Here is a 72089-nt window from a genome sequence, read left to right on the forward strand (position 1 = left end):
AAAGTGTTGTTTTTGATTAATAGATTTTTGCACTTTATTTTTTTGTATTTCAATCCAATTATATTTTAAAAATATTTCAGTTGAGTGGATGATAGAAAATTGCTATTATTGTTTTTTCTTTGAAGTAAATTTAGCCCACTTTTGCTAAAATAGAAAATATAGTCTACTGATGGTGCCTTGAATACCGGTTTCTTTCATTTAATGTTCATGTTATGGGGATATTTATATAAAGGAAATTTGTCTTTTGTGTCTGTTGAAAATTAAAGATTACTGACAGAGCCATAAGAAAATATTGCTTTATTTATCTGATCATATTGTAATATATTTGTTAGGTTTTCAGTAGGTTCAATTAGGTTCACTAGACTATATGCGTCATTTAAAAAATTTTCAATGAACATTCGAACAGTCCGGCCCTCGTCTTGTAGCTGATTTTTTTATTTGGCCCTCCGTCCATTTGACTTTGACACCCCTGCTTTAGAGCAACTTTTAGAATTGGATCAGTGTGTATTTTATTTATTTTGACAGGGAGTCATGTGAGACCAAGGTCTCTTTTTCAGAATATATGCACATAAATACACATTATACACAACAGTATCCACCAAGGATGGGCATCTTTGATTGGGGTGGGGTCCACAAAAAAATCTGAATACATCATAAGGGGCCACAGTGGCTCCCAGGTCTGCATACCCACATTCATACCCAGACATGCAGTCAGAGCTGGCTCTAGCCTTTTTGGGGAACCCACCTTACCAGCAAAATATTTTAGCAGCCTCCCTCTTGACTGTGGAGAGAAATTCCTGCAATTCTACAAAATGTTCCATGTGGTGTAGAGAACATTTAGCAGTTTTAAAGCAATAGTACACATTTTGCCATGGGGCGGAGAAAAGATTTGTGAAACTTTATAACACATTTCATGCAATTCTACTCATTTTGCCATGGGGCAGAGAGAAAGATTGGCAGTTTTACAGCTAATTTCCTGCAATGTTACACATTTTGTCATAGGATGCAGACAAATGTTTGCAATTTTTAAGCTAATTTCCTGTAATTCTACACATTTTGCCCTGACTTATGCCATGTTAATGTAATATCTGACTTACAAAATCAATGGGGGACCCCCGGTCTGTAATTCGACCATGATTAGCTGGCTCGACTAATTTACCAATCTAGAAATGTTTAGCTGACATGGACTAATTGAAACTGCTGATACACATCCACATTTTCAAATTGCACCTTGTGTATTCTACTATTCTAACTCTCACATTAACATTGTTTTGTTTTGTTTTTAAAAAATTAAGAGAGAGAATGGGCGAGAGAGTAAACTTAGCAGTAGAAACCTAAACAGTCTATTTGTATATCAGTATATCAGCTTCACTATCAAATCAAAAAAAAATCAAGCAGACAACCAAAGAAAATGAATCACAATATAAAAAATTGTTTGAAGAAGAATGCAAAAAACCTAAGATAGAAATTGAGAAACCTATCCAACCAAAAACATAGAGACCCAGAAAACCTCAGCCTACGCCTTCACTATGGTGAATCACCAAAACAATTCAGAAATAAACTACGGAAAAAGAAGGAACAGCACATCAGAAATCAGCTCAATGTAATTGAAGAATCCATAGAATCTAACCACTTCTGGGAAAATTGGAACACACTAAGCAAACAATAACACAAAGAGTTATTCATCCAAAATGGAGATGTATGGAGAAACCACTTCTCCAATATTTTTGGCTCTATAACAAAGAACAAACAGCAAAAACATATACATGATCAAATACAAATCTTAGAATCAACTATTAAAGACTACCAGAACTGGATTCTCCAATTACTTTGAATGAACTACAGGACAAAATACAAACCCTCCAACCTAAAAAGGCCTGTGGTGTTGATGGTATCTTAAATGAAATGATCAAATACACAGACCACAAATACAAATTGGCTATACTTAAACTCCTTAACATCATCCTCAGCTTTGGCATCTTCAATATTTGGCAACAGGGAATGTCAACCCCAATCCACAAAAGTAGAGACAAATTTGACCCCATTAACAACCGTGGGATATGCATCAACAGCAACCTTGGGAAAATCCTCTGCATTATCATTAATAGCAGACTCGTACATTTCCTCAATGAAAACAATGTACTGAGGAAATGTCAAATAAAAATGTGATTCACATTAAAAGGAAAACATTTCTTCACATTTACAAACAGTACATTTATATTTTCCAACGGGGCTATACATTTGGGTGAGGTTTTTTTCTCACCTGAGTAGCCTCTTTTCACTGCCAAAAATGAAATTAAACCATTTAGTGTTTGGAAATACAATGAAATACAATGTCAAATACAGGTAGCCTAGTCAAATAATACAGGTAGCCTAGTCAAATAATACAGGTAGCCTAGTCAAATAATACAGGTAGCCTAGTCAAATAATACAGGTAGCCTAGTCAAATAATACAGGTAGCCTAGTCAAACAATACAGGTAGCCTAGTCAAATAATACAGGTAGCCTAGTCAAATAATACAGGTAGCCTAGTCAAATAATACAGGTAGCCTAGTCAAATAATACAGGTAGCCTAGTCAAATAATACAGGTAGCCTAGTCAAATAATACAGGTAGCCTAGTCAAACAATACAGGTAGCCTAGTCAAATAATACAGGTAGCCTAGTCAAATAATACAGGTAGCCTAGTCAAATAATACAGGTAGCCTAGTCAAACAATACATGTAGCCTAGTCAAATAATACAGGTAACCTATTCAAACAATACAGGTAGCCTAGTCAAACAATGACCATCCAATCACATTAACCGTTACTTTCTCGCGGGAAACCTTCACTCCTGCCAGACATTTAGAAACGAAACATGACAATTTGAAAAATAAGCCATAGGAGTTTTCTGAGCGAGAATAAAGATGACTTTCGAGTAGTAAGACATGTATAAAAGCAACAGATACCATTAATAAGAAGGGCTAGAAGTGTCTTATATGGTGAGCTACCGAGTGGCTAGGACAGTCAAGCCTCATACTATTGTGGTGAACTTAATTCTTCCTACGGCCACGGATATATCTGGGACAGTGCTGGGGGAAAAGGCCCCCAAAACTATACAGACAATGTCTTCATCAAACAACACTGTTTCACAGCGCATCAGTGACATGGCAGGAGATTGTTTTGAAACAATTACTGCTTCACATACAAGCCAGTGAATTCTATGCGTTACAGCTTGATGAGTCAACAGACCTGACACAGCTCCTGGTATACGTATGTCCGTTGCGTTTATGGAGGTCAATTAAGGAAGACATCCTCTTCTGCAAACCACTGGAAACCAGGACAACAGGAGAGGATATTTACTCGACAGCTTTGTGACATCAAATTGACTTTGGTGGTCAAGATGTGTTGGTATCTGTACTGATGGCGCAAAAGCCATGACAGGTATACATAGTGGAGTGGTAATGCGCGTGCATGCAGTTGCTCCCGACGCCACTTGGGTACACTGCAGCATCCACTGAGAGACTCTTCCTGCCGAGGGAATGCCTGACAGGTTGAAAGATGTTTTGGACACTTACAGTGAAAATGGTTAACTTTGTTAAAGCAAGGCCCCTGAACTCTTGTGCATTTTCTGCATTATGCAATGATATAGGCAGCGACCATGTGACATTTTAACAACATACTTCTGTGTGCTGGTTATCAAGGGGAAAAGTATTGACAAGTTTTTTGAATTGAGAGATGAGCTTAAAGTTTTCTTCACTGACCATCATTTTCACTTGTCTGACCGCTTGCATGATGACGAGTTTCTCACACAAATGGCCTATCTTGGTGATGTTTTTTCTCACCTGAATGATCTTAATCTAGGATTACAGGGACTCTCCGCAACTTTATTCAATGTGAGGGACAAAATTGAGGCTATGATTAAGCCACGCTCAAGGTCCTAAACAATATCATAACCGCCATCGATAAAAGACAATACTGTGCAGCCGTATTCCTCGACCTGGCCAAGGCTTTTGACTCTGTCAATCACCGCTTTCTTATCGGCAGACTCAACAGACTTGGTTTCTCAAGTGACTGGTTCACCAAATACTTTTCAGATAGAGTTCAGTGTGTCAAATCAGAGGGCCTGTTGTCTGAACCTCTGGCAGTCTCTATGGGGGTGCCACAGGGTTCAATTCTCGGGCCGACTCTTTTCTGTGTATACATCAATGATGTCGCTCTTGCTGCTGGTGATCCTCTGATCCACCTCTACGCAGACGACACCATTCTGTATACATCTGGCCCTTCTTTGGATACTGTGTTAACAAACCTACAGATGAGCTTCAATACCATACAACTCTCCTTCCATGGCCTCCAACTGCTCTTAAATGCAAGTAAAACTAAATGCATGCTCTTCAACCGATCGCTGCCTGCACCTGCCCGCCCATCTAGCATCACTACTCTGGACGGTTCTGACTTAGAATATGTGGACAACTACAAATACCTAGGTGTCTGGTTAGACTGTAAACTCTCCTTCCAGACTCACATTAAGCATCTCCAATCCAAAATTACATTTAGAATCGGCTTCCTTTTTCGCAACAAAGAATCCTTCACTCATGCTGCCAAACATACCCTCGTAACACTGACTATCCTACCGATCCTTGACTTGGGCAATGTCATTTACAAAATAGCCTCCAACACTCTACTCAGCAAATTGAATGCAGTCTATCACAGTGCCATCTGTTTTATCACCAAAGCCCCATATACTACCCACCACTGCGACCTGAATGCTCTCGTCGGCTGGCACTCACTGTATATTTGTCGCCAAACCCACTGGTTCCACGTCATCTATAAGTCTTTCCTAGGTAAAGCCCCGCCTTATCTCAGCTCACTGGTCACCATAGCAGCACCCACCCGAAGCACGCACTCCAGTAGGTATATTTCCCTGGTCACCCCCAAAGCCAACTCCTCATTGGGCCACCTCTCCTTTCAGTTCTCTGCTGCCAATGACTGGAACGAATTTCAAAAATCACTGAAGCTGGAGACTCATATCTCCTTCACTAACTTTAAGCATCAGCTGTCAGAGCAGCGTACCGTTCATTGCACCTGTACATAGCCCATCTGTACATAGCACACCCAACTACCTCATCCCCATATTGTTATTTATTGTTTTGCTCCTTTGCACCCCAGTATCTCTACTTGCACATTCATCTTCTGCACATCTATCACTCCAGTGTTTAATTGCTAAATTGTAATTATTTCGCCGCTATGGCTGATTTATTGCCTTACCTCCCTAATCTTACTTAATTTGCACACAGTGTATATAGACGTTTCTATTGTATTATTGACTGTACGTTTGTTTATTCCATGTGTAACTCTGTGTTGTTTGTGTCACACTGCTTTGCTTTATCTTGGCCAGGGCGCAGTTGTAAATGAGAACTTGTTCTCAACTGGCCTACCTGGTTAAATAAAGGTAAATTTTTTTTAATGAAATAAGTTGTAGCTCGTCTCTGTCTGCATTAACAAGGACAACACACAGGTCTTTCCATCATTGTTAGATTTTGTTGTGAGCAAGTGAACTCAAGCTTACGGACAATGTCAAATGTGATATAGCGAAGCACCTGAGTGAGTTGGGTGTGCAATTCCCAAAACAGATGACACAAACAACTGGATTCATTATCCTTTTCATGCCCTGCCTCCAGTCCACTTACCGATATCTGAACAAGAGAGCCTCATCGAAATTGCAACAAGCTGTTCTGTGAAAATTAAATTTAATCAGAAGCCACTGCCAGATTTCTGGATTGTGCTGCGCTCAGAGTATCCTGCCTTGGCAAATCGCGCTGTTAAGACACTGATTCCTTTTGATACCTATGTGAGAGTGGATTCTCGGCCCTCACTAGCATGAAAACTAAATACAGGCACAGACTGTGTGTGGAAAATGATTTAAGATTCTCTCCAGTACGACCCAACATTGCAGAGTTATGTTCATCCTTTCAAGCATACCCTTCTCATTAACCTGTGGTGAGTTATTCTCAATTTTTGATGAACAAATGAGGTTTTACAGTGCCTTGCGAAAGTATTCGGCCCCCTTGAACTTTGCGACCTTTTGCCACATTTCAGGCCTCAAACATAAAGATATAAAACTGTATTTTTTTGTGAAGAATCAACAACAAGTGGGACACAATCATGAAGTGGAACGACATTTATTGGATATTTCAAACTTTTTTAACAAATCAAAAACTGAAAAATTGGGCGTGCAAAATTATTCAGCCCCTTTACTTTCAGTGCAGCAAACTCTCTCCAGAAGTTCAGTGAGGATCTCTGAATGATCCAATGTTGACCTAAATGACTAATGATGATAAATACAATCCACCTGTCGTGAATCCAGTCTCCGTATAAATGCACCTGCACTGTGATAGTCTCAGAGGTCCGTTAAAAGCGCAGAGAGCATCATGAAGAACAAGGAACACACCAGGCAGGTCCGAGATACTGTTGTGAAGAAGTTTAAAGCCGGATTTGGATACAAAAAGATTTCCCAAGCTTTAAACATCCCAAGGAGCACTGTGCAAGCGATAATATTGAAATGGAAGGAGTATCAGACCACTGCAAATCTACCAAGACCTGGCCGTCCCTCTAAACTTTCAGCTCATACAAGGAGAAGACTGATCAGAGATGCAGCCAAGAGGCCCATGATCACTCTGGATGAACTGCAGAGATCTACAGCTGAGGTGGGAGACTCTGTCCATAGGACAACAATCAGTCGTATATTGCACAAATCTGGCCTTTATGGAAGAGTGGCAAGAAGAAAGCCATTTCTTAAAGATATCCATAAAAAGTGTTGTTTAAAGTTTGCCACAAGCCACCGGGGAGACACACCAAACATGTGGAAGAAGGTGCTCTGGTCAGATGAAACCAAAATTGAACTTTTTGGCAACAATGCAAAACGTTATGTTTGGCGTAAAAGCAACACCCTGAACACACCATCCCCACTGTCAAACATGGTGGTGGCAGCATCATGGTTTGGGCCTGCTTTTCTTCAGCAGGGACAGGGAAGATGGTTAAAATTGATGGGAAGATGGATGGAGCCAAATACAGGACCATTCTGGAAGAAAACCTGATGGAGTCTGCAAAAGACCTGAGACTGGGACGGAGATTTGTCTTCCAACAAGACAATGATCCAAAACATAAAGCAAAATCTACAATGGAATGGTTCAAAAATAAACATATCCAGGTGTTAGAATGGCCAAGTCAAAGTCCAGACCTGAATCCAATCGAGAATCTGTGGAAAGAACTGAAAACTGCTGTTCACAAATGCTCTCCATCCAACCTCACTGAGCTCGAGCTGTTTTGCAAGGAGGAATGTGGAAAAAATGTCAGTCTCTCGATGTGCAAAACTGATAGAGACATACCCCAAGCGACTTACAGCTGTAATCGCAGCAAAAGGTGGCGCTACAAAGTATTAACTTAAGGGGGCTGAATAATTTTGCACGCCCAATTTTTCAGTTTTTGATTTGTTAAAAAAGTTTGAAATATCCAATAAATGTCATTCCACTTCATGATTGTGTCCCACTTGTTGTTGATTCTTCACAAAAAAATACAGTTTTATATCTTTATGTTTGAAGCCTGAAATGTGGCAAAAAGTCGCAAAGTTCAAGGGGGCCGAATACTTTCGCAAGGCACTGTATATGTAAGATGGCTAAATTAAAAGCAAAATTATTGATATAGTATTATTTGTGCCCTGGTCCTATACGAGCTCTTTGTCACTTCCAACGAGCCGGGTTGTGACAAAAACTCACACTCATTCTTATGTCTAATAAATGTATCATATAGTGTGCGTGTGGCAGGCTTACAATGATGGCAAAAAACAACATTTGAGAGTGTGCTGACCCTGGTGCTAGAGGGGGTACGCAGCTGGAGGTTGAATGTTTGAAGGGGTACGGGACTATAAAAAGTTTGGAACCACTTCCCTAGAGCATACAAAGAACTATACATTCCTCGGCCTGAACATCAGTGCCACAGGTACTGTAACTTCCTCAAAGCTGTGAACGATCTGAGAGACAAGGCAAAAAGGGCCTTCTACGCCATCAAAAGGAACATAAATGTAGGATCTGGCTAAAAATACTTGAGTAAGTTATGGAACCCCTTGTTCTTTATGATTGTGAGTTCTAGGGTCTGCTCACTGACCAAGAATTCAGAAAATGGGACAAACACCAAATTGAGATTTTGCAAAAATATAATCATTGTACCGCAGAAAATACCAAATAATGCATGCAGAGCAGAATTAGGCTGATACCCGCTAATGATCAAAATCCAGAAAAGAGCCGTTACATTTTACAACCACGTAAAAGGAATCGCTTCCTTGCCCACAAAATGAGGTGGAATCTGAGCTCCCCTATCTATTGGGTAAAAACCACAGTGTGAAATCACAGCAGCAAGATGTGTGACCTGTTGCCACAAGAAAAGGGCAACCAGTGAAGAACAGACATTATGAGTGTTTTTTTATTGTTTATTTCACTTTTCTTTATTATCTATTTAATTTGCTTTGACAATGTAAACATATGTTTCCCCTGCCAATAAAGCTATTTGAATTGAGAGAGAGAGAGAGAGAGAGGGGGGGGGGGGGGGGGGATAGAATGAGAGAGCGAGAGGGAGAGAGAGAGGGAGAGAGAGGGAGGTGGGGGGGAGAGAGAGAGAGAGAGAGAGATAGAGAGAGAGATAGAGAGAGAGGGATAGCGGGAGAGAGAGAGTGGAATAGTATGAGAGAGAGAGAGAGAGAGAGAGAGAGAGAGAGAGAGAGAGAGAGAGAGAAAGAGAGAGGAGAGAGAGAGAGAGAGAGAGAGAGAGAGAGACACAGAGAGAGACTTACCACCTCTCCTGTTCCAGGCCCTATGAATAATGAGCGAGCCAATAAAAATGTTATTAATAATAGATGACTGTCCAGAGCAGAGCACAACCCTTGTCTATCTATCACCCTGTAGTGTTAGGAAGAGTAGACACACTCGAAATATGATCTACAGCTGAGGGGAATCAGCTCATTGTCCCAGAATACCCCTAACAGGTCAAAGCACATGATAAAGCACTCAATAAACCCCCTAGAAATAGCATTTGACCTCGTGGGGACTAACAAAATATCCCCAGTTGGTAAAATGTTTGTTTACTATTCTTGTGGGGACTTCTGGTCCCCACAAGAATAGTTAAACACATCCACATGCGCACACACACACACACACACACACACACACACACACACACACACACACACACACACACACACACACACACACACACAGACACACACACACACACACCGACAGACCACACAGCTCTTCCCATAACACATTCTTCACATTCCAGATCCAAAACCTCCTCTAAATCATCAAGGTTGCTCTGGCATGGCTGTTTATTTGGGGTGTCTAAAATGATATGTCAGGGAAAACTAGTGGTACAGGGTCATTTCAGTCTGTGTTTTGTGAAGGAGTGCAGAGAACTAAACAAGCTCAAGGGCCCACTTGGGTTGCTGGAAAAGTGGTACAATGTACGCTGAAATACTCACTGTATCATGTGAACACAACTAAATGAGAGAGTATATATCAGTGGAGGCTGCTGAGGGGAGGACGGCTCATAATAGTGGCTGGGATGGAATATAATGGCTGGATTGGAATTGAATGGCTGAAATGGAGTTTAATGGCTGAAATGGAGTGTAATGGCTGAAATGGAGTGTAATGGCTGAAATTGAGTGTAATGGCTGAAATGGAGTGTAATGGCTGAAATGGAGTGTAATGGCTGAAATGGAGTGTAATGGCTAAAATGGAGTTTAATGGATGAAATGGAGTTTAATGGATGAAATGGAGTGTAATGGATGAAATGGAGTTTAATGGCTGAAATGGAGTGTAATGGATGAAATGGAGTTTAATGGATGAAATGGAGTTTAATGGATGAAATGGAGTTTAATGGCTGAAATGGAGTGTAATGGATGAAATGGAGTTTAATGGATGAAATGGAGTTTAATGGCTGAAATGGAGTGTAATGGAACAGAAAGGAATCAATCATCATTACAGTCATCTATGCTAATAGGACGCATGGTTAATTACTTCACCATTCATCATGTGACTCCTTGATCTACAATGACATAATACATGAAAAAAGCCCATGAAACTAGTAAGCATTATGGAAAATGAAGGCTTGCCGTAAACAGAAACAGCTGTTACAATTCTCCCCCTAACCTCTGACCTTCTAATGGCCTAACTGGAAGACGGCTGTTTGTTTTTTCTTCTGAAGTGGATCAACAAAGGAGGAAGTGGAGTGCTATTGGCCAACGGAGTAGGGCGGTGAAGGGTTTGTTGTTGCGGACTGACTCCCTTCTTGTTGCAGAGTCAGCCCTCTCAAAAATGTGACTGTGGGATTCTGACGCCCTGGGCGGCTGTCTGGGTCTGCATAGAACAGGTCAACAACTCTAACTTCTCAAGACCTCAATACTTTGAGCAAAAAACTGATACAGGCCTTGTAGAGGAGACAGGGTATGGTTGTCACGCTTGTGCAAACAGCCACAACTATGGGTTGGTTGTCATAAATACTGTGCTGGTGAGTTTTTTAGAAAACACTGTTAGCCACGCTGGCCAATCAGCACTGTGAAACGTAAATGTGTGGCTGATATGGTGCCTCTATGGGGGAGGGCAGGATGACCCAGATAGTGAACTGTATACACAGTGCAATGTAACGATAAGGGGAGGACAAGTAATGTCATGATATGTCAAACATCTCACTTACAACGTTGAGTCTGATGGTAAATCAGACTGGGCATTTCTTCACATACATGCTATGACGTGGCCAATCTGACTTCCTCTTCCCCTGTCTCACTTCCTCTGTAAACCATCAGACTGCAGACCATTCAGAACCACCTGACTGTGTCATATCTACCCGCTATTTTTGGTATTCACGTTGCTTTTATCACAAGAAAGGGGCTTTGACTCATCTTCCTGAGGTTATTCTTGGGATTCTAATAGCAGATGTAGAACCATGAAATTGTCCCATTTGACACCCCTGAGAAGATTTTGGTCTGATTCAGCAAATCCTTTCAGGAAACAGTAATAGCTCAGAGCTCTGAAATAACGCACCAATGTGTTCTAACCTTAGAAAAATACTGTACGGGTGGTTGAACACAGAATCCACCTCTACGCAGACGACACCATTCTGTATACTTCAGGCCCTTCTTTGGACACTGTGTTAACAACCCTCCAGGCAAGCTTCAATGCCATACAACTCTCCTTCCGTGGCCTCCAATTGCTCTTAAATACAAGTAAAACTAAATGCATGCTCTTCAACCGATCGCTACCTGCACCTACCCGCCTGTCCAACATCACTACTTTGGACGGCTCTGACTTAGAATACGTGGACAACTACAAATACTTAGGTGTCTGGTTAGACTGTAAACTCTCCTTCCAGACCCATATCAAACATCTCCAATCCAAAGTTAAATCTAGAATTGGCTTCCTATTTCGCAACAAAGCATCCTTCACTCATGCTGCCAAACATACCCTTGTAAAACTGACCATCCTACCAATCCTCGACTTTGGCGATGTCATTTACAAAATAGCCTCCAATACCCTACTCAACAAATTGGATGCAGTCTATCACAGTGCAATCCGTTTTGTCACCAAAGCCCCATATACTACCCACCATTGCGACCTGTACGCTCTCGTTGGCTGGCCCTCGCTTCATACTCGTCGCCAAACCCACTGGCTCCATGTCATCTACAAGACCCTGCTAGGTAAAGTCCCCCCTTATCTCAGCTCGCTGGTCACCATTGCATCTCCCACCTGTAGCACACGCTCCAGCAGGTATATCTCTCTAGTCACCCCCAAAACCAATTCTTTCTTTGGCCGCCTCTCCTTCCAGTTCTCTGCTGCCAATGACTGGAACGAACTACAAAAATCTCTGAACCTGGAAACACTTATCTCCCTCACTAGCTTTAAGCACCAACTGTCAGAGCAGCTCACAGATTACTGCACCTGTACATAGCCCACCTATAATTTAGCCCAAACAACTACCTCTTTCCCTACTGTATTTTGTTTATTTATTTATTTTGCTCCTTTGCACCCCATTATTTTTATTTCTACTTTGCACATTCTCCCACTGCAAATCTACCATTCCAGTGTTTTACTTGCTATATTGTATTTACTTTGCCACCATGTCCTTTTTTTTGCCTTTACCTCCCTTATCTTACCTCATTTGCTCACATCGTATATAGACTTGTTTATACTGTATTATTGACTGTATGTTTGTTTTACTCCATGTGTAACTCTGTGTCGTTGTATGTGTCGAACTGCTTTGCTTTATCTTGGCCAGGTCGCAATTGTAAATGAGAACTTGTTCTCAACTACCCAACCTGGTTAAATAAAGGTGTTCTCAACTAGCCAACCTGGTTAAATAAAGGTGAAATAAAAATAAATAAAAATCAATCTTGCCAGCATTAGCTAATTCTTTGGAGAATGGACTCGCAGCGCTAGTAAAATATGAGTTATAGTGTACCATTCTGCCACGCAATATAGAGCTATAGCCTTGGTATGGCCGAATACATTCTGAAAGATGAGTTTGTGATGACGTCTTTTGTACATTGTGGTTCTGAGAAGCTTCCTCACATGACTCACACCAGCACTTGACCTGAACTGAGCAACACACAACCTTTAGACCACCATACCTATTTGTACTATTGTATTTATAGCCGGTACACATTCATAGCCACTTGATGTTTTGGTATTGTTTAAAGCCAGAGATATGGATAAAGCGTCTTAAATTGATTATCCTGTTGTTGCAGGAAATGTCGTGCATAGCAGGAGATGCAAACTTGTAGTGTATTCAAGGTTTAAAAAGGCTTCTAAAGTTTGTAATTTCCACTATAAAATGTCAGACTTGATTTGCCATCGAAAAATGTATCCACCCCTACTAAAATGTCCATTAATTATAATCCAATAATTCCAACTTCCTGTTGCTGCAGGATTATTTTCCTGCTGTGAGAAACTGATTCAGATCCATTCTTTAGGGTCTGTCATTTTGTATAATATAGTAAAGAAAATGACTTGCAGTTTAATCCATTAATCATAAAAATCCTAATCGAAATAAATCAGCAGCTCAAACACAAATGGCATTCCTCAACCAAATAGACCCCAAAGCTGGTTTTAACCAACATGTGAGAGCCTGAGCCATGACCCATTTCAGACCTTTCCTTTGGCCTTCCATTGGGTAATGAAATTATCAGTTGCGTGGCGCCTGCGGATCAACTTCCTCTCAACATCTGTCTGAGGCCTCGCCTTAAGATTAGAGTGAATGAGAAGACTTCAACCAGATTTGACATCTCAGAATCGCTGGGCATCTATCTACGCATCACTGTTTGTAGGATTTATTTCATCCTCATTTTGGAAGGACAGGGGGTGGGGGCTTTATGAAGATCCTGGTACTTAATTTACCCTGCTGATGACCTGTAAAATCAAATCTATTGGCAGAGAGTGAATGGAGGGCCAGGGGTTTTTACCAGCCTAATCCCATTGGGAATATCCTGATCTGGACTCCCAAAACCCATACCAAGGAACGAAACCTTCCCCCCAGTCACACCAGTCCCCATGTTGAGTCCCCAGTCACACCAGTCCTATGTTGAGTCCCCAGTCACACCAGCCCCCATGTTGAGTCCCCAGTCACACCAGTCCTATGTTGAGTCCCCAGTCACACCAGTCCTATGTTGAGTCCCCAGTCACACCAGCCCCCATGTTGAGTCCCCATTCACACCACTCCCCATGTTGAGTCCCCAGTCACACCAGTCCTATGTTGAGTACTCAGTCACACCAGCCCCCATGTTGAGTCCCCAGTCACACCAGCCCCCATGTTGAGTCCCCAGTCACACCAGTCCTATGTTGAGTACTCAGTCACACCAGCCCCCATGTTGAGTCCCCAGTCACACCAGCCCCCATGTTGAGTCCCCAGTCACACCAGCCCCCATGTTGAGTCCCCAGTCACACCAGCCCCCATGTTGAGTCCCCAGTCACACCAGCCCCCATCCCATTACCCTGGCCGCCCGTCTGTCATGTCCCAGCCCCACTGCCCTACATTGCTGGTTTATAAACCCAGGCCATCTGCGCCCCTGTCTAGCGCCCACAAAAACTGCTCCTACCATGCTTGGGCCCTAATCTCTCCCCTTCTCACCTAATCCAGTCCACAGGATCCAGTAGTGGAGCAGCTCAATCCCACTAAGACACATACCAAGTTGGTTAACTTAGTCAGCCTGGCCTCATAGACGAGGCATAACACAGTACATGTAAATCCAAGACACTCAAATTAGTATGTGTTATGTTTGGTATGGTAACATAAGACAGATGACTAGTTAAGGCAAAAACCTTAACGCGAGGTCGAATCTCATCATGAACAACATTTCAACTACATACAACTTTTAACCACTTTGCAACTACTTAGCATGTTAGCTAACACTTCCCCTAACCCCAACCCTAACCTTAACCTTTTTAGTTAACCCTTCCTCTAACCCTAACCTCAACCCTTTTAGCTAACCCTTCCCCTAACTCTAACCTTTACCCTTTAACCTTACTCCTAAGCGAAATGCCTTTAGACCAGGTTGACCTAGCCTATGGTCCAATTTATAACACTTGTTGGAGCAATCAGTAAATGAGCAAAGTTCCATGCTTCCATGAGTCTATTCAATTCAGTACTTTCTGAGAAGAATATCACCAATCAGCTTTTGAATCAGCATCATACTGAGCACCATATGGCACTACTGCCCAAAATGTTTACAAATTGAATCCATTGTAACCTTGAAGCGCAGAGTGCAGACTGACGACATTTGAAATGAGTTTGAGGTAACAGGTTTAAAACATTTTGGAGATACTACAACATAGTTAAGTATTTTGTTGGGCTCTCCAGTCTTGTAGCTAAGACATTTTATTTGTGATAGCAGGAAGCATCCCATCCGTTTTGACTTGATCTCCTCCAAGTACCAGACAACCTTTCAATCTGCTTATCGCAAAGGATTTCATTTCAAGCCCATGAGGATGTAGACAAAAAGGTTCAGGTTATTTTGGTTTCATGTTAAAAGGCTAAGCATAGTGAAAGCCTGTGTTCCTCTAAAGGCTTTGGATAAAAAATGTAATTTGGTTGATAATGCTTCACTTTTAAGAGACATCTGTGTTTGTTGCTAATATATATATTTACTATGCCATCACACAAGCTTTATGTTCACATCTGCTCTTCCAGGAGTGTTACCTGTTTGTGGTAGTTAAAGATGCAGTTCGGGATCTTAAGCATTTACAAATTCGTAACACATCATACGAAATGGATGCCATTTTCTGGGAACCGTTTTGGCTCGTGAGCACTACTTTTCAAAACTACTGGCTAAAATGATCCAGAACCTTTGGAGCATCACTTTAAGGCTTTATTGTGTTTGAGGAAATCCAGTCAGTGAGATGACCTTTAACATCACACTAGCTAACCAGTGCTCTCCATTCTCTGTGCTGTGTAAAGAAGGGCCACAGTTTTAAGTTTCCTGCAGTCATGGACCTTCAAGACAATAGCCTTGATTAACCTTCAAAGATACACAAAAATAGGGCCTCCCGGGTGGCGCAGTGGTTAAGGGCGCTGTACTGCAGCGCCAGCTGTGCCATCAGAGTCCCTGGGTTTGCGCCCAGGCTCTGTCGTAACCGGCTGCGACCGGGAGGTCCGTGGGGCGACGCACAATTGGCCTAGCGTCGTCCGGGTTAGGGAGGGCTTGGTCGGTGGGGATGTCCTTGTCTCATCGGTGTTTCCTCCGACACATTGGTGCGGCTGGCTTCCGGGTTGTATGCGCGCTGTGTTAAGAAGCAGTGCAGCTGGTTGGGTTGTGTATCAGAGGACGCATGACTTTCAACCTTCGTCTCTCCCGAGCCCGTACGGGAGTTGTAGCGATGAGACAAGATAGTATCTACTACAACAATTGGATACTACGAAATTGGGGAGAAAAAGGGGTAAAATTCAAAAAAAAAATCAAAATGCAAAAAAAGATACACAAAAATAAACATGTGCACACACACACACACACACACACACACACACACACACACACACACACTCACACACTTGATAAGGTGAAGAGTGATCTCTATTTATAGGGATGACCTTTGGAGAAACAACAATAAGCGTCTGAAGGTGAACACTTGATGTGTGGCTCTGATCTTATCAGTGGGGGAGGATGGCAGAGGCATTGGGGGTGAAGAGGGTTGTGATTAGTCCTTGAGGAGAGAGGGAGAGAGAGGGGGAGAGAGAAAGGGAGAGAGAGAGAGAGGGAGAGAGAGGGGGAGAGAGAAAGGGAGAGAGAGAGAGAGAGAGAGAGAGAGAGAGAGAGAGAGAGAGAGAGAGAGAGAGAGAGAGAGAGAGAGAGAGACGATAACCGTTAATTATCAAAATCCAGAAAAGAGACGTTAAATTTTACAAAGAAATTCCCAAACCTTCCATAACAAAGCCATCACCAACAGAGACATGAACCTAGAGAAGATAAGCAAGCTGGTCCTGAGGCTCTGTTCACAAACACAAACAGACCCCACAGAGGACCCAGGACAGCAACACAATAAGACCCAACCAAATTATGAGAAATAAAAAATTATTACTTGACACATTGGAAAGAATTAACCAACACAGCAAACTGGAATGCTATTTTGCCCTAAAAAGAGAGTACACAGTGGCAGAATACCTGACCACTGTGACTGACCCAAAATTAAGGAAAGCTTTGACTATGTACAGGCTCAATGAGCATAGCCTTGCTACTGAGACAGGCTATGGGCACACTGCCCACGAAATGAGGTGGAAACTGAGCTGCACTTCATAACCTCCTGCCAAAAGTAGGACCTTATTAGAGACACATATTTCCCTCAGATTACACAGACCCACAAAGAATTTGAAAATTATATTAGGTGAGTTGCAACAGTGTGAAATCACAGCAGCAAGATTTGTGACCTGTTGCAAATGGAAACCAGTGAAGAACAAACATCATTGTAAATATAACCCATATTTCTGTTTATTTATTTCCCCTTTTGTACTTAACTATTTGTATATCATTACAACACTATAAATAGCCATAATTTGACATTTAAAATGTTTCTATTCCTTTGAAACGTTTGTGTGTGTAATGTTTACTGTTCATTTCTGATTGTTCATTTCACTTTTGTTAATCTATTTCACTTGCTTGGCAATGTAAACATATGATTCCCATACCAATAAAGCCCTTTGAATTGATAAGAGAGAGCGAGATCAGAGAGAGAGAGAGAAAGCAGAGAGAGAGAGCAGAGAGAGAGAAAGCATAGAGAGAGGAGAGAGAGAGAGAGAGATCAGAGAGGGAGGGAGAGAGAGAGAGAAAGCAGAGAGAGAGCAGAGAGAGAGAAAGCAGAGAGAGAGGGGGGAGAGAGAGAGAGTGAGGTCTGGGGATTAAGAGAGAGAGATTGAGACATGGAGACGAAGACAAACAGACGTCAATAGACAGTGTTGGTTTTACTCCCTAACATGACAAAGACACTTGCATGGTTTGCGTTGTGTGTTTGTGTGCATGTTGTTTGTGTCATTGCTATGCTATAACACTAAAAGGCCCACTCCCAAAGACACACTTTCCCCAGCGTGCTATAGCCTGGCATGAGAACCCAGAGCTGACCCCCAGAGTACTATAGCCTGGCATGAGAAGCCAGAGCTGACCCCCAGCGTGCTATAGCCTGGCATGAGAACCCAGAGCTGACCCCCAGAGTGCTATAGCCTGGCATGAGAAGCCAGAGCTGACCCCCAGTGTGCTATAGCCTGGCATGAGAACCCAGAGCTGACCCCCAGAGTGCTATAGCCTGGCATGAGAAGCCAGAGCTGACCCCCAGTGTGCTATAGCCTGGCATGAGAACCCAGAGCTGACCCCCAGAGTGCTATAGCCTGGCATGAGAAGCCAGAGCTGACCCCCAGTGTGCTATAGCCTGGCATGAGAAGACAGAGCTGACCCCCAGCGTGCTATAGCCTGGCATGAGAAGCCAGAGCTGACCCCCTACGTGCTATAGCCTGGCATGAGAAGCCAGAGCTGACCCCCAGTGTGCTATAGCCTGGCATGAGAAGCCAGAGCTGACCCCCAGTGTGCTATTGCCTGGCATGAGAAGCCAGAGCTGACCTCCTACGTGCTATAGCCTGGCATGAGAAGCCAGAGCTGACCCCCAGTGTGCTATAGCCTGGCATGAGAAGCCAGAGCTGACCCCCTACGTGCTATAGCCTGGCATGAGAAGCCAGAGCTGACCCCCAGTGTGCTATAGCCTGGCATGAGAAGACAGAGCTGACCCCCAGCATGCTATAGCCTGGCATGAGAACCCAGAGCTGACCCCCTGCGTGCTGTAGCCTGGCATGAGAAGCCAGAGCTGACCCCCTGTGTGCTATAGCCTGGCATGAGAAGCCAGAGCTGACCCCCTGTGTGCTATAGCCTGGCATGAGAAGCCAGAGTTGACCCCCAGTGTGCTATAGCCTGGCATGAGAAGCCAGAGCTGACCCCCAGCGTGCTATAGCCTGGCATGAGAAGCCAGAGTTGACCCCCAGTGTGCTATAGCCTGGCATGAGAAGCCAGAGTTGACCCCCAGTGTGCTATAGCCTGGCATGAGAAGCCAGAGTTGACCCCCTGTGTGCTATAGCCTGGCATGAGAAGCCAGAGTTGACCCCCTGTGTGCTATAGCCTGGCATGAGAAGACATAGCTGACCCCCAGCGTGCTATAGCCTGGCATGAGAAGCCAGAGTTGACCCCCAGTGTGCTATAGCCTGGCATGAGAAGCCAGAGTTGACCCCCAGTGTGCTATAGCCTGGCATGAGAAGCCAGAGTTGACCCCGTGTGTGCTATAGCCTGGCATGAGAAGCCAGAGTTGACCCCCTGTGTGCTATAGCCTGGCATGAGAAGACATAGCTGACCCCCTGTGTGCTATAGCCTGGCATGAGAAGCCAGAGCTGACCCCCAGCGTGCTATAGCCTGGCATGAGAAGCCAGAGTTGACCCCCAGTGTGCTATAGCCTGGCATGAGAAGACATAGCTGACCCCCTGTGTGCTATAGCCTGGCATGAGAAGACATAGTTGACCCCCAGTGTGCTATAGCCTGGCATGAGAAGACATAGCTGACCCCCAGTGTGCTATAGCCTGGCATGAGAAGACATAGCTGACCCCCTGTGTGCTATAGCCTGGCATGAGAAGACATAGCTGACCCCCTGTGTGCTATAGCCTGGCATGAGAAGCCAGAGTTGACCCCCAGTGTGCTATAGCCTGGCATGAGAAGCCAGAGCTGACCCCCTGTGTGCTATAGCCTGGCATGAGAAGCCAGAGCTGACCCCCAGTGTGCTATAGCCTGGCATGAGAAGCCAGAGCTGACCCCCTGCGTGCTATAGCCTGGCATGAGAAGACAGAGCTGACCCCCAGCGTGCTATAGCCTGGCATGAGAAGACAGAGCTGACCCCCAGTGTGCTATAGCCTGGCATGAGAAGACAGAGCTGACCCCCAGTGTGCTATAGCCTGGCATGAGAAGCCAGAGCTGACCCCCAGTGTGCTATAGCCTGGCATGAGAAGCCAGAGCTGACCCCCTGTGTGCTATAGCCTGGCATGAGAAGACAGAGCTGACCCCCTGTGTGCTATAGCCTGGCATGAGAAGACAGAGCTGACCCCCAGTGTGCTATAGCCTGGCATGAGAAGACATAGCTGACCCCCTGTGTGCTATAGCCTGGCATGAGAAGACATAGTTGACCCCCAGTGTGCTATAGCCTGGCATGAGAAGACATAGCTGACCCCCAGTGTGCTATAGCCTGGCATGAGAAGACATAGCTGACCCCCTGTGTGCTATAGCCTGGCATGAGAAGACATAGCTGACCCCCTGTGTGCTATAGCCTGGCATGAGAAGCCAGAGCTGACCCCCAGTGTGCTATAGCCTGGCATGAGAAGCCAGAGCTGACCCCATGTGTGCTATAGCCTGGCATGAGAAGCCAGAGCTGACCCCCAGTGTGCTATAGCCTGGCATGAGAAGCCAGAGCTGACCCCCTGCGTGCTATAGCCTGGCATGAGAAGACAGAGCTGACCCCCAGTGTGCTATAGCCTGGCATGAGAAGACAGAGCTGACCCCCAGTGTGCTATAGCCTGGCATGAGAAGCCAGAGCTGACCCCCAGTGTGCTATAGCCTGGCATGAGAACCAGAGCTGACCCTCTGTGTGCTATAGCCTGGCATGAGAAGACAGAGCTGACCCCCTGTGTGCTATAGCCTGGCATGAGAAGACAGAGCTGACCCCCAGTGTGCTATAGCCTGGCATGAGAAGACAGAGCTGACCCCCAGTGTGTTATAGCTTGGCATAAGAAGACAGAGCTGACCCCCAGTGTGCTATAGCCTGGCATGAGAAGTGAGCTGACCCCCAGTGTGTTATAGCCTGGCATAAGAAGACAGAGCTGACCCCCAGTGTGCTATAGCCTGGCATGAGAAGTGAGCCATACACAAAGAAGTGCATTTCAAAAAGAAGTGTGCTTTGTTCTGTCTCTGTTATTTTTTCTATCCTGTCTCCCTTTCTTCTCCACTTTCTCCTGCTTTCTCTCTCTTCCAACTCCCCCCCTTCGTCCCTCCCAGACACACAGAGAGAGAGAGAGAGAGAGAGAGAGAGAGAGAGAGAGAGAGAGAGAGAGAGAGAGAATGGAACAGTCACGTGGATTGAGGGGATTGACATGCTTTCACATTAGCCTGAGGGCTGTGTTTGTGTCGGAGTGGGTTGGGTAGTTTATTGATCAGTATTATGGACCTAATCATGGATTGATAATCTACAGGCATGTGAGAAAAATAGGGAAGAGCAAGAGAAACAGGGAGAGTGAGACAAAGAGGAGAAAGTGAAGTCAGAGTGAACTGTTGAAGTGGGTTTGGTCTAACAAAGGGTTACAGCCTGTTGTAAACTAGACCATTAGACCATTCACTCACTGGTCTACACACACACACACACGCCTCCTTTGGCCCCCGTGAAGTGAGGTCATGCTATAGTCTATAAGCTGATTTCCAGTGTACTTGCGCAATAGCCTTGTGTTATACCAGGCCAGGAGTGCATTTTAACACTACTGCTGGGTGGGATTAGCAGGAGTCATGCTGCTGGGACTATTCTGGGATTACTCCATCCTATTATTACTCCATCCGGATTTCCTTTTTTCATCAACCATGATAGGAGATTGTGAGAGGAGACAGCGGGAGAAAGAGATCGGGGGAATCTTGAGACAGTAGACTCACTACCCTCTGTCTCTTTATTCTCAGACAGACAGAGAGAACCGTCTGTGCATTGAAGAGTCTAAGAGTCTGTCCTGAGAAAGAGCAAGGAGAGAAGAAGGAACATCTACACCTGTAACGGTCGTTGTATGAAGAAGATGAGGACCAAAGCGCAGCGTGGTACGTGTTCATGTTAGTTTATTGACAGTGAACACGAAATACAAATATAACACAATGAATAACCGAAACAGTCCTGAAAGGAAAAAAAAACACTAAACATAAATCAACTACCCACAAAACCCATGTGGGGAAAAAGCTACCTAAGTATGGTTCTCAATCAGAGACAACGATAGACAGCTGCCTCTGATTGAGAACCACACGGCCAAACAACAAAGAAATAGAAAACATAGAAACTGAACATAGAATGGCCACCCTAGTCACACCCTGGCCTAACCAAAATAGAGAATAAAAGCCTCTCTATGGCCACAACACTTGACAGGTTCATCACACGCCCAGCTGTAAACAAATCTACACAAAAAAACATATAAAGTGTTGGTCCCATGTTTCATGAGCTGAAATCAAAGATCCCAGAAATGTTCCATACGCACACATTTGTTTACATCCCTGTTAGTTAGCGTTTCTCCTTTGCCAAGATGATCCATCCACCTGACAGGTGTGGCATATCAAGAAGCTGATTAAACAGCGCGATCATTACATAGGTGAACCTTGTGCTGGGGGACAATAAAAAGCCAGTCTAAAATGTGCAGTTGTGTAACACAACACAATGCCACAGATGTCTCAGGTTTTGAGGGAGCGTGCAATTGGCATGCTGACTGCAGGAATGTCCACCAGAGCTGTTGTCAAATAATTGTATGTTCATTTATCTTCCATAAGCAATCTCCAACATTGTTTTAGAGAATTTGGCAATAATTCCAACCTGCCTCACAACCGCAGACCATGTTTAACCACGCTAGCCCAGGACCTCCACATCCACTTCTTCACCTGCTGGATTGTATGAGACCAGCCACCCGGACAGCTGATGAAACTGTAGGTTTGCACAACCAAAGAATTTCTGCACAAACTGTCAGAAACTGCCTCAGGAAAGCTCATCTGCGTGCTCGTCATCCTCACGAGGGTCTTGACCTGACTGCAGTTTGGCGACATAACCGACTTCTGTGGGAAAACGCTCACCTTTGATAGCCACTGGCACACTGGAGAAGTGTTCTCTACACAGATGAATGCCGGTTTTAACTGTACCGGGCACATGGCAGAGAGCGTGAATGGCGTCATGTGGGCGAGCGGTTTGCTGATATCAACGTGGTGAACAGACTGCCCCATGGTGGTATGGGCAGGCATAAATGACGTACAACGAACACAATTGCATTTTATCAATGGCAATTTGAATGGACAAGATATACTGGGACGAGATCATGAGGCCCATGATCATGTCATGCTATTCACCACTATCAAATCAAATCAAATCAAAGTTTATTTATCACGTGCGCCGAATACAACAGGTGAAGTAGACGATACAGTGAAATGCTTACTTACAGGCTCTAACCAATAGTGCAAAAAAGGTATTAGGTGAACAATATGTAAGTAAAGAAATAAAACAACAGTAAAAAATACAGGCTATATACAGTAGCGAGGCTATAAAAGTAGCGAGGCTACATACAGACACCGTTAGTCAGGCTGATTGAGGTGGTATGTACATGTAGATATGGTTAAAGTGACTATGCATACAGTGGGGCAAAAAAGTATTTAGTCAGCCACCAATTGTGCAAGTTCTCCCACTTAAAAAGATTAGAGAGGCCTGTAATGTTCATCATAGGTACACTTCAACTATGAAAGACAAAATGAGAAAAAAAAATCCAGAAAATCACATTGTAGGATTTTTAATGAATTTATTTGCAAATTATGGTGGAAAATAAGTATTTGGTCACCTACAAACAAGCAAGATTTCTGGCTCTCACAGACCTGTAACTTTTTCTTTAAGAGGCTCCTCTGTCCTCCACTCGTTACCTGTATGTGAACTTATAAGTTCCGCTCCTTGAAAGTGGCAGCTCTACCCTTTAGCTCAGTGCGGATGTTGCCTGTAATCCATGGCTTCTGGTTGGGGTATGTATGTACAGGCACTGTGGGGATGACATCATCGTGTTGATGAAGCCAATTACTGATGTGGTGTACTTTTCAATGCCATCGGAGTAATCCCGGAACATATTCCAGTCTGTGCTAGCAAAACAGTCCAGTAGTTTAGCATCTGCTTCATCTGACATTTATTTTATTGATCTAGTCACTGATGCTTCCTGCTTTAATTTTTGCTTGTAACATGCTGACAACATGATGACAAATATTTGGAGATGTGCTTTACCTTGTTAAGTGTCATTTCAAATTAAATTATTAATTAAAATAATGGCATTGAGAAGACACTGGAGAAAAACATATTTCAGGCACAACAATCTGGTTTATTCATATTGGTGTAGTCCTATCCTTTCTGTTTTACAACATCGAGAGTGTGTGAAAGTGGAAAGGGGGCTTAAGGGGTAAGCTTCCTCAGATATTCTTGGAAACCTAAGAGGGTCAGCAAAGGTTGTAAACAGCAAGTGGCCGTTTTGTTGTTAATAAGACTGACTATTACATCACAGGTATAACATTTTCCACCCTATAGCCCACACCTATATTCTATCTTCCTATCATTTTCTAGTCTTATTGATATTTTTCTGTGAGATCTTGAGGGTCATTTGAACATCACAACATAATTAAAGATGCCCTCCAGGATCTTAAACACATTAACTTTGTAAGATAGTATATTAGGAATTGAATTTGTAACATATACCAATTGAACAGGATGTAACATATATGAAATGGATGACTTTGTACACAAAAAAAGGGGACCACTTTTGGCTCTTGAGCATCACTTCCGGCTGAAATCATACAAAAGTTAGAGAGTGCAATTTAACATTTTCTAGACATCACTGTACTTGTAGACTAACACCCCCTCCCACACACCCCCACTTTCTACAGTCAATAATTTCCATATTTGCGTCTTTCACACGAACCTCGTGCCTTCATTCCTTATTTTCCGTGATGATATCATGACTCCGTAGCCCTGCAGCTTGGGGGTTTAGAGAGATTGAGCCATCGAGTTACAGAGCGGGGGAGAAGGCTATCCAGTCTCCCAGCTGCATGCTCTCTAATAACCAAAGCCTCGGTGAAGAGAGGAGAGGGAGAGGGAGGGGGACTCAATAGGGAGGCAATGAAACGGACTCATCCGCGTAACTAGACACTACCAGTCCAGTTCAGTGTTCAGAGCATGCGAGAGCGTAGCTAGACCAACCGCATTCAGTTATATCTACAAAGGAATAGAGAGGGAGAAAATTGAAGTGTTCCAGCCTAGGGAGGCGGCGAGGAAAGGAGCAAGACATAGGCTACTGGCGGCTTTCGAGCGTCACGGGCATATACACCCCGTGTCCAGAATTTACGGCCATTCTTGGCATCAGCCTGTTGTACAAAATTGCGGATTTATAACTGAGTGAATTCGGGGATAGTCATCGACAGTCCTATCCTTCACAATGAAGAAAAACAATTCAGCTAAACGGGTAAGGTTTCGAAACGATGCAAGTGATGATCACTTCAGCTACAATGTAATAACGGGTTTCTGGTTAGCTGCTATTCCAGAGAATGTAACAAAAAGCTACAATGTAATAACGTGTTTCTGGTTAGCTGATATTCCAGAGAATGTAACAAAAAGCTACAATGTAACGAGTGTTGTATTTAATAAACACGTCAATGCTACTTGATACGTTACTGACTCAGTTACTTTATAGCCAAGTCTCAGTCCAAACTCCAAAGTGATGCATTTGTTAGACATGCTGATTTGCTTTATTTATTCATTGTCTAACTGGAGAATGTCCCCCACTATCTTAACTTGATTAACACAATTATATTTGACAAGAGATCTAGCAATGTAGAGTTCAAAAGTGTTGATGTAATGCTTGTTGTGGATGCTGTGAAAGACAAACGTTTTTAGGGAGTGCTCTTTTTGTGTATAACGGAATCATTTTAAAACGAGCTTTATTTTTGGAATGCTATTATCTAACGTGGTCGGTGTAGCCTAACTGAGATCATAAGATGGTGACAAAAACACTAGCCCAAGAAAAACGGTGCGCGCAAGGAATGTGACAGCATCTACATGACAAAGGAAATGACAGGGGGCTGAGTCGCCTCACAAAAAGACTCTCCTCATTTTCTTGTCTGTTCAGTCCCCCTTTCGAATCTAAACGAGGTGCTCTGGCAATTTCATGTCTTAACTGCTACTTTGTTGCTTTCGTTGAATATGCAGGGCCCGCAGGACACAAACCAGCACAACACGCAGCCAGACAAAATCGGTTGGATTCGCAAGTTCTGTGGCAAAGGGATATTTAGGGAGATCTGGAAAAATCGTTTTGTAATACTCAAAGGGGACCAACTTTACATTTCAGAGAAAGAGGTAAGTGACGCCTCTTCATTGAACAGCTGACATTTACACACCTTGACATTTTTTGGAGCATTGAACACATATATATTTTTTAAACTTTTCAAATGCAAACAGAACCAGCACATCTTATACACTAATTTTGGGGTACATTGTAATAGTCCTTGTTGAGCATCAACACTGTGAAATATAGGCTACTTTATGACATCATACTGTGGTTTATAAATGCCAGTATTTCCAGTCACAACATACAGTAAGTATATGGACGTGTTTAACCATGTGGCCATGTAGCAGTCTCAAGAGATACCCTAGACATGCTCTCCTCTGTTCTGGATCCACTCAGACTGATGGACCAAATCAGCAGCTCCAAAAGCTTTGTGTGTGTGTATTTGTGTGTGTGTGTTCAGGTTCACTTAAGGCTTCACATAAATCTCTGTATCCTCCCGCCAAGCCTCATCTATCATCCCTCTGGGGCTGGTGAGCCAACGAGTTCTGTCTTTTTCCCTCTCTCTCTCATTCTCTCTCCCTCACCCTGTCTGTCCGTCTGTCTGTCTGTCTGTCTGTCTGTCTGTCTGTCTGTCTGTCTGTCTGTCTGTCTGTGTCTCTTCCTCTCCTTCTCTCTCTCTGTCTCTCTCCTCTCTCTCTCTCTCTCCTTCTCTCTCTCTCTCTCTGTCTCTCTATGAGTCTCTCTCTCTCTCTGTCTCTCTATGAGTCTCTCTCTCTCTCTGTCTCTCTATGAGTCTCTCTCTCTCTGTCTCTCTGTCTCTCTCTCTCCTCTCTCTCTCTGTCTCTGTCTCTCTCTCTCCTTCTCTAACTCTCTCTGTCTCTATATGAGTCTCTCTCTCTGTCTCTCTCTCTGTCTCTCTCTCTCTCTCTCCTTCTCTCTCTCTCTCTGTCTCTCTATGAGTCTCTCTCTCTCTCCCTGTCAGCAACAAACCTGAGCTGCAGCACACCTTCCACCTCACTGGATACCCAACATTATAGATGAAAAAACTCCACTGTATGTCTGCTCTACACTATACTTCAGTTCTTTGACCTACAGTGTCTGTTATCATTGCAGTCAGACGTCAGTTAGAGTGCTCTGAATGGCTGAAGTCTGATTCATTACTCCTGTTAGTTGTCCACAGCAAAACAGCTTGACAGAAGATTAGAAAGTATCCCCATCTCAAATCTGCGCTCATAGAGTGTTTATTAATAGAGGTAGGAAGTCTCCAGAGACCTCTAGCACATCGGTCTAGCCTTCTGACAGAAGGAGTTGTCGGAGAGATAACCCTAGATGGTAATAAGGCGCGCAGTAACTGCTGTGGTCAGGCTCACTGAGAACAGAGAGCGTGCTCCAGGTATAGCTAGCTACGAGATAGCACAACAGCACCCGCATGGTTGTGGTGTTGCAATATTAAGGCCTTAATGAATGTTGTGGTAACCATAGAGACAGAGCCAGCCTGTGATGTGTCAGGGTGATTGCTCCAGATATTAAACAGAAGCAATAATGAGCCACATAGTCAGAGTCAATGTGGTGCTTGATACAAGGCAGAGGCAGTTTTAAACCGCTTAGCTGAGAGTTACAGGGAATTTAATAGAAACGCACATGTACGCACGCGCGCACACACACACACACACACACACACACACACACACACACACACACACACACACACACACACACACACACACACACACACACACACACACACACACACACACACACACACACTGCGATCGGGCACTGACAGTTCTCTTGCTGGGCTTGCTTTAGAGTTGCAGGGTATTAGTATTCTGCCAAGCTCAGCTGAAGCTTACAGGAGGATGTGTTGGCAGCTTCTAAGGGACCACTTTAACACCTTACTCCAGTTGTAAACAGAACTCCAGGGATCACAGTGGAATCTGACAGACACTGAAGATTCCAAACTGTGATCTAATCAATCCTAACATAATCACAGCTTTGAGGGAAACTAACCTTTGAGAGTTGAATATCAATGCATATGTGGCAAAGAAATGCCTTCCAGGGTTTTGGTCACTTGAAGAGGTCACCAAGCTTATCAATGTAGTGCCCTTTTCAGTCATTTGTCACAGAATGATAAATAAAACCACCCAGAGCTAAGTACCCCAAAATAACTAACCTTAGGAGACAAGGGCAAAGGAAAGCTTCCCTTTGGAAACCCCACCAGATAGAACATTAGCTTTTATCATTGTCAGATAAAATGGTGAATTCATGATCATTTCCCATTGACATTCTGTCATGCGGCATGTTAAGGTGGGTGACGTCAGTGCAGCTCTTATATTCACCCACCAAGCCTTCACTTGAGTTGACTGTCATGACTTATTAAGTGTCAGCAGTCCTGAGAGAGATTTTTACCATGGAGGGAGCATGAGTCACAGGTCTCGTCTGTAATCAACCTGCAAGCCCCCTTTCCCTACACCTTTCCAAGGGTCTTTATAGACTGATGGCTGTAAACAATATGGCTGGAACTCTATGCAGACAACAGGTTTGCCAAATCCTATTCTTTCAGATCTGTAACTGATGACCCTGTGCAACAAGTAGCTTGGGTCCATATCAAGTGGCTAGCAGGTAGGTCTAAAGTCTATGGTCAACAAAGAAAGTGCCTTCCTTGACTTTTCAAGTGGGTTTTAGGGCCAAATGTCAACCCAGCATTATTTGTCAAGACAGTGCGGGCATGAGGTCAGGTTTCATGGAGATCTGAGAGGAAAAGCCTCCCCGTAGTTGGGACAGCTGTGAGGAGCGAGCTCTGGCAAGTGGGAGAGCTCTGATTTCACCTCGCTGACCAACCTGTTCCAGCCTGACATCTGTCATGTTCTGATTCAGTCTCTGTCCACTTTCACTATGATGTCTGGTGTGTTTCACTACACTCTTTACATACCTAACCACATTCCCGTTTCCCAATTCACTATGATGCTTATACTGTCCTCAACCAAAGAGACAACTAACTGGCAGATATGAGCCATGGACATATTGACTGAATTAGTTCCTTCTTCTGAGTGTTGTTCTTTGCCCAAATAAGGAAGATGTTTCTTCCCTGTGGGGTATTTTGAAACAGTCTTTGTCTCTGTTCTGCTTTGTGTGTTAGAGGGTTATTGGTCAGAGCACCAAACAGTACTTCCTCTCAGAAACTGACCGCATAACCTTCTACAAGACTTGGAGGGATTTTAAGAGCACTTGTGCAAAAGACAATAGCCTAGGTAACACCAGCACACAATAAACTTTAGTCCATGACGTTTATCAAATCAAATCAAATGTTATTGTCACATCGAATACAACCACGAAATGCTTAGTTACAAGCCAACAATTCAAAGTTTTCAAAAAGTAAGTAAGAAAAATGTGCAAAATAACTAAATTAAAAAGAGTAACACAATAAAATAACAATAAAGTGGCCATATAGAAAGGGGTACTGGTACAGAGTCAATGTGCAGGGGTACAGGTTAGTCAAGGTCATTGAGGTAATATGTTCATGTAGGTAGGAGAAAGTGACTATGCATAGAAAATAAACAGAGAGTAACAGCAGTGTATGTGTATGTGTGGCGTCAATATGCATGTGTGTATGTGTTTTGTGTGTGTGTGTGTGTGTGTGTGTGTGTGTGTTGGAGTGTCAGTGTAGTATGTGTGAGTGTGTGGTTAGAGTCCAGTGAGTGTACATGGAGCCTGTGAGTGTACATGGAGCCTGTGAGTGTACATGGAGCCTGTGAGTGTACATGGAGCCTGTGAGTGTACATGGATCCTGTGAGTGTACATGGAGCCTGTGAGTGTACATGGAGCCTGTGAGTGTACATGGAGCCTGTGAGTGTACATGGAGCCTGTGAGTGTACATGGAGCCTGTGAGTGTACATGGAGCCTGTGAGTGTACATGGAGCCTGTGAGTGTACATGGAGCCTGTGAGTGTACATGGAGCCTGTGAGTGTACATGGAGCCTGTGAGTGTACATGGAGCCTGTGCAAAAGATTCAGTGCAAAACATGTGAATAAACAATAACAAAAGGTGGTAAATGTAAATAGTCCGGGTGGCCATTTTATTAACTGTTCAGCAGTCTTATGGCTTGGGGGTAGAAGCTGTTTAGAAGCCTCTTAGACCTAGACTTGGCGCCCCGGTACCGCTTGCCGTGCGGTAGCAGAGAGAACAGTCTATGACTTGGGTGGCTTGGGACTTTGACCATTTTCCTCTGACACCGCCTGGTGTAGAGGTCCTAGATGGCAGGGAGCTCGGCCCCAGTGATGTACTGGGCCATAAGCACTACCCTCTTTAGTGTCTTGTAGTCGGATGCAGAGCAGTTACCATACCAGCGGCGATGGATGCTCTTGTTGGTGCAGCTGTAGAACTTTCTGAGGATCTGTGCTCCCATGCCAAGTCTTTTCAGCCTCCTGAGACAGAATAGGCGTTGTCGTGTCCTCTTCACGACAGTGTTGGTGTGTTTGGACCATGATAGGTCCTTAGCAATGTTCCCTCTAGCAGCTCCCCTGGGGCTGCTGCGTTGAAGAAATATCATCTTGCGCAGAGAAGCATAAAATTGAACTTCACTCAACTTTCTAGAGATAACACTATCAATGTTTCCCTTTACTGTGGGAATTGTGATCGAATCAACGCAATATTAGCCACTTTCAATGCAACATACCGAAACAAAATTAACAATGCAAGACTTAGTATGCAAAACTAACTATGCAAGAGATTTTGTTATAGGCAGAACGCATCAGAGTAGGATTCTATTACATTGACCAGCACGACTCAGGCCCGTACTCTACACACACCGGTGCCCCAAAACCAATCAGAGCTGCAGTAGGCCTATATGCAAATAGATCAATCCATATAAGGATCTGTGCCATTCACATTGAACTGGACTGTTTTTACAGCATGAGCGGTCATCAGTAGATGAGCTTGTTTTGAGATCAAAGCGAGAGCTACATCTACCGAGGTGTGCACATTTGGACATTTGTTCATATCCTTTGCTAGTTAGTGAGTTAATAGTCCAGTTTTAGATCATCAATGGGGGGAGTTATTGCTTCCTACAAAAGCACAAAAGCTTTGCATTTTGAAAAGCGAGTCAGGAAAGGAGTTTTTTCTTGTCTTAAAGGGGCAGTGTTGTGGCCATTAGGCAGAGGGGAGCATCATTTGTCTGATTCTCTGTAATAATGGTATGGGAATAATAATGCATTTTATTTTGTTAACTGGTTTCTTGCAACAAACTACACAACTACATTTTCAGTCACCTCCTTGTCTGAAGGACAACTGGATAAACAGGTTAATGTCAAGCCCTGCATGTTTTTATCAAAAGTCAAAAGTCATGGAATGTCGGCCTATGTTGAACACCACACATTGGCTGAACGATAGAACAGCCATTCCCATGTTCAAATGTAATGGGATGCATTTTTCCCTTGTTTCTGATGATAGGCCACTCTGGTAGGTCTACATTATGATCAAATAGCCACAGTAGACTACTTGGCCACCGTTAAAACTAACTTAAAGCGGGTACAGCCTCAGTGTTTACAGTAAACGTGCACCAGAAGTAACATTGGAACATTGTTCCTTAGTGATGTGGACACCAAGAAGCTCTCGACCTGCTCCACTACTGCCCTGTCAATGTGAATGGGGGTATGCTCGGCCCTCGTTTTGCTCTTTGTCTTGCTCACGTTGAGGGAGAGGTTGTTCTCCTGGCGCCACACTGCCAGGTCTCTGAGGTCTTATTCTATTGGCTTGATGAGGTCTTATTCTATTGGGTTGATGACGTCTTATTCTATTGGCTTGATGAGGTCTTATTCTATTGGGTTGATGAGGTCTTATTCTATTGGCTTGATGAGGTCTTATTCTATTGGGTTGATGAGGTCTTATTGTATTGGGTTGATGAGGTCTTATTCTATTGGGTTGATGAGGTCTTATTCTATTGGGTTGATGAGGTTTTAGTCCATTGGGTTGATGAGGTCTTATTCTATTGGGTTGATGAGGTCTTATTCTATTGGGTTGATGAGGTCTTATTCTATTGGGTTGATGAGGTCTTATTGTATTGGGTTGATGAGGTCTTATTCTATTGGGTTGATGAGGTCTTAGTCCATTGGGTTGCACACACACCTCTTTTGTTTGATTTGTGAGTTATCAAGTCATGTCTGGCAGTGTTTCACCTAAGCCGATAACCTCATTGCCCAGTGGGTTTCTGAAACGCTCTGCACATGATTTGCTATCTTGAAGGGGAGCATGTGCTACAGGCTCCCATCCAGTTTGTCTTCTCAACACTGCTAAGCACTAGATCCATTTTGAGAGCGTTTTCAGCCCACAGCCCCACACTATACTTTCTGCTTCCTCATTGGTATCATCATACTTCCTAACTAAAGGCTGCAGTGTTTATTTGCACTAGTTTCTCTTCCTGGACCTGTTCTTATTGAGTCAGTCAAGGGGATGGTATGAGGGAAAGTAGTGTGAGAAAGATCGTCTGTTTGAATTTTAGATGAGCCTGATCAGTTCCAGAACGGGTGGATTTCACTTCACAACCACAGCTTTTCTTCTATTGGCTTCTCATGCCAGGCTATAGCACACTGGGGGTCAGCTCTGGCTTCTCATGCCAGGCTATAACACGCTGGGGGTCAGCTCTGGCTTCTCATGCCAGGCTATAGCACGCTGGGGGTCAGCTCTGGCTTCTCATGCCAGGCTATAGCACGCTGGGGGTCAGCTCTGGCTTCTCATGCCAGGCTATAACACGCTGGGGGTCAGCTCTGGCTTCTCATGCCAGGCTATAGCACACTGGGGGTCAGCTCTGTCTTCTCATGCCAGGCTATAGCACGCTGGGGGTCAGCTCTGGCTTCTCATGCCAGGCTATAGCACGCTGGGGGTCAGCTCTGGCTTCTCATGCCAGGCTATAGCACGCTGGGGGTCAGCTATGTCTTCTCATGCCAGGCTATAGCACACTGGGGGTCAGCTCTGGCTTCTCATGCCAGGCTATAGCACGTTGGGGAAAGTGTGTCATTGGGAGTGGGCCTTTTAGTTTTGTAGCATAGCAATGACATAAACAACATGCACACAAACACATGTTAGTGAGTAAAGCCAACAATGTCTATTGACGTCTGTTTGTCCTCTTCTCCATTTCTCTCTCTCTCTCTCTCTCTCTCTCTTTGATTGGACAGAGGTAATTCAATCTGGATGATTGTTTAATCCCCAGGCCTCTCTCTCTCTCTCTCTCTCTCTCTCTCTCTCTCTCTCTCTCTCTCTCTCTATCTCTCTCTCTCTCTCTCTCTCTGCTCTCTCTCTGCTTTCTCTCTCTCTCTCTGCCCTCTCTCAGCTCTCTCTCTCTGCTCTCTCTATCTCTGCTCTCTATCTGCTCTCTCTGATCTCTCTATCTCTGCTCTCCCTATCTCTGCTCTCCCTATCTCTGCTCTCTCTGCTCTCTCTATCTCTGCTCTCTCTATCTCGGCTCTCTCTCTCTGCTCTCTCTCTGCTCTCTGTCTCTGCTCCCTGTTCTCTCTGCTCTCTCTATCTCTGCTCTTTCTATCTCGCCTCTCTCTCTCTGCTCTCTCTCTGCTCTCTCTCTCTGCTCCCTGTTCTCTCTGCCCTCTCTATCTCTGCTCTCTCTATCTCTGATATCTCTCTCTGTTCTCTCTCTTTCTCTGCACTCTCGCTAACTCTACCTCTATCTCCCTTCCCTCTCTGTCTACGTCTATCTGCCTTCCCTCTCTGTCTACCTCTACCTCCCTTCCCTCTCTGTCTACCTCTACCTCCCTTCCCTCTCTGTCTACCTCTACCTCCCTTCCCTCTCTGTCTACCTCTACCTCCCTTCCCTCTCCATCTGTGTTCTGAATGGGAGTGGTGGGTCTGTGCTAGTGAGCCTCCAGCTGCCCATCAGGAGGGTGAGGGGAGTAGTGGGTTAGATGAGGATGGGCTGCTAGTTTCCATGCCAACCTATAGAATGTCTCCAAAGCCTGGCACGGGGCAGACCATAAGTCCTCATCCTCCCTCCGGAAAGATGCCATGCTGAACGTAATCATGGGCTGGACTCAAGATGTGAATGAGATGAACAGAAACCCCTCTGTGTCTGGTAATAATAATAGTTTGGTGGGGGCTTGTATGTGTCCTATTTCACACATGTCCAAGTGGGTATTATATACCTGTGGGAATTGGAAGTGTATTTTTTGCATATCCCACCTCCCCTGAGACACCCTCGGAGAGTGGGGTCACGGCCAGGGTCAGCCATTATCAGCGGTGACCTTTGGAGCAATTAGGGTTAAGTGCCTTGCTTAAGGGAACATCAACAGATTTTTCACCTCATCGGCTCAGGGATTCAAACCCGGGACTTTTCTTACTGCCCCAACGCTACAATCGCTAGGCTGCCTGCCGCCCAGATGCGTATGTTATGGTCGTGCTGCTTGTGCATTTTGGACTCACCCCTTGTTACAAAGACGCAGGGTTGTTGAATCCAGCAGACTGTTTAGGGGACTGGTATTGAGTCAAGGATGAACACAAATGAGGAGCCTTCCATTTTAAAGGTGGATAGCAAAGGCTAGTTTATAGTGACACCTCAATGCCTAGGTGTTCCACGTGTTCTAGAAGACAGGGTGGAGGGGGGCATGACTCATTAAAGCAGTGGTCCAAACGGCCTGATTCCAGTGCTGCTGGACTTTTAGCGTTTGCATCAGGGCCATTCAACTCTGGCAGGGAGGATGATGATGGAGTCAAACGGCTGGAAACGCTCAGTACTCTTTTTCTCATTTGAATGTATTTCGGTCCCACTCCAGCCTTGCTGAAATGCTATGTCAACTCACACATTATCCACTGACTGGGGGAGTTGTGGTAAGAGCAATGTAACAAGACTAAATGATCTTTCAATGAAAAAGGGTTTGTGGGGGGGTTGGAATATGGAGAAGAGTTTGAAGGCTCCTGCCTAGATGGGACACATCTCACCTACTGTATACACTCAGAATGTTGTTGTCAAGATCAAAACGAGGTTGGATGGGAGATGAATGGTTGTAGCTCAGAATGTTGTTGTCAAGATCAAAACGAGGTTGGATGGGAGATGAATAGTTGTAGCTCAGAGTGTTTTGCTGCAGAAACAGTAATGATATAAAGTAGGCCAGAGTAAGAGCAGTGTTTCCCACACCATGACTGAGGCGGGCCTCCGTTGGTTCCAACACAACAGGCTGGTGCAGTAGGTAATGGATAAGCATGGCCAGAGTAATGAGCCAAACAGAAAAAAGCTTGTAAAGTGAATTTCAATTTTGGATTGATGGGAAGTGTGGGATGAGGATGATTAGAAGAAAGGATTGGAACAGGTTGGATTAGAGGCCCAGCATTAGATGATATCAGAATGATCTCACACGTACAGTAGAAATACTTCCAGTATGTTATGACTCCCTGTCAGCTGCCTCTGACTCATCCCTGTAAGGGATCCTATTAGGCCCTGCAGGTCCTCCTATTGAACATTACCTCTTATACATTTCACTACTATACAGCAGTGAATCAATGGAACCAACCCAAGGGTTTACCAGCGTTGCCATTAGCCAGTTGTTTCCTCGTGTATGTCAGTGTATGACCAGATTTATCACAATGGCACATCAAACAGTGTGTTCCTGTGTGGGTGAGAAGGGTTGCGTTTGGAGAGGACCATCATTACCTGCTATTGTAATCTCCAACTGAGCTTAGCCAAAGAGGAGCAGGAAGTTGCTCTCTAAATATGACACAGGTTATTTGCATGGCTTGGTTCAGACAGGCTTCACACTTTGAATGAACAAATCAATAAAAATGTGTTAATGTCTAGTTCTAGAACCACGGCAACGGCACCCTATGTGTCCATTCCACTTCCTCACGGTGAGACTACGGGACCAAATCTGACCTCACTATTTGCATTAAGACTCATAATTAGGGTTATACAGTCAGAGGGTCAGGTTCTCACCATGATCAGTAGCCTAATCTACTACTCACTCCCTCCGGTGTTAGTAGCACCCAACTGAAATAAAGGTTGAGGTGATTTAGGAATTATAAACAATTCATTCAAAACTGTCAGAGAGTGTTTTTGGCTTTTGACACCATAATCATTTGAACCTTCATCACCCTGTCTGTGGCTGTAACTGTCACTAACTGGCTGAGTTCTCCTGAGACCTACACGACTGAAGTGACAAGACGGTGTTATGTGGGGAGACCAAGATTCTCTACCACCTAGTAGAATGCACTCAACCACTGTTTTTAAAGGAAGTAGTACAAGAGTCAACCGTAGAGACAAGGGCTTGTTATGTCCGTCTACATGTGAGAATACACTTCCTCTATTTTTGTGAATGTGTTACCTGTTGCTACAAGTTGGTGTCACTTGGCTGTGGATTGACACGGACAATTATCTACTTCTATTATGTGGTAAACATCTGCATGGACTGGATGGGTGAAGCTGTATAGAGATGGTTCCATCTAGCATCTCAAAAGGCTCAGGGGAGTTTTCCTTCTATTATGTGTTAAACATCTGCATGGTCTGGATGGGTGAAGCTGTATAGAGATGGTTCCACCTAGCATCTCAATAGGCTCAGGGGAGTTTTCCTTCTATTATGTGTTAAACATCTGCATGGACTGGATGGGTGAAGCTGTATAGAGATGGTTCCATCTAGCATCTCAATAGGCTCAGGGGAGTTTTCCTTCTATTATGTGTTAAAAATCTGCATGGACTGGATGGGTGAAGATATATAGAGATGGTTCCACCTAGCATCTCAATAGGCTCAGGGGAGTTTTCCTTCTATTGCTTTTACCCATTACCTTCATCTCTGCAAACACTGATGTGATGGTGTCGACGAGGCTAGTGGCTGTTTTCAGTCCAGGCATGGCTTTAGGAACCTCACCCGGTATGAGCACTGTGTCTGAGAAGCCATCACTCAGTTGATCCACACTGAAGGAGAGGGGCTGTGACTCACATGAACACGGTGACTCATACTGCTGATGTAGGATGACATTTGTTTTCTCACATAATGTAGACACAGAATGGATCGTGCTGGCACAATTTTCAGTGTAATTTATATAGACATACTGTATATTAGAAACTGAGGTGTTGGGAGTTATTAACATAATGTAGACACAGAATGGATCGTCCTGGCACAATTCTCAGTGTAATTTATATAGACATACTGTATATTAGAAACTGAGGTGTTGGGAGTTATTAACACTTGAACATTATGAAAGTGTGTTGAAAATTCCCTTCATTTTTTAATGCAGAATTAGGTTTGTTCCTAACACAGTGAATACAGAACGCCACACAACATGGACAGAGTGTCTTCATTCCTTTAGTTTGTCCTAAATTCAGTAAGAGCTGGGAGTGGGCATTGGTCAATATCCTAACCTGACAAAGGAGAAAGAAAGAGAGAGTGAGGGAGATAAAGAGAGACGGAAGTCCGCCTCGTGGGTTCTATACTGCTTTTCCTTTTCAAGCACTGAGGAAACTAATCTGTCACGCTGTTCGTTTCTCCGTGCTCACGTGGCGTCTCATTCCATTCTGCCTCTGAAACAAGGGAGTTCTCCAAACATTGGATGTTTTTTTCTGGAGCAGCTGTGTTTTTCTCTTCAAAACCACAGTCAACGGTTGGCTCTCCCGCCCCCTGCCTCCCTCCCTGTCCTCACCTGTTCCTCTGTCGAACCAGAGCCAGAGACCGCTGCCAAGTCGTGGCTATGGGAGCATGGGAGGGGGCACAGGGGGTGTTACTGAGGCTATTTCTGTATCTTTGATATCACCAGTGCATGTTGCCATGCTCCCATCCCTCCCACCTCACTGATAGCCTCCCAACGCTACTCCATGCTCCCATCCCTCCCACCTCACTGATAGCCTCCCAACGCTACTCCATGCTCCCATCCCTCCCACCTCACTGATAGCCTCCCAACGCTACTCCATGCTCCCATCCCTCCCACCTCACTGATAGCCTCCCAACGCTACTCCATGCTCCCATCCCTCCTACCTCACTGATAGCCTCCTAACGCTACTCCATGCTCCCATCCCTCCCACTACCCTGATAGCCTCCCAACGCTACTCCATGCTCCCATCCCTCCCACCTCACTGATAGCCTCCCAACGCTACTCCATGCTCCCATCCCTCCCACCTCACTGATAGCCTCCCAACGCTACTCCATGCTCCCATCCCTCCCACCTCACTGATAGCCTCCCAACGCTACTCCATGCTCCCATCTCTCCCACCTCACTGATAGCCTCCCAACGCTACTCCATGCTCCCAACCCTCCCACCTCACTGATAGCCTCCCAACGCTACTCCATCCTCCCATCCCTCCCACCTCACTGATAGCCTCCCAACGCTACTCCATGCTCCCATCCCTCCCACCTCACTGATAGCCTCCCAACGCTACTCCATGCTCCCATCACTCCCACCTCCCTGATAGCCTCCCAACGCTACTCCATGCTCCCATCCCTACCACTACCCTGCGCTACTCCATGCTCCCATCCCTCCCACCTCCCTGATAGCCTCCCAACGCTACTCCATGCTCCCATCCCTCCCACCTCACTGATAGCCTCCCAACGCTACTCCATGCTCCCATCCCTCCCACCTCACTGATAGCCTCCCAACGCTACTCCATGCTCCCATCCCTCCCACCTCCCTGATAGCCTCCCAACGCTACTCCATGCTCCCATCCCTCCCATCCCTCCCACTACCCTGCGCTACTCCATGCAACTCTAATGACATGTGCCCATACTGTATACCTTCTGGTGATCTGATCTTTCTGGAGAAGGGAGATTGAGAGTGTGTGGATTCACGTTATAGTGCCTGAATGCTCATCATTTATTAATGTAGTAGTTAGAGATGCTCACTGAATCTGGTGGGCATATTGATCTGTACAGATGTGGCTGAAACTTTTTGGATGTTCTAGAGCAGTGGTTCCCAAACTTTTTATAGTCCCGTACCCCTTCAAACATTCGACCTCCAGCTGCGTACCCCCTCTAGCACCAGGGTCAGCACACTCTCAAATGTTGTTTTTTTGGGGGAGAAATAGAGGAATAAAAATGGGGAGAATTGTGGATAAAAATGGGGAGTATGGTGGATAAAATGAATGGGACAGAGTAGAGAACAAGAAAATACAAAGAGAGAGCGTAATTGAGAATGAGAGTGAGCAAAAGAGAAAGTGAACGAGAGAAAGAGAAACAGAGAGAGATTGATCGATCAAGAGAGAAAACGGAAGGAAGAGAAAAGGAGAGAGAGCGAGGTAGAGTGAGTAAGTGGACTGGAGGCAGGGCATGTAATTGGACTGGAGGCAGGGCATGTAAGTGGACTGGAGGCAGGGCATGTAAGTGGACTGGAGGCAGGGCATGTAAGTGGACTGGAGGCAGAGCATGTAAGTGGACTGGAGGCAGGGCATGTAAGTGGACTGGAGGCAGGGCATGTAAGTGGACTGGAGGCAGAGCATGTAAGTGGACTGGAGGCAGGGCATGTAAGTGGACTGGAGGCAGGGCAGGAAAGGGATAACCAATCCAGTTGTTTGTGTCATCCGTTTCGGGAAGGTATCTGCGTAATTTCACACCCAACTCACTCAGGTGATTCGCTATATGACCTGTGTGTTGTCCTTGTTAATGCAGACAGAGAAGAGCTCTTCTTAATCACAGCCTCAATTTTGTCTCACACATTGAATTTAGTTGATGAGAGTCCCTATAATCCTAGATTCAGATCATTCAGCCTAGAAAAAACATCACCCAGATAGGCCAGTCGTGTGAGAAACTCGTCATCATGCAAGCGGTCAGACAAGTGAAAATTATGGTCAGTAAAGAAAACTTTAAGCTCGTCTCTCAATTTAAAAAAACTTGTCAATACTTTGCCCCTTGATAACCAGCGCACTTCTGTATGTTTTAAAAACATGACATGGTCACATCCCATATCATTGCATAGTGCAGAAAATACAGGGGCCTTGCTTTAACAAAGTTAACCATTTTCACTGTAAGTGTCCAAAACATATTTCAAGCTGTCAGGCATTCCTATGGCAGCAAGAGCCTCTCGGTGCATGCTGCAGTGTACCCAAGAGCCTCTCGGTGGATGCTGCAGTGTACCCAAGAGCCTCTCGGTGGATGCTGCAGTGTACCCAAGAGCCTCTCGGTGCATGCTGCAGTGTACCCAAGAGCCTCTCGATGCATGCTGCAGTGTACCCAAGAGCCTCTCGGTGGGTGCTGCAGTGTACCCAAGAGCCTCTCGGTGCATGCTGCAGTGTACCCAAGAGCCTCTCGGTGCATGCTGCAGTGTACCCAAGAGCCTCTCGGTGCATGCTGCAGTGTACCCAAGAGCCTCTCGGTGGATGCTGCAGTGTACCCAAGAGCCTCTCAGTGCATGCTGCAGTGTACCCAAGAGCCTCTCGGTGGATGCTGCAGTGTACCCAAGTGGGGTCGGGAGCAAATGCTTGCACGCGCGTTACCACTCCACTATGTCTCCCTGTCATGGCTTTTGCACCATCAGTACAGATACCAACACATCTTGACCACCAAAGTCCATTTGATGTCACAAAGCTGTGCCAGGCACGCCACATCTGTTGACACATCCAGCTATAATGCATAGAATTCACTGGCTTGTATGCGAAGCAGTAATTGTTTCAAAACATCTCTTACAATGTCACTGATGTGTTGTGAAACAGTTGTTTGATGAAAACATTGTCTGTATACTTTTTTTTGCCTTTTTTTGGCCAGCATTGTCCCAGCCATATCCACGGCAAAAGCGAGAATTAAGTCCTCCACAATAGTATGGGGCTTGCCTGTCCTAGCCACTCAGTAGCTTACCATATAAGACACTTCTAGCCCCTTCTTATTAATGGTATCTGTTGCTTTTATACATGTCTTACTACTCGAAAGTCATCTTTATTCTCGCTCAAAAAACTCCTGTGGCTTATTTTTCAAATTGGCATGTTTTGTTTCTATATGTCTGCGCAAGAGTGAAGGTTTCATCGAGTTGTGAGATAGTACTTTTGCACATATAACACACTGTGGCTGTGGAAAGGCACTATTCCCAATATAAGTGAACCCCAAATCAATGTAGTTCTCATCATATTTGTGCCTCTTAGATGGTCCAACGTCCCTGTCCCTAGAATTACTGATGCTAGTGTTGGATGTGCTCGTGGAAGCAGAACAACTTGTGTTGTCGGCAGGTGCAGATGTAGTACTGCTGGTAGTAGCAGTACTACCAGTAGAGCTGCTATGTGTCTCTATGGACACGGGCCTTACTTTTGTTAACCATATATCAATATTTGGAGCAAACGGAATGAGCAGCGTTTGGCTACATACAGACCGTTAGTGGAATCCCCATGAGAGAGTAACGGTTAATGTGATTGGATGTTAATTATTTGACTAGGCTACCTGTCTTTGACATTGTGTTGTTATTTCGATGAACACTAGATGGTTTAATTGTATTTTTGGCAGTGAAACGAGGCCACTCAGGCAAGAAAAAAAACTCACCCAAATATATAGCCCCGTTGGAAAATATAAATATACTTTTTAAAATGTGAATCACTGTTTGAAAATGTGAATCACATAAATATACTTTTTTAAATGTGAATCACTGTTTGAAAATGTGAATCACATAAATATATTTTTTTAAATGTGAATCACTGTTTGAAAATGTGAATCACATAAATATACTTTTTAAAATGTGAATCACTGTTTGAAAATGTGAATCACATAAATATATTTTTTAAAATGTGAATCATTGTTTGAAAATGTGAATCACATAAATATATTTAAAAAAATGTGAATCACTGTTTGAAAATGTGAATCACATAAATAGATTTTTTTAAATGTGAATCACTGTTTGAAAATGTGAATCACATAAATATACTTTTTAAAATGCGAATCCCAGTTTTATTTGGCGTACCCCGACGGCATTGCATACCCCAGTTTGGGAAAACCTGTTCTAGAGAATCTCCCCTGGAAGCAGCTGGTGTGAAACAGAATCCATGTGTGTGTCCTCATAAACCATGATTTACATAGACACTGGGCCAGAGAGCTTAAAGGGTCCCTACATTTTAGAGGCGATGATACCATGAATGCACATCGTCACTGTCATCATCCTCGATTGATCACTCTTTCAGTCAAGATTAGTCTTGCATCAGGTGTTGGTTGAAGTCAGGATTCTCCTGGGATTAATATATAAAAAATACAACAACACCTATACAGGGGACTATAATGTTCCCCTGGGGAGATGAATGCACCAATTACAGGGCTAGCCTCATAGGCTCCACCTCCACCCAGTACCATGAGGTGATCCTCTGTAACTCTATCAGTAGCTTGTAACACCAGGCGAGGGGGTTCCTTTCTTGGGGCCATCAGTAAATCACTCTGCATAAAAGCTTCTTCTCAGTGGCATATATTGTTATATATTATGTGGAATAATGCTTGTAAATACACAGATGGAAAATGCATGATTCCATCATGTACAGTCAAGATGCAGGGAATTCAGTTTTTTCAACCCAAACACTGGCCCTTTAACCTGAAGGGAACTCACCCTATGAGTGATTATAGGGTATTGGCTGCACTTTGGTGAAACTAGGGATGGTGATTAGTGGTTACATGATACATAATCTGATGTGTTTCAGGCCTGCTTGTGACCTCACAGATATACTTTATACCACTGGAAAACATACATGATCATGAGTGGTAGAAGAGAGATCCACAATATGCTGTTTTTTTCATTCATCATTATCATTGGGGGATATTTTGGAGGGGCCTCATCCTTTTAGAAAGTGTTACCTTGAAAAGGGATGCCCCTACTTTATTCTCAATGCAATACATAAGAGCTGTTAATTATTCCCCACACCCCCCCAATCCGCAACGGAAAAAGTCCCCCGTAGTTTTGTCGGCACAGCACGTCCTCAGCCAAAATTAGCACCGGCATCTTTTGTGTGGCGAGCACTTGGGTTTCTCCTTCTCGTTGAGGGTCTATGTATAGCCAGGGCCAAGCCTTGGAATAACTGAATGCTACAAAGAGCCTCCAACAAAGCCGGACAAGATGGCGTTTTGATATCCGTTTCTTCCTAGGCAGGTATCAGGGCCACCGAACACAGTGCTTGTTGTTTTTCCACCTCTGGAGTTTAATGGCTGGTCTTGAAACAGGGCCTCCTTCACAAAAGAGTCCAAACCAAGCTTGACGAGGGGACAATGTGTTCTCCATGTTCCTTGGTGAGCAGATATGGGCTCCAAGCTTAACAAACACACTGTTTGGTTATCGCCTACTTGTGACGCGTCACGTGAGCAGAGTCCGGCTCAGGTTCTGGCTCTGTTGAGGCTACATCAGATAGGCTTCTCCTCAGAGGATACCCTGGTCTGTCTTGATGCTAGCCGAGGTCACCTAGCCTCAATGAGTCTCCTCCTGCCCTGATCCCCAAACCCAACTGAAATAGTATTAATATATATCCTGTTCTGATCCCCAAACCCAACTGAAACAGTATTAATATATATCCTGTTCTGACCACTAAACCCATCTGAAACAGTATTAATATACAGGTATCTCCTGTCCTGACCACTAAATCCAACTGAAACAGCATTAATATATCTCCTGTTCTGACCACTAAACCCATCTGAAACAGTATTAATATATCTCCTGTTCTGACCACTAAACCCATCTGAAACAGTATTAATATATCTCCTGTCCTGACCACTAAACCCATCTGAACCAATATTAATATATCTCCTGTTCTGACCCCTAAACCCATCTGAACCAGTATTAATATATCTCCTGTCCTGACCACTAAACCCATCTGACACAGTATTAATATATCTCCTGTCCTGACCACTAAACCCAACTGAACCAGTATTATGTGACACTCCCTCCTCTCTCCCATTCTATCCAGTAGGTTCAGACATTGCTGTCTTGCAATATGCTGCCTTTGAGTTCTAAGAAGAGTGACGATGTTGGCCTGACCACTGCGTTCTGGAGGCACCTCTGAGAGGGAAGAAGAGTGTAGAGTCAGTTGACTGGACTAGCGTTGGCATTGCCCTGCTGCCTATCTTGTCCTGCTGTCTCCCAGGTCCAGCCTTACATCCAGCCATGCGTGTGTCCTACAGCTTCTGCACAGTTTGGTCAGTCTCTATCCTGCTCCACTAATGGAAATTGATTGCCACTTAGCGAGGGCCTAGTTGTGCTGAGGGATCAAGTGACGTCAGCGCAGGTCCTGCTGTGAGCTGGGAACCAGTTGAGAGAGGCTTTCTGACAGTAAACCAACCAGGGTGATGTTTGAGGCAAAGCACGGTCACACCATGTCTGGTCTTCTCCCTTCTGAAATCATACAGTGGACAGTACATGGTGTCTCTCCACTCAACCACAGGAAGTCATAGAAGATGACAAGGTGACAGAGTCCTGTGACTTAAAGGTGTCAGAATGAATGTGACAAGATTAGCTTTTTCATCAGTAGAAGAGAGAGGAAAGAACTGGTGTCTGTGGATAGACAGTATGGTGGATAGACAGTGTTGTGGATAGACAGTATGGTGGATAGACAGTATGGTGGATAGACAGTGTGGTGGATAGACAGTATGGTGGATAGACAGTGTGGTGGGTAGATAGTATGGTGGATAGACAGTATGGTGGATAGACCGTATGGTGGATAGACAGTATAGACAGTGTGGTGGGTAGATAGTATGGTGGATAGACAGTATGGTGGATAGACAGTGTGGTGGATAGACAGTGTGGTGGATAGACAGTTTGGTGGATAGACAGTATGGTGGATAGACAGTATGGTGGATAGACAGTGTGGTGGGTAGATAGTATGGTGGTTAGACAGTATGGTGGATAGACCGTATGGTGGATAGACAGTGTGGTGGATAGACAGTTTGGTGGATAGACAGTATGGTGGATAGACAGTGTGGTGGATAGACAGTTAGGTGGATAGACAGTTTGGTGGATAGACATTGTGGTGGATAGACAGTATGGTGGATAGACAGTGTGGTGGATAGACAGTGTGGTGGATAGACAGTGTGGTGGATAGACAGTATGGTGGATAGACAGTGTGGTGGATAGACAGTGTGGTGGATAGACAGTACGGTGGGTAGACAGTGTGGTGGATTGACAGTTTGGTGGGTAGACAGTATGGGAAATAGACAGTGTGGTGGATATACATTATGGTGGATAGACAGTATGATGCATACAGTCTGTGGTTATCAGTCCCAGACACTGTCACAGAGAAAGAGGAAGACAGACTCAAGTCTGGCTTTGTGGCTCTGAGCTCCAACATCACATTGGCTCAGGGCCCCCCCTCCCTGATGAGTAGTGACAAAGTGTGTGTGGAGGGGGGGGGGATTAAAACCAAAGTGAGTGTCAGCGCTGAGGGGGACATGTGTTGGGAGGGAGGGGGGTGGCCGAGGGTTATGATATCTCCAAAACCTTCTGTCGGGTGCCATCTACTCTTTCAATCCTAAACCCACAGCCCAACTCACCCACCCACCCAGGGCCACAACACATCTCCCAACAGCGATGCCATATAGCTGAAATCTAATCCTTTGTAAACACTTTAAATCACCCAAAAGTATCATGTTTATGAAATGACCATTTCTGTTTTTGAATTGTTATTCCTGTCTGAAAGCACAAATAAGTATTCTTATAAACCCATTTTCTAAATACATGTATTCATCTTTTTCCTGACTGGCTGTCTGACCATTAGCTTACCAGCTAGATAACAAACAGATATCTGCCTTGTCTCAGTGCAAGCAGGTCTTTGGATTGTTCTACGGCAGCGTTTCTCAAACTCGGTTCTCGGGACCCCCAGGGCTGCACGTTTTAGTTTTTGCTCCTAACACTACACATCTTATTCAAGTGATCAAAGCTTGATGATTAGTTGATCATTTCATCATCAATCAGCTGTGTAGTGTTAGGGCAGAAACCAAAACGTGCCCCCCTGGGGGTCCCCAGGACCCCGTTAGGGAAACCCTGTTCTAAGGAGTGTGTATGGCTCCACCAAGGTTCAGAAAACTAAAACGTGCCTCCCTGGGGGTCCCCAGGACCCCGTTAGGGAAACCCTGTTCTAAGGAGTGTGTAAGGCTCCACCAAGGTTCAGAAAACTAAAATCACGAGAGGCAGCGAGCGGTATGTTGACTCACTGAGGCACATTTATGTACGAAAGTTTAACAATATTTTAATTTAGTTTTTTGTACGCCCAATAAAACGTTTAACTTTATGGGGAGGAGGGCTGTCATGTCGTCACACTGTCCCACGATAGACGGTCCCGTGGGGGTTGTGTCATAGGCCCACAGCTGTGCCCCATTTGGCAACTGGCTGCCCCGGACCTGAACTCACAGTGCCACCATGCCACCTGGGGAGGGTTAAGATGGTGACACTTTACTGGTGACCTCTTACAAACCTAGGGCTACATAAAATCTGTGATGTGGAGAAAGTGGACGGAATCACCGAATCCAGAGATTTAAACATAATTCAATGATGTTCAAACATTTATTGAACTTAGTAGGATATCAATTACATTTGCCCAAGTTTATCATAAGAAATGAACAGACTGCATCAGTGATTCGTTTTTCCTGCAACTTCCTGAATAGGCAACGAGAAATCCCCCTGTCTGCGTATGTGAGGTGAGCACATCTACCTCTTTGTGTAGCAGTTAGCGATGATGCTTATGAAAACAGTCTTCTGGTAGATGGAAAGGCTTTCCCCAAAAACTTCTAAATTAAATGTTAACTACAAAGTAGCCTATGCTGACCTGGCAGAATTATATAATTATTATTTTCATAAATCCAGTGGCTATTTGTTTAGCAAACTCTACCATCATATGTGTGCTACAAAAACACGCTAAACAACAGCCTCTTGCTAGGTGTACACTTGAATTTAAGGGTAACTATATCCAAAAATCTAATCTTCTCAAATTTTTCCCAGACCTCATAAGTGGTCTCCTGATGTGGTTTTAGGATTGTTGTGGACAGACACAAAGCCGTGTCTGACCTTAATCCAATTAGCTGTTGTGTTGTCACTGGGTGCTGCCTGTTCAGTCTATTGCCTTTGTCCTGGGATGTGTTTGGTGGTGGGGTGGGGGCGGGGGCGGGGGCGGGGGACGTCAGATTAATAACACAAGTTATTAACAACACGGAACAGGAGGGAGTTTGTGTCTAGGAAGGGTTGGGGGTTGGGGCTTATTGTGCGCATTGTGATTAGTCCAGCATGTTCCGGACCGGTTGTGTCCTTCAAGAATTGATGGCCTCCTGCCCTATCTGCACCCTGCAGCATTATTGGATGACTGCCTTTGTTTCTATTTTAGTGACTTCGTGCCTGCTAGCTCCGCCTTTACACCATACAGCCTCACACATCACATGGGGGACATCCTTTGTATCTCTCTCACAGTTTTCAGGGACACAGAATACACGATTACAGTTCATACAGTTCATTCTGTTGAAGTTGACATCTGTATTGGAGTCTTAGCTTTCTGTTCAACATCTCCATCTATCTACTGTGTCTGTCTGAAACATCTCCATCTGTCTATTGTCTATCTGAAACATCTCCATCTATCTACTGTGTCTATCTGAAACATCTCCATCTATCTACTGTGTCTATCTGAAACATCTACATCTGTCCATTGTGTCTATCTGAAAAGTCTTCTATTGTGTCTATCTGAAACATCTGTCCATTGTGTCTATCTGAAACATCTCCATCTGTCCATTTTGTCTATCTGAAACATCTCTATCTGTCCATTGTGTATATCTGAAACATCTGTCTATTGTGTCATCTGAAACATCTGTCTATTGTGTCATCTGAAACATCTGTCCAATGTGTCTACCTGAAACATCTGTCCAATGTGTCTATCTGAAGCATCTGTCTATTGTGTCTATCTGAAACATCGCCATCTGTCCATTGTGTCTATCTGAAACATCGCCATCTGTCCATTGTCTATCTCAAACATCTGAAACATCTGTCCATTGTGTTTATCTGAAACATCTGAAACATCTGTCTACTGTGTCTCTGAAACATCTGTCCATTGTGTCTATCTGAAACATCGCTATCTGTCCATTGTCTATCTGAAACATCGCCATCTGTCCATTGTGTCTATCTCAAACATCTGAAACATCTGTCTATTATGTCTATCTGAAACATCTGTCCATTTTGTCTATCTGCAGGTGAAGGATGAGAAGAAGATCCAGGAGGTGGTTGACCTGACGGATTACGAGCGTTCTGAGGAGCTCCGCAAGGCCAAGAGCCGCAGCAAGAAGAACCACAGCAAGTTCACCCTGCTGCGCTCCAGAACCCCAGGCAACACGGTGGGTCCACAGGAAGTGTCCACAAGAACCCAGATCTAGAACCTTGGAAAGAGCAAACCTGTACCTCAAAGTACTGTACCACAATAGCAACACAATCAATACTTACATCTTAAATACACTGTTGAGATGAGTTTCACGGTACTGTAGCCAGACATTAACATAGTCAGATCAGTTACAGCAGCCAGATTGATTGACAGGCTGATTGACACTCACCTGACTCGGCTCGCCAGACCGGGCCACCACCCTGTACACCCTGTCCTTAGTCATTAGCCATGATCCCCTTTGACTCTACTTAGCTCCTCCCACCTCTGTCTCTGCCCAGAGACACTGTCCTCCCTCCCTCTGTTCCCTCCCTCCCCCTGTTCCCTCCCTCCTTCTGTTCCCTCCCTTTCACAGGGACATTGTGTTCCAGACTCGCCACACCTCCAACTCCTACACCCAGTATATGATCACCAACGCTGATGGACAGACTAACTTGAGAAACAGAGTGAAAGTGTCAAATTCCCCATGCTTGTAGACCATTTGAAATCTGACAGTTTGCCAGTCCAGTCCACCTTTGAAACATGGAAAGGCTCTTCTGGTGAGGCAGTGATTCCCCCATGACCCCTACACACGCTAGGGATGGGCATTTGACGTTTTTTTAATGTTTGAGTACTCGCATATTTATTTACTTTGAGTACTCAAATCCGTTTTTTAAATAATATGTAGAACACAAGACCCCCGCTGGGAAAAAATATGTGTCCATTTATCTATAGACATAACCTGTATGACCCTTGGCTTGGTTTCTTTTCTGTCGTGCCCTGCAAATGCACATATACAAATGGAACACTAACATGGTCTCCAAGTCCTGTTCAGGCAGCCACAAAGCACAATCCACCAAATAGTTTTACAGTAATTGACACAAACGTAATCTCTGGTTAAAGGTCATGCATTGACTTCCGTTCCAGTACTCCATTACTCATACCCATCCCTAACACACACATACACTCACAAAACGGCGCACACACACTCACACATACACCATCTGCAGGATCTCCCAGAACCCTCAGAGCAGCAGGAGGATAGGGTATCATGTTGGGTTGTCAGGGGAGGAAGCTTGTGTTTCAGCACACAGACAGACACAGACTGAGAGAGATTCTCAGAGTCTCCACACAGCTGCAGTTTCCTGTAGCCTCAGTGGGAGAAAGAGCACCGTATGGTCATATCTGTGTGTGAATGTGTGCGTGAGTGATATGGGTTTCTGGAATGGTACCTATATGAAAGGTATCCCTTACAGATGGTTGACTGAGAATCATGCATGTTAGGATTTTCAACACTCCCTTCATTCTCAGTTACACAATATTGTGCAAGGCCCTGGCTTCTTACATTCCCTCTCTCTCGTTTGTGTCTGTCAGGTCCCTAACCTGGTGTTCCTGGCTGTTAGTCCAGAGGAGAAGGAGTCCTGGATAAACGCCTTAAATGGAGCAATCACCAGATCCAAGAACAGCATCCTGGATGAGGTGAGACACACCCCTCTGTGCACCTCCACTCTCCTTCTCCTCTCTCTCTCCTATAAACAACACTTCATCTGTCACATGGCCAATTGCAAGAGGATATCTTACTGAATGCACTTTTGAGGAATGGAATCCATTGACCCGCCCCTCATTCACACACACCCTCATGACCCGACACTAAACTCCCACAGCATGTTGACATGTATAAAGTGCTTCAGAAATAGAAGGAACTGTTATCGTATCTTCCATTCTATCTTAAACTGGTTTCCTGATGAGGGCATTTTCTGGGTTTCAGTCTAGTGTTGTGTAGATGAAATGACCTCTATAAAGTAGAGAGACAGGTAGTGACAGCTGTGACAGTCTTCTAGCTGAGGCAGCTGATCAAAGGATTCCCTCTCTGTTTGGGGATGATGGGATGGATCCTTCATCCCTCCTTCTCACTGCAGGTCAATTGCCCTGATGACATCAATAGACAGACGGTAGGGGAGCAGCTTGATGTGAAATAACATGTACACACACTAAAACACACATATACACACACACACACACACACACACACACTTCTGAGCTTTTATGCACTTAACGCATTGTGTCAACACCACCCTTATATAAGGCCACAACACACACATTTGACATAGTCCCCAACACACACACATGGATGGACACATGCACACACACACTGACGCACGAAAGCACGCACACGCACGCACGCACACACACACACACGGACCCTATCACACAGCTATAGATGGTCCAAACTGTACAGGTCCCTATCACACAGCTATAGATGGCCCAAACTGTACAGGTCCTTATCACACAGCTATAGATGGCTCAAACTGTACAGGTCCCTATCACAAAGCTATAGATGGCCCAAACTGTACAGGTCCCTATCACACAGCTATAGATGTCCCAAACTGTACAGGTCCTTATCACACAGCTATAGATGGCCCAAACTGTACAGGTCCCTATCACACAGCTATAGATGGCCCAAACTGTACAGGTCCCTATCACACAGCTATAGATGGCCCAAACTGTACAGGTCCCTATCACACAGCTATAGATGGCCCAAACTGTACATGTCCCTATCACACAGCTATAGATGGCCCAAACTGTACATGTCCCTATCACACAGTTATAGATGGCCCAAACTGTACATGTCCCTATCACACAGCTATAGATGGCCCAAACTGTACATGTCCCTATCACACAGCTATAGATGGCCCAAACTGTACAGGTCCTTATCACACAGCTATAGATGGCCCAAACTGTACAGGTCCTTATCACACAGCTATAGATGGCCCAAACTGTACAGGTCCTTATCACACAGCTATAGATGGCCCAAACTGTACAGGTCCTTATCACACAGCTATAGATGGCCCAAACTGTACATGTCCCTATCACACAGCTATAGATGGCCCAAACTGTACATGTCCCTATCACACAGCTATAGATGGCCCAAACTGTACAGGTCCTTATCACACAGCTATAGATGGCCCAAACTGTACAGGTCCTTATCACACAGCTATAGATGGCCCAAACTGTACAGGTCCTTATCACACAGCTATAGATGGCCCAAACTGTACATGTCCCTATCACACAGCTATAGATGGCCCAAACTGTACATGTCCCTATCACACAGCTATAGATGGCCCAAACAGTACATGTCCCTATCACACAGCTATAGATGGCCCAAACTGTACAGGTCCCTATCACACAGCTATAGATGGCCCAAACTGTACAGGTCCTTATCACACAGCTATAGATGGCCCAAACTGTACAGGTCCCTATCACACAGCTATAGATGGCCCAAACTGTACAGGTCCCTATCACACAGCTATAGATGGCCCAAACTGTACAGGTCCCTATCACACAGCTATAGATTGCCCAAACTGTACAGGTCCCTATCACACAGCTATAGATGGGAGAAGCAGAAGCACTCTCACAATGACTATCCAAATCCATGTCATCACTGTTAAAGAAACAGAACGAATACAACATGGAGCTACTTTCACATAAAATAAAATACATTTAGAGGACAACTGGTCAGGCGTGTGGATGGACTCGGAACAACAGCACCAGCACTGTGAGAGATATCAATTACCTCCAGGGCTCCAGTGTCTCTGCTGCTCAATGGCCTGATGACATCAGAGACGGGATTCACTCTTTCACCAGGATGGTGTTTCATTGCTCTCAACTGTAGGGTTATCGCAGGTGGAGTCCTACATGATGGTACACACGTACTGTAGATCTATGTTGATAAACCTGCATTGAATTGCAATGCAACATTGGTTGAAAGTGTTTTATACACATAATGTATGTATGTGTACAATAGCAACGCTAGTGCCCTTAAATACACCCTTATTTTAATTTTAATTTAATCTTTATTTAACCAGGTAGGCTAGTTGAGAACAAGTTCTCATTTACAACTGCGACCTGGCCAAGATAAAGCAAAGCAGTGCGACACAAACAACAACACAGAGTTACACATGGAATAAACAAACATACAGTCAATAACACAATAGAACAAATCTATATACAGTGTGTGCAAATGGAGTAAGGCAATAAATAGGCCGTAGTGGCGAAATAATTACAATTTAGCAATTAAACACTGGAGTGATAGATGTGCAGAAGATTAATGTGCAAGTAGAGATACTGGGGTGCAAAGCAATAAATAACAATATGGGGATGAGGTAGTTCGATGGGCTATTTACAGATGGGCTGTGTACAGTGCAATGATCTGTGAGCTGCTCTGACAGCTGATGCTTAAAGTTAGTGAGGGAGATATGAGTCTCCAGCTTCAGTGATTTTTGAAATTCGTTCCAGTCATTGGCAGCACAGAACTGGGAGTTTATTTACAATGACGGCCTACACCGGCCAAACCCGGACGACGCTGGGCCAATTGTGCACCGCCTTATGGGACTCTCAATCACAGCTGGTTGTGATGCAGCCTGGATAGCTAACCTAGTGCTCTTAACTACACACATATGCTGGTCATCTCCATCTTTTCTCGTTCCACCTGATAATGTAATGGTTAAAAGCTTTCAGATCCAATTGACAATTATGACATTGATATTAGACATAAAATCCCAGCGGATAAAATATGACATGTTGCTTAGTCCCACTAGCCAGTGAATAAACTACACTCCAGCTGAACTCACTTCATCAGTGGAGACGGTGTTATCACCAGATGAGAGTGCAGACGTGTTGGTCATCAGTGTAGCTATATGTTAGCTATATGTTAGCTATAGGTTAGCTATAGGGCTGAACTCACTTCATCAGTGGAGAGTGTTATCACTAGTTAACAGTGCAGATGTTTTGGTTGTTAGTGTAGCTATAGGTTAGCTATAGGTTATCTATAGGTTAGCGGCCTGTTTCCAAAGGCCTTATGCAAATTGTTGTGGCCCATTTGGCCCAGTGAATCTCATGCCTGTAGATAATCAATCCATGATTAGGTCTATAATACTGATCAATAAACTACCCAACCCACTCCGACACAAACACAGCCCTCAGGCTAATGTGAAAGCATGTCAATCCCCTCACTCCACGTGACTGTTCCATTATCTAGCTCGCTCTCTCTCTCTCTCTCTCTCTCTCTCTCTCCCTCTATTTCTCCTTTATCTCCCTCTCTCTCTCCTTTATCTCTCTCCCTCTCTCTCTCTTTCATCTTTATTTTTTTCTTGCTTTCTTTCAGGTCATGGTTGAGGATGAAAACCTTCTGTCCCACCTCACACGGGACAGGGCTAAGATCCCTCACACACGGCGCCTGCCTACACGAGGACACATCATGGCTGTGGTAGGTATCCTGCTTCTCCTGGCCTGTCTTGTCTTAGCCCTCCTTATTACCACAACGGCTGGTTGGAGACAATTCCAACTCTGTCAATTGAGCTTAAATTCAATGAGTCGGTTGGACATGGTGATGATCAAACTACTTTCAACTGGAATTTGTCATTAGTTTAATCCTAACTTAACTAAATCACAATGGGCCTTACCCTGATCTCAGTGTTTCTTATGGTGTCTAATATCACTAACAGACTGTTTCTCCTTGCTCCGTATCCAGGCCTCCACTTCTACCTCTGACGGCATGTTGACCCTTGACCTGATCCAGGAGGAGGACAGCCCCAGCACAGACGGCCAGGACACCTGTGACAAGAGCTTCCGGGCCAACCTGGACAAATCCACTCAGCTCGACTGCCTCAGGTCCAAAACAGAGGGTGCCATCAGTAGCATCTGTCTAACGCCTCCCACAGAGGTCACTGGGAAGTCCCAGAGCCTGCCGCGCGATACCGGGGTCACCTGGGACGATAAACAGCAACTTCGGAGCCCGATGGGGAAGTCCTGCACTCCTCAGCCAGGCAAGAGGCTCACACCGGCCGAGAAAAGCCGCTGCGCCTCCATGGACGAGATCCTCTCACACTCCGGGACACAGGCCACCAAACCCAGGACATCCATCCCCCGCTCTGCCACCTCTGCCCCCCCGGGCAACCTGCCGCCCATCAGCCAGCTGCAGGACCTAATCGCTCAGAAGCTGGAGAGAACTCAGGAGCTGCTGATGCAGGTGCAGGGGGCGAAGGGGGAGGAGGTGGAGCGGGGGAAAGGGAAAGGGAAGGACTCGCCAGGTTCCAAGGGCTCCAAGGGTTCCTCGGACGGGGCCCGGGCGGAGGCAGAGAGGCTGCTGAAGGAGGCAGCGTCCACATGGGGTCAGGCCAAGGATGTTCTAGAGGAGGTGAAGGAGCTGAGGGCGCTCTACCGTCAGCTGGACTCGCTGCCCACCACCCCTGCCTCCCTCTCACCCCTCACACCCTCCAACAGCGGCAAGCAGACTGACTACAGGAAGAGCATGATGTGACCGTCAGAGAACTCAACACAGACTGGACTATGAATCCCTGAGCAAAAAAACAACTCAACATGCAAAGCCACAATATTGTTAAATATGTCTGTTTCTCTCCTTCTGCGTTCTTTCACTTTATTGATGCTGTGACAAAGTGAGGACATTCAGTTGCCCAACGATGTCCCCTGTGCTTGACCACTGTGCCCTTACATGTCTGCTTGATGAAGGGTGTGGGGGGCAAAGGGAAGGGGCCGATCTAGGGACTCAGGTACATGTTGGCCAGGGAGTCTCTCTGTATTGACCTGCTGATGAAAGACCTTGTGATGCTGCAGTGTCGGGTGTTGTTTTCCTCCGCGTTGGTTGTCAAAGAGGGGATGTTGTAAGGTTTGGGCGGGGAATCAGAAGGGCTCTGCTCTCCAGGGACAGACACACAGTGGTTGAGGATGACTCAGATTACAGGAAGGGAAACATGGTGTCCAGACCAGCCCGTATGTTGGGAATGTCAATGTTTTCCTTTTTCTGTTACACAACACACTGGAAGGTTGGTCTGAGCCAGATTCCCAACGAACACCACTCTAAAAACCAACAGCAGCCCACCGTACAGTACAGCATTCTCCCTCCCTCCCTCCGTCTGCTGCTCTGGGAATGGAGCTCAGTGGACTCCTCATCTCTGCTGGTCCATTATGATTCACAGGGACAAGGGGAACCAGTTCACATAGTCAGAACTCACTGGCGTTCCATAGGGTGTTTCTGTCTGTTTCATGAGCCATATGATACAGTCAAAATGGAGGACGTCTGTCTGGGTTGTGTTGTTACTAGATGGTACATACTAGGACAGGGCTGTTCCTTTCCTGTAGGCCTACAGCCAGTTGTCTTCAGCCAGTTGCCACTGCAGCCATTGATTATCATGCTGCTGTAGAGCCATGGAGCCGGGATGGCATCTGTGTGTGTGTCTGGTGTGAGTGGTGATGATCATGCTACTGTAGAGCCATGGTGCCGGGATGGCGTCTTTGTGTGTCTGGTGTGAGTGGTGATGATCATGCTACTGTAGAGCCATGGAGCCGGGATGGCGTCTGTGTGTGTCTGGTGTGAGTGGTGATTATCATGCTACTGTAGAGCCATGGAGCCGGGATGGCGTCTGTGTGTGTCTGGTGTGAGTGGTGATTATCATGCTACTGTAGAGCCATGGAGCCGGAATGGCGTCTGTGTGTGTCTGGTGTGAGTGGTGATGATCATGCTACTGTAGAGCCATGGAGCCGGGATGGCGTCTGTGTGTGTCTGGTGTGAGTGGTGATTATCATGCTACTGTAGAGCCATGGAGCCGGAATGGCGTCTGTGTGTGTCTGGTGTGAGTGGTGATTATCATGCTACTGTAGAGCCATGGAGCCGGGATGGCGTCTGTGTGTGTCTGGTGTGAGTGGTGATTATCATGCTACTGTAGAGCCATGGAGCCGGGATGGCGTCTGTGTGTGTCTGGTGTGAGTGGTGATTATCATGCTACTGTAGAGCCATGGAGCCGGGATGGCGTCTGTGTGTGTCTGGTATGAGTGGGAGGCATGACATAGAGGTCAGATGCAGTACTGAGGAGAGGAACCACTTGTAAGTGATTTGCTAAAATAGTAATAATAACATAATTGCACTATGAAGGAAGGCTGTAAAACAAGAGGATGAAACTGGTGGGTGGAAACTGGAGAGAACAGATGTGTCTAATATGGCTTTTCATTCTGTTCTACATATTTGTTACGACAATCTAGTGTTTGTAGAAACATACAGGCTGCATAGTTCCAACGCCTTGATACCTAAGACAGTCGCTCAACTCGCTACTCTTTGAAAATCTGAGCTTCTCAAAGGTGCAATGTGTGTAAACAATGCTGTTGATGAACACATCCCTCCGGCTAGCTAACAGTGATGCTAACGCTTGACCTCTGACCCCCCTGGCCTACTTAAGGACTTATAGGGTTTATGGCAGAGAAGAGAGCTATGCAACGTAGCACGGACACACACAGCCACAATGAGAGAGAGAGAGAGAGAGAGAGAGAGAGAGAGAGAGAGAGAGAGAGAGAGAGAGAGCGGCCAATGGACTGCGTCGCCCGATCAAAACATCCAGTGCGTCTCTCCAGAGCACCCCGCCTTGTTTTATAGTCAGTAGCTACATATGTTATGTGTTTGCACAGTGCTGTGGAAATGGTTCGCTCTGGACTGTCAGACAGACAACAAAAACAGTGTTATGATTATGTTGTTATCATTGTTTGTGTTTTTTATTTGTTTAAAATGCTTTTGTAGGATGATTTAAGGCACGCTTTAGAGAAGAAAATGGCTGTGGCATTCTAGAACGTTCAGGCTCTTAGAATGCTCAACTGGAAACTCTGCATATTGTAGTGTTACTCTGTTTGTTCAACCAACAACCACAACCCAATAACAGAAGTCAAAAATCATTAACGTTGAAGTTGGATATGGACATAAAAGAGGGTGAGGTGAGAAAGGTATGTTAGAAAGAACACAACAGGAAACATTTAACTGAGTAGGCCATAAACAATATTTTTACTAGTACGTCTATTATTGTTGTTGTTATTTCGTTTTATCTGGGATGAAGTACTATCTTGTGTGAGGCTGAACACAAAACCTAACGTTTGTGCAATCCTGAAAAGATTGATATGACCGCCGATGCACTGTACATACTCTGAGCAGTTTGAATCATCCCAAAGGATGTTGCTGTATTTTCTTATTGCGTTGCATAATGATGGAGTCGGAAGTGGCTTTGCTCTGAAGTTCATCTCTTCTGGACTTGAGTACTTGAGACATAACCACTTGTGCAATTATAACAATCAGCCTAATTCAGACAACCAGTGTTCTACATTGAATGTTTGCTTTTTTAAGTCAAAACCTAGCCGAGAATTGTAATAAAATGATTTTTGTATGTCCATTTAGAAGAATACCCTACTGGAATATAGGGCTGGTTTTCATAGGAAATGCTGAGGTAGGAAGTGATTGATCCAAGCGTTGTTTTTATGGCAGCAATAATACCATCTTCAAGCTATGCCAAAGATAATATGGCTGTACAAGGAAATAAAACTATTCCCATTGAAATACTTTGATAATGTAAATAAGGATGTTTCATATTTTCTAGTTGACAATGTGAATGTCAGCCTACATGTTCTGACAACTATACCACATGTTGTGTGAAATGCTTGGTCACACCAACTCCAACCTTAATAATCCATCAAACACCAAGTCAACTTACCCTCTTCTACAGCTGGCAATGCATTCTGGGATATAATATATGCCATTTGACAGACCCCTTTATCAAAAGCAATTTACAGTCATGCATGCATCCATGTTATGTATGGGTGGCCCCTGGAATCAAACCCTCAGCACAAGCACCATGCTCTACCACCTGAGCCATACAGGACCAGGATACAGGATCTGTGGCCACAAGTTGTGAAATCCAGCCAATATTGGCCACACATGGTCACACACAAACGCATAACATTCAATCATGACTGTTTTCTTATTTCTGTAAGGTGAAATGTCTTCCTTCGTTTTATGTATGACATGTTATGTTGTCATATTTTCAGTTTCCTTTCCAATTCTGTTCACCAAATGTGGGTCTGTCACCAAAACAGTAGCTACCGCAGCCTTAAATACCAAGAGGAATGTAGGAAAGTTACTCAGCAACTACAATGATTGCCCCCCAGCTATTTACAACATCCTAATTCTTGTGCATTATGGATGAGATGAAGATTGTACCATAGGAATACAATAGCAGAGTACGAGCTAGGTGGATTACTAGATGGGAATGGAGAAGGCATTGTACACAGACTCAGAGGTTGAAATTCTGCTCCCTCAGGGTTCCATTGTAATAAATTGTGCTAAACAAAAGAAATGGAGGATTTACTTTCTCTTCATTTTTGACCAAATCTGTTCAAGAGCATTTGAAACTTCACTCACACTCTCTGCCAGTCTGTAGAAACTGTACATGCACACATACACACACACGCACGCACACACACACACACACACACACACACACAAACACAGGAATGATTCCATGCATGTGTGCACCTCACACCATGTGGCGGGAGCTGCCTGCTAGTCCGACACAGACAGACAGAGAGCTGGGCCTACGGCATGACGGACTGTGTGTTATCATCCTCCTGTGTTGTCACTACTAAAGACAGTACAGAGATGATGGCACCTCCTTAAAACTGGGTGAGAGATCCTGACAGTGATTTTCAATGAGACACCACAGAAATAAAGAAGCCAGAACACAGCCGAGGGAAGTCTACTGTGAGAATAGAATACATCCAATACATCCTCTACCCAATGCACACTTAAATATGCATAAATATTACCCTGTCTTTCTCTCGCTCTGTCTCTCTCTCTCTCTTTCTGTCTTTTGTTCTCTCTCGCTCTCATTCTCTTGCTCTCTCTCTGTCTCTCTTTCTCAACTCTCGCGCACTCTTTCTCACTCACTCTCTGTCTCTCTCTCTCTCGCTGTCTCTCTCTTTCTCTCTCTGTCTCTCTCTCTCGCTGTCTCTCTCTCTCGCTGTCTCTCTCTTTCTCTCTCTGTCTCTCTCTCGCTGTCTCTCTCTCTCTCTCTCTCTCTCTCTCTCTCTCTCTCTCTCTCTCTCTCTCTCGGTCTGTGGAGATCCCGACACTCCATAGGGCAGAATCCCTCCCAGAGGGCAGCAGGCCCCTGTGGCCTCCACGCCAAGCCCTGCTCATTAAACACATGAGAGAGGTCCCTCTGCCTCCTCAAATTAGGACTGACGCTGCTCTGCTCCGTGACTAACTACAGTCACACTCCAGATGTCAACACTTCATCCAACAGCGCAACAGACAGGAAGAAGCTTGCTGTCACCACGAGTCTAATGGGTGTATATGATTTTATGAGCGACACTCTGCGTTGACTTACACATTGAGGAAGAAAAGCATCTCATGGTCACCTCAAGCATCATTGAGGTGTTTGTTGAGCACACGTGTTACCGTCATTGTAGGCCGTCATTGTAAATAAGAATTTGTTCTTAATTAACTGACTTGCCTAGTTAAATAAAGGTTCAATAAAAAAATATATATATATTGAAAAAATATATATAAACTCAGCAAAAAAAGAAACGTCCTCTCACTGTCAACTGTGTTTATTTTCAGCAAACTTAACATGTGTAAATATTTGTATGAACATAACCAGATTCAACAACTGAGACATAAACTGAACAAGTTCCACAGACATGTGACTAACAGAAATGGAATAATGTGTCCCTGAACAAAGCGGGGGTCAAAATCCAAAGTAACAGTTGTTATCTGGTGTGGCCACCAGCTGCATTAAGTACTGCAGTGATTCTCCTCCTCAAGGACTGCACCAGATTTGCCCGTTCTTGCTGTGAGATGTTACCCCACTCTTCCACCAAGGCACCAGCAAGTTCCCGGACATTTCTGGGGAGAATGGCCCTAGCCCTCACCCTCCGATCCAACAGGTCCCAGATGTGCTCAATAGGATTGAGGTCCGGGCTCTTCGCTGGCCATGGCAGAACACTGACATTCCTGTCTTGCAGGAAATCAGGCACAGAACGAGCAGTATGGCTGGTGGCATTGTCATGCTGGAGGGTCATGTCAGGATCAGCCTGCAGGGATGGCACCACATGAGGGAGGAGGATTTCTTCCCTGTAACGCACAGCATTGAGATTGCCTGTAATGACAACAAGCTCAGTCCGATGAAGCTGTGACACATCGCCACAAACCATAACCGACCCTCCACCTCCAAATCGATCCCACTCCAGAGTACAGGCCTCAGTGTAATGCTCATTCCTTTGACGATAAACGCGAATCCGACCATCACACTCGGTGAGACAAAACCAGTGCTGTCTGGTCCAGCGACGGTGGGTTTGTGCCCATAGGCGACATTGTTCGGTCCTGTGCAGGTGTTGTTATGCGTGGTCTGCCACTGCGAGGATGGTCAGCTGTCCATCCTGTATCCCTGTAGCGCTGTCTTAGGCGTCTCACAGTACGGACATTGCAATTTATTGCCTTGGCCACATCTGCAGTCCTCATGCCTCCTTGCAGCATGCTTAAGGCACGTTCATGCAGATGAGCAGGGACCCTGGGCATCTTTCTTTTGGTGTTTTTCAAAGTCAGTAGAAAGGCCTCTTTAGTGTCCTAAGTTTTCATAACTGTGACCTTAATTGCCGTCTGTAAGATGTTAGTTTCTTAACAACCGTTCCACAGGTGCATGTTCATTAATTGTTTATGGTTCATTGAACAAGCATGGGAAACAGGGTTTAAACCCTTTACAAAGAAGATCTGTGAAGTTATTTGGATTTTTATGAATTATCTTTGAAAGACAGGGTCCTGAAAAGGGAAGTATATTTTTTCATGGGTAGACGTAACATAGTAAAGGTAAATCTGTCTCCCTCCATTAAGTATGATATGTTACATTTCGTATGGTATGTATTAATTTGTGGATGTCAATAATCGATTTTATATGATATGTTACAAATTCCAATTGATTGTGGCTAACCTAGGTGGCTGTCGTTAGCTAGTCTTGCGGTTACGGTTAAACGGTAGGTAGCATAAACGTAACCACATGTAACATGTGGATTTGCATTAGTATACTCATCAAAAGTTCCAATGCCAAGTTACGCATCACTGTAAAAACAGTTATTACATAAAACCGTTCAGAATTCCGAAAAATACTGTAGTCATTTCGGAAATAGTTTTTCTGGGGTGTGATGTAATATAGAGGATCTGGCAAGCAGGCCTATTCCTTATAATACAAACAGAAATAACTTCAAATATAGAACTTAGTTTGCACTCATGACTACTCGTTTCAATAAAATCTTCAGCCAATTTACAAGCAAATAGTTTATTAATTTATTTTGACAAATCAACTTGCAAGGTTACAAGCCAACTAGCCTGCTAACGTTAGACCTACCAGCGTGCTAATGTTACGTTTACACTGAATCAACTTGCAAGGTTACTAGCCAACTAGCTTGCTAACATTTGTCCTACTAGCCTGCTAACATTAGCCCTACCAGCCTGCTAACATTAGTCCTACTAGCCTGCTAACATCAGCCCTAACAGCCTGCAAATGCTACATTAGCACTGAATGAGTCACCCAGCTGCTTTCAACACCTAGCTTGCAGCTACATTAAAGTAAACCAACGTTTTGGAAATATATAATGCCATCTAACTGTCATGCCCGGATCTGTTTCACCTGTCCTTGTGCTTGTCTCCACTCCCCTCCACGTGTCGCCCATCTTCCCAATTATCCCCTGTGTATTTATACCTGTGTTCTCTGTCTGTTCGTTGCCAGTTCGTCTTGTTTGTCAAGCTTATCAGCGTTTTTCCTGTCTACTCCTGTTTTTTCCAGTCTCTCATTTCTCATCCTCCTGGTTTTTCACCCTTGTCTGTCCCTGACCCTGAGCCTACCTGTCGTCCTGTCGTTTGCCTGCCCCTGTGGTTACAATAAACATGGTTACTTCACAAAGTCTGCACTTGGGTCTTACCTTGATACCTGATACTAACCAGTTACATGCAGTTATCTTAGCCAGAAAGCTAGCCAATGTTAGCTATTTAGCCAACTTGCTATTAGCCTAGCCAGCCTAGCCAACCACCACGGTTATGGTCTGCAAGCTAGAGCCCAACTACAGTAGACCAGCTTGAACACAACTAACACAACTCAACTAAAATATAATCGCAGATTAAAAGCGAAGAGAGAGCAGAGATTTACAGATTGATGGCTCAGGCCCATTCGATGGTAAAACTTTTAAAAGAATGCATTAGATACCAAAGCGAGGGGGAGCTTGGGGCTTCACCAGACCGAGGGAGAGTCAGGGACATCCAATAGCTATATAGAGAGAACAATCAAAAGCAAATAGATTCTGCTAAGGTGGAAAAAGTTACAAAACTCCCGTAGCCTACTTCACAGAGAACATGCCGAAAAGTTGACAAAACAAAAAGGAGAACAGGCACGGTACTACACAATTAGAGCCAGCTATTTTCTCTTTCGTTTTGAGCCCACAGCAAGATGACACCAGAGCCTGCCGTGCTAACGGGTTCCCACTAGATAAAACAGCCTGTGAACAGCATGAGATGTGGGTAATGTTAGCGAGCTTGAGCTAGCTACCGCGCTAGCATACAAACTCGGTAGCACTGAGTAGATCCTCCATATGACGTTGAGAAATAGTTAATTGTGGGTAGTTAAGAAGATATCCAGAAACAAATGAATAAATATGTAATAACCCAAAAACATAACTATGTTTGTATAGGTAATCAGATCATGGCTACAACTAAGTTACTAAGTCTTTGAGCACACTGTGTTGTTACATTGATGTCATTCATACTACCCTTTAAGGTTAGAATTAAGATTAGGGTAGGAGTTACGTTAAAGGGTTAAGGTTATCATTAGGGGAAGGGTTAGCTAAGTAGTTGCAAAGTAGCTAAACATTAGTAAGTAGTTGCAAAGTTGTTAACTAGCTAAAGTTGTCTGTGATGAGATTCGATATGCAACCTTTGGGTTGCTAGACATTCGCGTTATACGCCCAACCATCCACCAATCTCCTTTTGTTTTTGCCTTAAGTAACCTTCTGTATTATGTTACAATACCAAACATACAGTGCCTTGCGAAAGTATTCGGCCCCCTTGAACTTTGAGACCTTTTGCCACATTTCAGGCTTCAAACATAAAGATATAAAACTGTATTTTTTTGTGAAGAATCAACAACAAGTGGGACACAATCATGAAGTGGAACGACATTTATTGGATAATTCAAACTTTTTTAACAAATCAAAAACTGAAAAATTGGGCGTGCAAAATTATTCAGCCCCTTTACTTTCAGTGCAGCAAACTCTCTCCAGAAGTTCAGTGAGGATCTCTGAATGATCCAATGTTGACCTAAATGACTAATGATGATAAATACAATCCACCTGTGTGTAATCAAGTCTCCGTATAAATGCACCTGCACTGTGATAGTCTCAGAGGTCCGTTAAAAGCGCAGAGAGCATCATGAAGAACAAGGAACACACCAGGCAGGTCCGAGATACTGTTGTGAAGAAGTTTAAAGCCGGATTTGGATACAAAAAGATTTCCCAAGCTTTAAACATCCCAAGGAGCACTGTGCAAGCGATAATATTGAAAAGGAAAGAGTATCAGACCACTGCAAATCTACCAAGACCTGGCCGTCTTTCAGCCCATGCAAGGAGAAGACTGATCAGAGATGCAGCCAAGAGGCCCATGATCACTCTGGATGAACTGCAGAGATCTACAGCTGAGGTGGGAGACTCTGTCCATAGGATAACAATCAGTCGTATATTGCACAAATCTGGCCTTTATGGAAGAGTGGGGAGAAGAAAGCCATTTCTTAAAGATGTCCATAAAAAGTGTCGTTTAAAGTTTGCCACAAGCCACCTGGGAGACACATGTGGAAGAAGGTGCTCTGGTCAGATGAAACCAAAATTGAACTTTTTGGCAACAATGCAAAATGTTATGTTTGGCGTAAAAGCAACACAGCTGAACACACCATCCCCACTGTCAAACATGGTGGTGGCAGCATCATGGTTTGGGCCTGCTTTTCTTCAGCAGGGACAGGGAAGATGGTTAAAATTGATGGGAAGATGGATGGAGCCAAATACAGGACCATTCTGGAAGAAAACCTGATGGAGTCTGCAAAAGACCTGAGACTGGGACGGAGATTTGTCTTCCAACAAGACAATGATCCAAAACATAAAGCAAAATGTACAATGGAATGGTTCAAAAATAAACATATCCAGGTGTTAGAATGGCCAAGTCAAAGTCCAGACCTGAATCCAATCGAGAATCTGTGGAAAGAACTGAAAACTGCTGTTCACAAATGCTCTCCATCCAACCTCACTGAGCTCGAGCTGTTTTGCAAGGAGGAATGGGAAAAAATGTCAGTCTCTCGATGTGCAAAACTGACAGAGACATACCCCAAGCGACTTACAGCTGTAATCGCAGCAAAAGGTGGCGCTACAAAGTATTAACTTAAGGGGGCTGAATAATTTTGCACGCCCAATTTTTCAGTTTTGGATTTGTTAAAAAAGTTTGAAATATCCAATAAATGTCGTTCCACTTCATGATTGTGTCCCACTTGTTGTTGATTCTTCACAAAAAAATACAGTTTTATATCTTTATGTTTGAAGCCTGAAATGTGGCAAAAGGTCGCAAAGTTCAAGGGGGCCGAATACTTTCGCAAGGCACTGTAACATGTCATACTAATTTGAGTAAGCCAAATTTACATTTACTATTTTACGTTTAGTCTATGAGATCAGGCTGGTGTTACCCCCAATTAACATTAGGGTTCAGTGAGTATAAATTATGAGCAAGAAAAAGGAAGATGAAGAATGTATACAACACAAGTGCCTCTTCCTGATTCCACTCGGCTGTGAACAGTTAGTCACGGACTGTGTCTAGAAATAACAGAGGCAGAGCCGATCACGCTCCTCTCAGCAACACACACACACGGTGGTCTGGTCTGTCTGTCTCAGACGGTGTTACGGCTCTGTTCAGAGCAGCCTAAGAACTTAAATTTAGAGTTCTTGGCTCAGTTCCATCATTTTCACTCAAACATTACATTTTCTTGGGGTGAAAAACAATCTGAAAAACGTGGGGGTTTATCCAACTGGTGTCTGTGATCTCCTTGTGACTGATGTTCCAAGAACTCTGTCTTTCATGTGTTTTCTCAAACATGAAGAGTCAGAATTGTCAAAACATTTAAGCAATCCATGCTATATAATGTAATAAAGTATTACATAGCAACAAATCTTTATCTGGTGCTAACAACGCATGTCCAAACCCAATATACGACTACATCTATGTTCTGCCAGAGAGACCTCTTCTTGCCATGTAGCCATATTGACTTATACCACCTCAAAGAATACTGCAGCATATGTTGCACATTTCTCCTTTTAAATTCGACTCTAAATGCTGTTTCCACACTGGTGTTCCAGTCCAACTCAAGCTTTCATTTTACCACACTGCATGATGGGAGTGAGACAGATGTCCTGCCAACAGGCATTCTGGGTAAAGAGCTCATGTTGTGGGAACCATGCAAAGCTGCTGCTCTCTGGGTCTGCCTTTGATTTGCATATATTTGCCTTCCAGAATTGGAAGGACCACAACAAGGTGTTCTGCCTTAGGAGTGAAGAGATGCTTCATGGGAGAGCCTACATGTCACGGATCCCTCTGGAACTTTCATTGCGCACACCTTGCCCTTATTCCCACTGATTGTATTTGTAAACTCAGCAAAAAAATAAACATACCTTTTTCAGGACCTTGTTTTCCAAATAAATCCAAATAACTTCACAGATCTTCATTTTAAAGGGTTTAAACCTTGTTTCCCATGCTTGTTCAATGAATCATAAACAATTAATGAACATGCACCTATGGAACAGTCGTTAAGACACTAACAGCTTAGAGACGGTAGGCAATTAAGGTCACAGTTGTGAAAACTGAAAAACACCAAAAGAAAGATGCCCAGGGTCCCTGCTTATCTGCATGAACGTGCCTTAGACATGCTGCAAGGAGGTATGACACCTGCGGGACAGGCACAGGATGGCAACAAGAACTGCCCGAGTTACACCAGGATCGCACAATCCCTCCATCAGTGCTCAGACTGTCCGCAATAGGTTGAGAGAGGCTGTACTGAGGGCTTGTAGACCTGTTGTAAGGCAGGTCCTCATCAGACATCACCGGCAACAACGTCGCCTATGGGCACAAACCCACCGTCACTGGACCAGACTGGACTGGCAAAAAGTGCTCTTCACTGACAAGTCACGGTTTTGTCTCACCAGGGGCGATGGTCGGATTCTGGTTTTATCGTCGAAGGACTGAGCGTTACACCGAGGCCTGTACTCTGGAGCGGGATCAATTTGGAGGTGGAGGGTCCGTCATGGTCTGGGGTGGTTTGTCACAACTTCGTTGGACTGAGCTTGTTGTCATTACAGGCAATCTCAATGCTGGACGTTACAGGGAAGAAATCCTCCTCCCTCATGTGATACCCTCCCTGCAGGCTCATCCTGACATGACCCTCCAGCATGACAATGCCACCAGCTATACTGCTCGTTCTGTGCTTGATTTCCTGCAAGACAGGAATGTCAGTGTTCTGCCATGGCCAGCGAAGAGCCCGGATCTCAATCCCATTGAGCACGTCTGGGATCTGGCGGATCGGAGGGTGAGGGCTAGGGCCATTCCCCCCAGAAATGTCCGAGATCGTGCCTTGGTGGAAGAGTGGGGTAACATCTCACAGCAAGAACTGACAAATCTGGTGCAGTCCATGAAGAGGAGAATCACTGCAGTACTTAATGCAGCTGGTGGCCACACCAGATACCGACTGTTACCTTTGATTTTGACCCCCCCCACCTTTGTTCAGGGACACATTATTCAATTTCTGTTAGTCACATGTCTGTGGAACTTGTTCAGTTTATGTCTCAGTTGTTGAATCTTGTTATGTTCATACAAATGTTTACACATGTTAAGTTTGGTGAAAATAAACACAGTTGACAGTGAGAGGACGCTTCTTTTTTTGCTGAGTTTATATATGTCCTTTGTTTACCATGGTGCTGTCAATTATTGTTACAATGTTCTTTGGTGCGTGTGAGTACCTGTTCTGTGTGTTTGGGCTTTTGTGCCATTGTGGATTGCGCAGATGATTACAGGTCTCGTCCCGTGTGATAATCATTGTGCGCTAGTTTTATCTATACAAGGTGCTCCTCGTTCTTTTGTTTGGGTTTCAACCCTGTGTTTCTGTTACTTGTTTGTTTGGTCTTCGTCCCGTGTCTTTACACAGCACGACGTAATTTGGTGCTTAATAAAAAAAACTATTACGCATTCCTGCGCCTGTCTCCCAAATCATTTATATCAGTGTGACACTATATCTCTGGAATACTACAACTGACAAAGTTTGTGAGGGTTCATACGCCATGACACCTGCAAAGAATGTTGTGCTCTAACCTTATTGCAGGACAATATGCTACTGGCCAATATTCCTGAGCTTGTCATTCATACAAGTCTGCGTCATGTAAAGAGACCAGGGGCTCTATTCAATCTGCATTGCAGAATTTCTGCTTTACAGCGTGATTCAAATTTAAAGGCAATGTTCTCGCTTTAGTGGAGACTACATTCACGGTAAAAGTTTCATATGTTGGCTCAATCTGAAACGAACTTTAGATTTCTATTGAGGAATCTGAAACACTTCAGCCATACAGACTGAATAGAGACCCAAGTCATGAGATCATTGGGCGCTAAAGTAGGCTATCATTTATTTTTTTACATTCACTTTACATTTTGTTTTGCCTAGCTATATCCAAGCTCATTTGATTTGACTTTGCTTACATCTGATTTTGCCTTGAACTATTTGCAACTTCCCTCACCCCATCAGAAGATGATGTATTTTGTGAATGTGCTCTGTTGTGTTCAGTGGGGATTTATTTTAGCTTTGATCACCATGGAGATTTGGGTGTGATGGGGTGAGATTGTGTTGGGCTGAGCCTCCTGGTCCAGGGGGAGAGGAGAGGAGAGGAGAGAAGAGGAGGAGAGAAGGAGACGAAGGGAGAGGACATGAGAGGAGGAGAAAGGAGGAGAGGAGGAGAAATGGGAGAGGAGTAGAGGGGAAAGGAGGGGAGAGGAGACGCCCTCCAGCTGCTTAGCCTTTGTACCCGTCTGACTGGGAGCAGTGGGCTGTGAGGGATAGAGTGGGAGGACACAGGCAGTGTGTGTTTGAATGTATGTACATATGTGTGTGTGTGTGTGTGTGTGTGTGTGTGTGTGTGTGTGTGTGTGTGTGTGTGTGTGTGTGTGTGTGTGTGTGTGTGTGTGTGTGTGTGTGTGTGTGTGTGTGTGTGTGTGTGTGTGTGTGTGTGTGTGTGTGTGTGTGTGTGTGTGTGTGTGTGTGTGTGTGTTTAATTCCAGGGATGCGTTCTGCTGATACACTCCTTTTGGGAGATTCCCTTCTTTGCTGTGTCAGCAGTCTGTCAGAGTCTTAAAGACAACCGAAGCTCCAGTGAGGCCACTGACCTCCGGTAAGTGTGCACTGGCTTGCTTCTGTGTGTGGAAATGGAGAACGATTTGTTAAGAAGAGAAGAAATCACAAATCCCCCATTGACAACCATACATAATTGATGCATAAGTTAACCATGCTTAGCCATGTGTGCATATGGAAGGTAGGCCGGCAGACAAAAAGCCCAGTGTAACTGCAGCGGCTCAGGGGGAAACCCTTCCCCCTAAAAGCTGTTTGTCCATATAAGGCATGGAGCAGCCCGAGCACTGTGATTTGCTGGCTTACAGACACAGTGAGGGAAGAGGGGAAGGTTAATGCAGGGGTGTGTGTGTGTGTGTGTGTGTGTGTGTGTGTGTGTGTGTGTGTGTGTGTGTGTGTGTGTGTGTGTGTGTGTGTGTGTGTGTGTGTGTGTGTGTGTGTGTGTGTGTGTGTGTGTGTGTGTGTGTGTGTGCGTGCGTGCGTGCGTGCGTGCGTGCGTCCGTGCTTGCGTGCGTGCGTGCGTGCGTGCGTGCGTGTTTGTATTTGTGTTGCGATGAGGGAAGTAGCTGAGGACCAAAAAACAAACATCAATAATAAATTGATGATCAATATAACAGTGTGTACGTATAGTGATAGCAGAAGTTATGTGAAATCAACTCCACCATGTACAGCAGCATGTGGATTTATGGGAATGTGTGTTAACATGCAGTAGTATATATGGCCTAAGTGTATATGGTATGTGTCTGTGTGTGATTCCAGGCCAGAGGAGATTTATGGGGCCTGGGATAGCTATAGAATGCATGATGACAGAGTTATGTAACTGCAGTGGACAATGCCTCCATATGATCAGAGATGCTGACTGATGAAAGAGTCCATCAGCCACCTGACAAGGCCATGCTCTATACAACCTCTCTCTCCTTATCTATCTCTTTCTCTCTCTCTCTTGTTTCTCTCTCTCCCTGTCCTCTCTGTTTCTGTCCTTCTCTCTGTTTCTGTCCTTCTCTCTGTGTATCTCTCTCTCTCTCTCTCTCTCTCTCTCTCTCTCTCTCTCTCTCTATCTCTTGTTTCTCTCTCTTCCTGTTTCTGTCCTTCTCTCTGTTTCTGTCCTTCTCTCTGTCTCTCTCTGTCTCTCTCTCTCTCTCTCTCTCTCTTGTTTCTCTCTCTCCGTTTCTGTCCTTCTCTCTGTGTTTCTCTCTCTCTCTCTCTCTCTCTCTTGTTTATCTCTCTCCCTGTTTCTGTCCTTCTCTCTGTTTCTGTCCTTCTCTGTCTCTCTCTCTCTCTCTCTCTCCCTCTCTTGCCAGACAATGTTAAGTGGTGCTTCCTCCCAAACTGGACAACAATGACAGATCTAATGTCTGTGCTATTGTGTGTGGCTGTGAATTATTCAACAGCAGGCAGACAGCCTTAACCCTCATCAGCTTTCAAACAGTAGTATCGCAGTGTGGTAATGTTGTTTTCAGTAAGCATTTCTCAAAGACACAATCCATTGTCTTTCTGCTAGTGTAATGTGTTGTGTTTTATGGATTATTATTCTGTGAAACCAATTTCCTCTTGTTTCCAACTATGCTACTATAAACTCCCCTTTCAAAAGGTGTTGGGGTGACATATTCTGATATATAAAATCTATAAATTGTTGTGTATTGTGATAACATTCTGATTGAGTGTGATCTCTTGTACATGTGATCGTCACGCAGTATCAACTTCAAACAGCTCCCTCAAACAGTCCACAGAGCGTCATTCATCATATCACTGAGTAATGATACCCCTGGATGCCTCCACTGAATGAAGTGGCCTCTATTGCCCTTGGAAGTGCCCCAGTGGAGCCCTAAATGGGGGCACTTGTGCCCTGGTGATCTGCCCACCCCTACATGGCCCCAGGCAGGAAACATGGAGGCTCAGGGACAGGGGTGGTGAGGGGTACTGACTGACCCTGACATTGGCCATGCCATGGGGGGAGTCATCCTGGAGGTCACCCTGGGTCACCTTGTGGAGTCTGCTTCTCTCTGCTGTTACAGTGCCTTCCTCTGTCCAGTCCACTGATGATGCAGTGTGTCTGACGGCTAGGGAGACAGAGGGTAGGGAGGTGGTGGTGGTGGAGGAGGGAGGGAGGGATAGCCCAGCAGATGTTACACGCAGACTTGACAGACGCTTTTGTGACTCTGGAATGCGTTCAAAAGCACGATGAGTTATAATCCCTGGCAGGATTGGGCGCTGGGCTGGCTGAATCCCTCCGATGAGCAGGGAGAGGAAGAGACGGATGGTATGTGATTTGGCGCAGGGCAGGCAGAGGCGGCTGGTGGGTGAGGAGGCGGTGGCTGGTTGGTGAGGAGGGAGGGGATGGGGGGGGGAATCTCTCATCTTTCTGATGAGCGGTGCTGCCCGGGGTGAGCCAACCGTGGTGGGACATGCCACCTTTTAGTGTTCTCGGATCGCTAAGCTACTCTGTCTGTCACTGCCAGCCACAGTTCACCTCAATACACTGAGCTTTGATCCCTATGGCCTGGGTATTAGGCCCCATGACCTAGCTTTTGTTGTACTGGGGTGGATGTACAGTATTAACAGATGTTGAGACGGATCACAGAACACCACCATTATCGGACTATGGAGGGGCCAGGGATGATGATTGCAGATAGCTACACAGCATTACACAAACAGGGCTAATCAGTCATACGCTTTTAACTAATGAAATCCTGCTGATTTAGTATTTAGAGGCAGTGGGAACTCTTCCTGGTGTTTAAACAGGAAACAACACAACAAATACAATACATAGTTTAAAGTGTTCAACTATACTACTATAAACTCCCCTTTCAACAAGTTTTGGGGTGACATATTCTGACATACAATGAGCGTACAAAAGATAAAGAACACCTTCCTGATATTGAGTTGCACCCCTCCCCCTTTTGCCCTCAGAACAGCCTCAATTCTTTGGGGCATGGACTCTACAAGGTGTCAAAAAGTGTTCCACAAGGATGCTGGCCCATGTTGACTCCAATGCTTCCCACAGTTGTGTAAAGTTGGCTGTTAGTCCATTCTAAATACACACGGGAAACTGTTGAGCGTGAAAAACCCAGCAGTGTGGCAGTTCTTCACACAAACCGGTGCGCCTGGCACCTACAACCATACCCGGTTCAAAGACACTTCAATCTTTTGTCTTGCCCATTCATCCTCTGAAAGGCACACATATGCAATCTATGTCTCAATTGTCTCAATAATTAAAAATGATTCTTAACCTGTCTCATCCCCTTCATCTACACTGATTGAAGTGGATGTAACAAGTTGCATCAATAAGGGATAATATCTTTCACCTGGCTTCACCTGGTCAGTCTACGTCTGGAAGAGCAGGTGTTCTTAATGTTTTGTATACTCAGTGTATATAATATTATATACAGTACCAGTCAAAGGTTTGGACACACCTACTCATTCAAGGGTTTTTCTTTATTTTTACTATTTTCTACATTGTAGAATAATAGTGAAGACATCAAAACTATGAAATAACACATATGGAATCATGTAGTAAGCAAAAAAGTATTTTAGATTTGTCTAAGTAGCATTTTCTCAACAAGCTTCACCTGGAATTATTTTCCAACAGTTTTGAAGGAGTTCCCACATATGCTGAGCACTTGTTGGCTGCTTTTCCTTTACTCTGCAGTCCAACTCATCTCAAACCGTCTCAATTGGGTTGAGGTCGGGTGATTGTGGAGGCCAGGTCATCTGATGCAGCACTCCATCACTCTCCTTATTGGTCAAATAGCCCTTACACAGCCTTGAGGTGTGTTGGGTCATTGTCCTGTTGAAAAACAAATGATAGTCTGACTAACTGCAAACCAGAAGGGATGGCGTATCGCTGCAGAATGCTGTAGTAGCCATGCTGGTTAAGTGTGCCTTGAACTCTAAATAAATCAGACAGTGTCACCAGCAAAGCACCCCCACACCACAA

The 72089-nt window shown here is 44.7% G+C and overlaps 1 protein-coding gene across 1 annotated transcript; it reads left to right on the forward strand.

Moving 5' to 3' along the window:
* The first annotated feature begins 24406 nt into the window (after positions 1 to 24406).
* Positions 24407 to 54274, forward strand: LOC139404860 (pleckstrin homology domain-containing family O member 1-like). The gene is made up of 6 exons (XM_071147393.1): positions 24407 to 24799; positions 25543 to 25689; positions 47704 to 47844; positions 49239 to 49343; positions 53029 to 53130; positions 53395 to 54274. Exons 1-6 carry the CDS (start codon positions 24773 to 24775, stop codon positions 54181 to 54183), a joined length of 1311 nt encoding a protein of 436 aa, XP_071003494.1. The 5' UTR covers positions 24407 to 24772; the 3' UTR covers positions 54184 to 54274.
* Positions 54275 to 72089: the final 17815 nt, after the last annotated feature.

This window comes from Oncorhynchus clarkii, unplaced genomic scaffold (genome assembly GCF_045791955.1).
Source record: "Oncorhynchus clarkii lewisi isolate Uvic-CL-2024 unplaced genomic scaffold, UVic_Ocla_1.0 unplaced_contig_10960_pilon_pilon, whole genome shotgun sequence".
NCBI lineage: Eukaryota > Metazoa > Chordata > Actinopteri > Salmoniformes > Salmonidae > Oncorhynchus > Oncorhynchus clarkii.

Bases quoted from the DNA above. Each gene is read 5' to 3' on its own strand.
- LOC139404860 (XM_071147393.1), top strand. From the start codon at position 24,773: ATGAAGAAAAACAATTCAGCTAAACGG. The intron at 24,800-25,542 runs GTAAGGTTTCGA...TTGAATATGCAG, and splicing joins AAAACAATTCAGCTAAACGG to GGCCCGCAGGACACAAACCA. The intron at 49,344-53,028 runs GTGAGACACACC...GCTTTCTTTCAG, and splicing joins AGAACAGCATCCTGGATGAG to GTCATGGTTGAGGATGAAAA.